At 40.1% G+C, this 65,818-nt stretch overlaps 1 protein-coding gene across 6 annotated transcripts; it reads right to left on the reverse strand.

The window, feature by feature from the left end:
- Window positions 1-21,184: 21,184 nt before the first annotated feature.
- GPBP1 (GC-rich promoter binding protein 1) lies at window positions 21,185-56,274 on the reverse strand. Of its 6 annotated transcripts, XM_059873740.1 has the most exons (14): window positions 55,662-55,797; window positions 54,497-55,542; window positions 53,626-53,693; window positions 41,114-41,180; window positions 39,333-39,451; window positions 35,246-35,369; window positions 34,546-34,769; window positions 33,853-33,919; window positions 31,535-31,719; window positions 30,432-30,572; window positions 30,036-30,200; window positions 26,164-26,348; window positions 22,737-22,839; window positions 21,685-22,096 (listed from the first exon to the last, which is right to left on the reverse strand). In XM_059873740.1, exons 5-14 carry the CDS (start codon window positions 39,393-39,395, stop codon window positions 21,863-21,865), a joined length of 1,491 nt encoding a protein of 496 aa, XP_059729723.1. In that variant the 5' UTR covers window positions 39,396-39,451; window positions 41,114-41,180; window positions 53,626-53,693; window positions 54,497-55,542; window positions 55,662-55,797; the 3' UTR covers window positions 21,685-21,862. The 6 variants fall into 6 exon arrangements, with proteins under 6 accessions (XP_059729726.1, XP_059729723.1, XP_059729725.1 ...); XM_059873743.1 differs by lacking the exons at window positions 21,685-22,096; window positions 41,114-41,180 and adding an exon at window positions 21,185-21,661; XM_059873738.1 differs by lacking the exons at window positions 41,114-41,180; window positions 55,662-55,797 and adding an exon at window positions 55,954-56,274 and having other exon boundaries at window positions 21,686-22,096.
- Window positions 56,275-65,818: the final 9,544 nt, after the last annotated feature.

A 65,818-nucleotide genomic window follows, 5' to 3' on the forward strand; every position in this document is an offset into this window, starting at 1 on the left:
ATTATCTGATTTCAATTTTAAAAAGCCAATCCAAACACGAGCTATTTTGATTCAGAAAGATCATCAATAATCTTTGAACTCTTTGGTTGTTCTGTGGTTTGGGACCCACAACCATATTTCAAACTCCTTTCAATCATCTTGCCTTATGGAAACAGAGGTCATAGAATACAAGACTGCCCAAAAGGGAGTAAACAGCAGCAAAGTAAAAGGTGAAAAAGGCACTGAGACTGCCAGGAGCTACTACAGCTGAATTTGTGAACTCAGTTGTACCGACGTATACTGACATATCCTTGCACCCTTTTACTCTTTACTCCCTAAAGCATCTCCAAATAATTTCCTTCCATGGACCTCACTGGTCTCTCTCCTCTTTACTTGCTTTCATTCTGTGCTACCATTTTGCTGTGCATTCATGCTGGCTTTCATAACAAGCAAACTATTTTAAGAACCTCAGACCTTGATATAGTTGCAGGACACCCAGAGCATAAAAATCAGCGCCCCCTTCTAAACCCCAGTAATGCTAGACAAAACATGACAGATTTCAAAAATATCATAAAGTCAATTAAGTACAAAAAACTCTGGTCATTTTTATTAATTTAAAATTCACCAAATCTACCCATATGAAAAATTTCATGTTTGGACTAAGTCCAGCTGGGCACCCTGCCTCCCCAGCAGCCAGGAACAGAAGCATGAGTGCAAGAAGAATGGCACCATTGTGATAATTTCTGTGGACATTGTACCTACAGGCTTCCCTGAATCAGAGTTTGTGAATTCAATCCACTTTCATTAATTTTACCAAGGACTTCTTGCCACCTAAGCTCAGCAGTTACTTGTTTTGCTCCAATCTAGCATCAGGTTGCTTTCCTAGCGCTGTTACAGAAAACAGAGGGCAAATCTAGTTTTCCATGGCTTCACCTATATAGAGCAGAAAAAAAAGCAGCATGGGGAACAAAATAGGAATTCACAGCCAACCTCAAAGTGAACCGAACCAGCAGGGTTATTTTGGCTACTCAGTTTCATGTTCTGACTTTGGCATCTTGCTGCTTCACTTTCATGTGGGCAAGAAACCTGGCAGGAGAAAAGAGAGGCAATGACTCTCACTTCACTCTGAGATTTGGTTGAGTTTTGTCGCTCCAGGTGAAACCTGAATGAAAGGAAGGGAGTCCCAAATCAAGCTCTCCGTGAACTTCAGACATCACCAGTAACTTTTACCCTAGCCAGTCTCAAAACAGGACTGTTTGGACCTGGTAGTAGGGGATGAGATCTCCACTGCTTTCGTCCCTGCCTGCAGTTAGGGGGTGGGGAAGGGGGATTAGTACCCACTCCCACAGCTCTGACCCTTGATTCTGTGTTGCTACAAACTGCTGCTATCACCTAATTTGATACCATCGCAGTTTGATGAGCACATGTTGGTAAACAAAGCGGCAATGGAAGGACAGCATCCTGTTTATATTTCACTGCAGGATGATTCGTTTACAGTTCTTCAGCAGGGCAGAGTGTGTAATCATGCAAAAGGTCAGCAGTTTCTGCTGGGGCTTTTGCATTTAGTCAGATACTGTTTAGGTTAAAAAAAAATCTGGTGTTGATACAATCCTGCTGAACCATCTTCATTTTCCTGGAAATCAAGAGTTTGACGTAGATGGAGCTTCTTTAATTTAAGGTATGGAAAACTACTCCCAGTGTTTCAAAAGGAAGTTGATTGTCTCTGAGTACAACTAATGTAATCTGCCTGCAAACTGTGCCTTCTGGAGGGCACTGGCAATGTGCCACCTCCCACAGATCTCCAAATCCAGCACCGCCAGACTTGCAATGTGCTGCAAAGGAATAAGAAATCACCCTAAGCATTAATGTCCTCTGTTAAATGGGGCTGGGGGAAATTCTGCCATTGGTTGGATAGTAATTACAATAGACAAATAATCTAAAGCACTTACACTTCTATTATAAAGTACATGGCCTTCAGGATCAGCCACTGAACTTCAGCATCAAAATATTGAACACAACATACAGCACAGCAGGAGCTCATCCATTTCTGATGAGCTATGATTTCTTCACACTTAGCGTTTGCCTGAAATCTTCCCTTCCACCCCAGTCACTGAGCTGTAGCTTTCACATGCACTATGTAACATCTCTTCATGGTGAGGCCTCACTGTGAGAGCAACATACGTAGGCAGTGCTTGTCCCTATCTCTGCAGGAGCACACTTCATGAAATCCATGCACGAGCTCCCAGATAAGTTATTGATTTAGAACTTGACACCAACTCCTAAATATAGCAAACCCTCCAAAGGTGCATCCTCTTCAAACACTAATCTTAGCTCCCTTTTACCAGAATACACACAAGGAGCAACCTTCCCCAGAGTCTGACCTTAAAATGCTGCATTATTTATATTACAATCAAATAAACATGGCCTCTGAGAAGATTAGAGGTACTTATTGCTTTCCAAATACACCCTCACATAAGTACTTTCAAGCCAAAGATGTCCTTAAATCAGTAACTACTTCAACAAGCCCTCGAGGAACTAGGATGTAATTATTACAGCACTAGCTCCTGATTAAGGACTTGTTTGAAAAAGAGTTCATTAGCTTTTATGCACATCTGATTGACTGTGATGGAAGGGAGTAGACAGAGAGCAAGGCACTGCTTCCCCTGCACAGTGCTTGGAGCATCAAATACATGTCTGTTAGAGGAATTGTCACCTGCTCGTTTTCCACCTCTGCTATACCTTAACCCATGAAACCTCAGATCTCTCCCTTTCTCACTGACCAAATTACTATTAATAGTCCTGTGCAGGTCTGTCCAGATTGTAAAGACATTCACAAAAAACAGTGTTTTAGGAAAGTCTGACCTGTTTACAAAGAGTGCACAACAGGAGGGAGGGACACCAGCATGGCTGTGGAAACAACCTGCTGCCTGTTTTCCCCTTCACACCTCTGCTATATAAAATACAGCCATCTTACAGTGACATGAAAAGTAACTCTGTGCAACTGCTAACACCATATTAAGGATTTCTCAGGAAAGTATGAATATAGCTCCATTTTATGAGTATATTTTAATAAACAGAAAGATTTAACTACAATTTTATCTCCACCATGAGAAAGGTTTTAACTCTTTAAAAAAGCTTATGAGCTTCATAAGCCAGGTCTATGCAATTGAATCACTGCAGACCAGTTGGCCAGATTTACCCTGGAAACCAGAGGGAAGGCAGCTAAAACTACCTCACTACTTAAGCAAGACAAAGGCCACTGAAACAGGAACTACAGGAACAATAAGTACGCAGGAGTACACCGGCCAATTTACCTGGCAATGCTCCCCAGCATCAGCTGACAATACCACAAACTCAGGGGAAGGAGGGAGCCCCACATGCAGGGAGCCCAGGTGCCAGAAAAGTCTCCCTCTCAGGTTCCACCCCTGCACACGTGAGCACTTACTTTGCCTCCAGTTTCCCAATACCTGCCTACAACCTCACTTGGAATACCCTGGAGCTGGCTCTATTTTGATGGAGCATTCTGTGAAAGCATGGGAAGAAATGCTGTAGGAATGTCAGGAAGGCTCATTTGCTTCATGCCCTGGAACAGCAGAAATGCAGAGCTAGCATGCTTGTCCTTCCAGTTACTTATACACTTCTTCAATTTGTATGGTATTCACTATTTTAGGTCAGACTCTAGTGCTGCTTTCAAGCAAGTGGCACAACTTACAGACAAAATTCTTCATGTTTTTAATTCCAGGGAACAATGCCTTGAATAACTAATTGCAAGCTGTCTGGGAGCAATACCTCTCTCCTGCCATTGTTGAACAGTGTTTGACATTATCAGGTATTTAGCCTGTTTTAACACACAAGCTTTTCACCTGCTGCTGAGTCCAACCATTCATAAGTTTCTTTTCCCAAACTCCAGAATTTGTTTTGTTTTGTTTTCCTAAATATCCATTTGCTTCTTTGTCTTGGCAAAAACATACCTGTGCTCACAGTTAAACTTTCACGAATCTGGAGGAATCTAAGAGACAACCACCTTTATCTCCATGCCTTCAAAGTGATCACATTGGCAGCTGTTACCGCTCTGCTAGGTATGGGATACATATTCCCAAGGCCCGCTTCTCCCTAAGGATCAATTCTCACACTCCTGACAACACAGAACTATTGGATATCTTGACTCTGGAGAGCAGCTCCGTCTCTAAGAGGAGGTGGTCAAATGCCAGGTATTCAGGCCTGCTAAAACTTTGCCTCCAAGTACCATACAAAGACAAAACCTTTCCCTCCGCCTTCCTATCCACTGCGCTTCCAGTCTGCCTCCCCGGCTTTGGTGCCAGTGATAAACACGGAGGATGGACTGATAGCAGTCAACACAGGCAGTCTCCACTGTCAGTAGTTATTTAGCACTTAGCAATCACGAAAGGCTTGGCAGGGTGGCCACAATCACACAACCCTGTCCTGGCAATGAGCCCTCCCCCAGCGCTGCTGGGGCTCGGGCAGGGCAGCAGCCAGAACCGACACGCTGCAAAGCCCAGGGCGGCTTTGCAGGTTTCTGTGGAAAATCACATTTGAGGAACTCAAAAGCTTTCAGGTTGTCCCTACAGCAGCAATAACAGGGAAAATCTCTTAGCAGCAGGGTGGGCTGGCAGCTCGGGACCTGCCCTGGGCAGCTGTGCAGAGCAGGACTCGGGGCAGGCGGCATTTTGGCAGAGGTCAGGCGGGCTGTGCCCTGGTGGGGCACGGCGCTGCCCCTGGGGCCGTGCACAGCCCCGCTGCTGCCCCTGAGCCACCGCGACACACAGCCCCGGCCGTGGCACCGCAGAGCCTGGAGCCCAGGGGCACCACCCTGGGTGACCCCCAGCAGAAGGTGGGAACCGCAAGCCCAGGGTCATGTTACCCCCGCTCCCAGGGCAAGAGCGATCTTGGTGAATTTTAACCCACTGCCCATCCTTTGGGATATCCAAGAGCCATGTGGATCCTCTGAGCAGTCAGCTCCAGAGAGCAAAGAGGTTGGGAAAGATGACCTCCAGCAGTCCCTGAAAGCCTCCACCATTCCACGATTCTGAAATTTGAAGTTCTGTCGATTCCTACTGAAGAAAGCTGTGTAAATCCTGTTTAGCTACATATAATATTCATGAAAATTATGTGACCAATTCCACCCAGTACTTTTGTTGAGCATTGTAGAACCAGAATAAAATAAGATTTTAAGACTCATAAAACACAAATCAGCATACTTACATTAACATTGTCAGCTGGCCTTAGATTCAAGAAAATCTTGATTTTCAGTAGAAAAGAAATATGGTTTAATCAAGCTATCCCTGCATGGCTGCAAATTGAATATTATTCTGATGCATGGGAACTTTGCAGTTTATAAAACCTATGTATAGAAATACTACAGAGATCCAGAAAGAAAAGTGAAAATTGTTGAAATAATCATAATTGTTTAAATGAATATGCTCAAAATCAATAAGACATGAAGTCAATTACTTGCATTTCTCTATAAACAGAAGAAAATGAAGATTTAAGACCTGCAGGTAACAAGTTATATAAGTATCGGTTTAAAAAAAATTGTTTTGCCCCCACCCTTTTATTTTATTCATGTGATGGTTTAGAAAGAATATAATAAATAATTTCAACACAAAGCTAATTACTACAAAAGCGTACTTGTATTCCATTTAGGAAAATCTGATACACGAAAGCCAAGAGCTGCTGATTGATGCTTTTGTTTCCCAAATGTAAACCCAAGCACACCATAAGCTCTGTAAAACCAACAAACAAACATGAGTTCATTGGACTAAGGGTTCATTTTAACCCCAGAAGATATTAATCTGCGTGTACAAACACTGTGTGAGAAGAGTTCTCTGCTTCCCAATTACACACCATGTTTTTTAGACATATGGTAAATAACCTCTGGAAAGGTTGCCTCTGATTTCCCTGCATAGAAAGCCAATTCACTGCTCAAACATAAATATGAATCACATACTCCAGCAAAAAGAAAACTGGTCTTATTAAAAAGTCCTGAAGAAGGGAACCATTTCTCCTGTGCTTGGTGGGTGCATGGGCATCAGTGGGCCCCAGAAGTGACCCCAGCAGCAGCCTTGTGCCCTGCAGTGCTCCTCACTCTTGGGAAAGGCATGGCAGAGGGACAGACCGGCCTCCCTGCTCTGAGGGGAATCGCTTGCCATATTAAAAAGCCAATATGTGGTTAAGTAATACTGAAAAATGAGTGACCAACACAAGAGAGCCCCTGAAGAGATGCTTTCAGAGAGACCTGCAGGCATTATGCCTGCACAGGTGCCATCTGCCATCTCCAGGAAGGAGACAGCATAGTAATACCCAATCTTCCCTTCCAGATCCTCATTTAGATTTGTTCGTTCCATACCAACCACACTTGAAAATAACCTGTGAGTGCTCAGGCCTTAGAAGAGAGTTTATAGTTTGGTTCATCGAGGCAGAATTTTAATCAGCAACAAACACAGACAATAACTTGTTATTACTCTCCAGAGGTAGTCCCAGCCTGGAGGGAGGATAAGGACATATTCTGCTTACACAAAGCAGCACAAGCTGCAGTCAGGCACTCCTCTGAACTTTCTCAGGTTGTGGAGCCAGGCACCTTCAGCAAAAGCTGCAGGTCTTCCCACTACCACCATCTATGTACCTTTGGGTACCTGGGGCTTAGCGCCTACAGCAACAGCCTTAAACTTCTAAACAGCATGTCCTGTAGCAGAGAAGGCAGAAAAAAATGAAACATTCCACAAAAAATGAGATGGTTCAAAAAGGAACTAAGGACTGAAATACATTCTGTTCACAGAGTCATTATACAACTAAAGAATTCTACATATGTGCTTATACACACACACACTCAGATGTATTGGTTTTGAGAGTTTACTGTGGGATAAGAAAAAAAATTAGAAAACCCACAATGTATTTTTTAATAGATTTCATATTTTTGTTACAGCATCTCCAATAGAAGGTCATGAAAAGTTTAACAGGAAGAAAACTTCAATACTTCAGCTGAAGAAAATTCTGTTTCCTACTTAAAACTCTCACCTCCAGAGCCACCTGCACACTTACATTACATCATGCAGTGACATTTGTGAGATGGTTAGTTACCTCTCCTGTATTTCACCTTGCTCTATTGTCCATCCACTGTAAACCAAAGTGTCTTCCTTCAAGCACTTGCTGTCTGATCCCTCATATTTTTAGTGTGCTGCATGTATTCTGCTCTTACCAGTAGAGCAAGAGAGACTACAAAATGTTCTTTCCTATAAAAAAAGAATGATTTGGGCCTGTCTTAGAGGCGATGAAAATGATTTTATGGGTCTGGAGCTGTTAGAATTCCCTCTGCTGTGCAGCTCTGCCTCAAGCACTGCGGCACAGCGATGCCATCTGCTTACAGCAGCAAGATGCACCCTCCGTGCACACCCCAGCCCCTGCACCACTGCTGCCACCACCAACCTGTGAAAGATGTAATCTGCTCTGCCTCTGGCACGATGGGGAGGAATCCTCAGACTTGAAACTCTTAGGGTATTGCTGCTGAGTGAAGGGAGAACTGAAACGCCCAAGCTCTTCTTAGAGGGCAAAAAAAGAAATTGAAGAATTGGAAGATGAGGAAGAGGATTTCTTTCAAATTACCCTTTGAAAGTGTGGTTTGGGTTGGTCTTTTTTCAAAGGTGTGAAAATCTGGGCCCTGATTTGAATTTTGAACAAAGTGGAGATTTGCATGAGAGAGGGAGAGAGAGTAAAAACTCTTGTGTGGGCAGATGGGGAATTAATTCCTCCAGTACAGAAATAACATGAAAAAGGTCTATGGATTTATTTTCCCATTCTTGGATGGATACCTGCTGTTTTCCAAGGAGGTAGAGACAAGAGTGGGCACCTTTATTTCACTTGGGCCTAGATGAATTCCCAAAGCCCTATCATAAAAGAGATTTGTGCTGTGTAAATGCTTGACCTCCATTACACATATAGCCTGTGGTTTTTATTTATAAAAATGCTTAAGCAGCTCTCTAGCCCCATGGAGCAGGACAACGTGTCCACAGATACAGACAGGTGAGATTGAGGGACTGAAGGTCATTCAATGGAGGACACAAACATCTGCAGCATCTCCTTCTCCAACAGTTTGATTAGGGAAGAAACTAGGGAGGAATCTTGCCCATCTCCCTGAGAAAGAGAGGCAGTGTCACCTCATATCTGTAAGGACAGGCACATTAACACATCTTATTGCTTATCTCCCTTAGGTAGGGATAGCTAAAGGAAATGTTCTTCTAATTAAGAGCCAGAAATCAAGTAATGAAGCCTTATTTTCAGTCACTGTATCTGTTACTCCCATTGCTGAACAGCAAGGGATTTGCTCTCCATCTCTGAATGAGGCAATTACACCTCCAGTTAAAGGAGCCTCGAAATTGCTAGCCCCTCAAAATTGGAGATTTTTGTCCAAAAGCTACAAAAACACCTTTAAAGTGCTCATGGCTCATTTCCAACAAGCATCTGCAGGGCAAGACAGAGACTAAAATTTCTTATAAAAATCCACTGGATTTCTTATAAAAGAAAAAATTTTGATTTCTTATAAAAGAGAAATCCAGTGGATTTCTTATAAAAATCCACTCACCTACAAGTTAGCTGCATGTTCCAGGCTATAGAAAGCCATATCATCCCAACTCTGAAGAGAAGCCATCTAGCTGCAAATACAAAAATGAGAGCATGTTTCAACTACATATTTTCGATCCTCTATGTCAGCTTTTAGTGATCAACAGAATCAGAATAAGCCTTTTTCTGTGGCCCATTTTAACTGGTTTTTTTAAAGCAAAATAGTACCTGTCCTATTGTGAATTGGCAAGCACACCTCTTAAAAGAGGCCAAGTTTTAACTGGAAAACATCAGCTTTACCCAAACCTAATTGCAAACTTTTAAACAGCATTATTGCAGTGCATAAGACATCCTGCAAACCTCAAACAGGGGATTTACTTCAGGGGAGAATCACAGCAGAACAGAGAACACAACCGATTTTATTTCCATAAATTTTTCCTTAAAATAATGTTATTGTATGCAGAGAGTTTATAATAATAGCTTAAAAAATGGCAGAATGTCTTTCCCTCCTTGATTTACACCAGACCTATCCATGCAGGCTGTTCTGCTTAAGAACGTGATTAGCCAAATTCCAACTTGCAACAGACTGCCATTTCATGCACTTTATGGGTACAGGCATGTATTGTATCAAAGTAGAGTAGTTCCATATACAGGGTAATTTCCTCTACATGTAGGTGCTGCTATAGTAAAGTATTTTTAAAAATCCTAGAATACTTATGTACACTAGTTGAGAAAACAAAACCATATTAATAGTAGTTCTACGAAAGCTGCAAGCAGAGCAGGAGCCGAAGACGCAGATCTCCAGCACCCTCTTCTGGCTTCTAGAGCCCGCAGGCGCCCCGGCGAAAACCTCCCTTGTTCTCGAATTACATCGACAGGCCCGGGTAATTAACACACGAGCAGAGGGGAGTGACGGGGCGCTAGTGCCCTCTGCAGCACGGACTGATGTATGTTATCCTATTGTTCTGAAAATTTCAGAAGGAAATTTCAACACACACCCACCATGCATTGACACATGATGACAGCAGCAGCCAGAACACCGCCTCTGCTGGGCACCCCCAACATTAGAGCTGCTATGAAACCTTTCCCGGGTCCACAGGGCTCCCTGCATCATCAGCGGAGCAGAGGCTCACTCACTCAGCTCCCAGCTCCCCCACCACCAGATCCATCAGCTCACCTCCCAGTACAGCCAACAACACCTGCCCCCTGTCCCACCACAGCTCTGCCAAGATCGCCGCAGTCACCAAAAATATTTCAGCTTTGCTGAACCTTGCTACATGTTACTTAATGAAATCTGTCCATCCTGGTTTGGTAAATCTGAATAGCTACCTCATATAGCAGAGAGGGGTTCTATCATCTTTTTTTTTTTTTTTTTTTTTTTTAATTAACAGTGAAATTGTGGCAGTACCAGGCTCCTTTGCTCAGCTTCCCTGCTTCCCCCATCCACATACCACTGAGAAAAATTCACTGCTCAGCCAGTGAGTTTCCCTGACATTTCCTCCATATGCTTCCACGATTACTCTTTGACAGGGCTTAAACACCCTGTAAAGTACTCAGACATCCACTCGCCCCCTTTCAGGTGTTCAGTGCCTGCACCAGGTACAGTCTGCCCTATGCAACAGTAAGCATTCACCTTCCATCAGTCACAGAACCACAAAAAAAACCTGAGTTTAGAAGGACTCACACGGACAATTGAGTCCAACTCCTGGCCCTGCACAGCACCATCCTCAAGAGTCACACCATGTGCCTGACAGAATTGTCCAAATACCTCCTGAAATCTGTCAGGTTTGATGCTGTGACAACTTCCCTGAGGAGCTGTTTCAGTGCCCAATCACCCTCTGGGTGAAGAACCTTTTCCTAATATCTAACCTAAACCTCCCCTGACACAACTTCAGGCCATTGCCTTGGGTCCTGTCACTGCTCATTCAGAGAAGAGATCAGTATCTGTCTTTCCTCTTCCCCTCACAAGGAAATTGTAACGGCAGTGAGGTCTCCCCTCAGTCTTCTCCAGGCTGAACAGACCAAGTGACCTCAGCTGCTCCTCACACGGCTTCCCCTCAAGGCCCTTCTTCATCTTTATTGCTCTCCTTTCGACTCCAATATTTTAGTATCTTTCTTATACTGTGGCACCCAAAAGTGCCCCCAGCACTCGAGGTGAGGCTGCCCCAGTGCAGAGCAGAGCAGGACAATCCCCTCCCTTGCCTGGCTGCTGATGCTGTCCCTGATGCCCCCAGGACAAGCTTGGCCCTCCTGGCTGCCAGGGCACTGTTGGCTCATGTTCAGCTTGCCATGGACCAGAGCCCCAGGGCCCTTTCCATGGCACTGCTGTCCAGCCTCTCATTCCCCAGTCTGTCTGTACATGCAGGGCTGGCCCATCCCAGGTGCAGAATCTGGCAACAGCCCTTGTTGAACTTCATATGGTAGGTCCTTCTCCTTGCAGCTTCTCCTCCCCCAGGCATGTTTCTGAGCTGGGCTGTCACTGTCTGTCCTCACAGCTCTACCCCTGTGTGCCCCCACAGCCCCACCAGGCAGATCAGACCCAGCTCCTGACCCAGAGCTGCAGCCAAGCTGCTGAAGCTCCTCTACTCAGCACAGCCAAGCTGACAATCCTTCATTTTGCCCAGCTGTTTCCACCACCCAGGCATGAGAGCTATGCCTCTGCAGAGTCCTCTTCACCCTTGGCTATCACTATTTCTTCAGAAACTGCTTTCCATTCCTCATTAGAGCAGATTCTGCTCCAGCCTTATCTCTCTACCCTCTCTCCGTGAAGCGAGCTCTACCTGTAGCTGCTACCTGCCTTTGGGCACAGGGGAAAGAGGCCAGAGGCCAATGAGTCCAAGTGCGTGAAGGTGTCTCGTCTGTGTCCTGCTCCCTCATTCCAAACAGAGCAGGTTCTTTTGCTACCAGTTGGCTGTCTCTGCATCACAAAATCTACTAAAAATTCAAAGGTGAGGCCATCTGCCTTTCAGAAATTTTAATAGCAGCCAAAAATTCAAACACAAATTGAAAAAATGACATCCCAGGAAAAAACAAAACAGAAATATACAAACAAAAGCCCACAAACAAAAAGCAAAGACAAAAACATAAACAAAAACCCCAAACACAAAAAAAACACAAAAAATACAACCTAAATGAAAAGGTGAAGAAAAAAGAAGGTTTAGTCTATATTGTGGCTGCCCAGTGTTGACCTAGGCCAGACTGCATAATTATATTTTTTTACTCCATTTCAGTCAAGTACCAGCTCCCTCTCCTCAGAGAGCTCTGGCCTCTCTTCACACTCCTACCCTACTCTTGTAGTGATGCATCTTTTAGATAGATGCACTCCTATACCCTGGATGCCCTCTGAATCTCAGCCCCCACAAAATTGCGTCTGCTCCTAAAAATACCTTAATTTTACAGAAGCTCCAGCTTTTTTCTCATCTTTTCTTCAATCTTATTTTTCCCATTCATATGACAGGAAACTAACATCAGGACCACCTTTGAGAGGGCTTTAAACTAGGTTAGAAGGGGGAAGGGGGTGCAGCTGGGCTCTCTGGAAGCAGGCCCAAAGGGGGTAAGCCTGAGTCAGGAGTGAAATCAGCAGCCCAGCTGAGGTGCATGAGTACCAGTGTGCACAGCACGGGCAACTAACAAGAGGAACTGGAGGCCATGGTGCAACTGCAAAGCTATGACGAAACTGCCATCACAGAAACATGGTGGGATGACTCACACAGCTGCACTGGATGGCTACAAGCTCTTCTGGAGAGACAGGAAAGGAAGAAGAGGCAAAGGAGTGGTCCTTTATACTAGAGAAGCTTTTGATGCTGGGAATATTGAAACTAATGACAATGAGGTTGAGTGTCTATGGGTAAGAACCAGGGGAAGGCCAACAAGGCTGACATCCTACTGGGAGTCTGTTACCATCCACCCAACCAGGAAGAAGAGGTGGACAACTAATTCTGTAAACAGCTGGAGAAGGGTTCAGGATCACCAGCCCTTGCTCTTGTAGGTGATTTCAACCTACCAGACATCTGCTGTGAACTTAATACAAAGAAAACAGGCAGTCCAGGAAGTTCTTAGATTCTGTGGAGGACAGCTATTTATTGCAGCTGGTGGGTGAGCCCACCGGGGGAGGGACTATGTTAGACCTGTTGTTTGCAAATAGGGATGGGCTGGTGGGAGATGTGGTGGTTGGAGTCCGCTCGGGGGGTAGTGATCATGAAATTATAGAGTTCTTGATATTGGTGAAATCAGAAGGAACATCAATAAGACTTTTACACTGGACTTCCAGAAGGGGCAGACTTTGGCCTATTTAGGAGACTTATTCAGAGAGTTCCTTGGGAAGCAGCCCTTAAAAACAAAAGAGTCCAGGAAAGGTGGGTGTGCTTCAAAACAGAGATCCTGAGGTCACAAGAACACACTGTCCCTGTGTGCTGAAAGATGAGACAATGAGGCAAATATCCAGCCTGGATGGGCAATGAGGTTTTGAAGGAACTAACGAATAAAAAGAGGATGTATAATCTTTGGAAGGAGGGTCAGGTCTCTGAGGAAGAATTCAAGGGGGTTGCTAGGGCATATAGGAAAAAAATTAAGGAGGCCAAAGCTCAGTTCAAACTTAATTTGGCAACTTCTGTAAAGGATAATAAAAAATATTTTTACGAATATATTAACGGCAAAAGGAAGCACAAACCAGCCTTTGTCCTCCAGAGGATGTGGAAGGGAACTCAGTAACTGCAGGTGAGGAGAAGGTAGAGGTGCTTAATGCCTTCTTTTCCTCAGTCTCTAGTGGGAAGATGGCTTGTCCTCAGGACAGCTGTCTTCCTGGATTGATAGATGGTGTCAGGGAGCAGAATGGTCTCCTCATTATCCAGGAGGAGGCAGTCAGAGAACTGCTGAGCTGCTTGGATGTTCATAAATCCATGGGCCCAGATGGGATCCATCCCAGGGTGATGAGGGACCTGGCAGATGAGCCTGTGAAGCCACTCTCCATCATTTGCCAGCACTCCTGGCTCACTGCTGAGGTTCCAGAGGACTGGAAGCTGGCCTGTGTGACTGCCATTCATAAAAAGGGTGGGAAGGGGGACCCTGGCAATTATAGGCTGGTCAGCCTGACCTCAGTACCCAGTAAGGTTATGAACAGTTTATACTGAGGGTCATCACACAGCACCTACAGGATGGCCAGGGTATCAGACCCAGCCAGCAAGGGTTTAGGAGGGGTAGGTCGTGTTTGACCAACCTGGTCTCCTTTTATGACCAGGTGACCCACCTGGTGGATGCAGGAAAGGCTGTGGATGTTGTATACCTGCATTTCAGCAAGGCCTTTGACACTGTCTCCCACAGCACACTCCTGGAAAATCTGGGACCCCACGGCTTGGACGGGAACACTCTTTGCTGGTTCAGGAACTGGCTGGATGGCCGGGCCCAGAGAGTGGTGGTGAACAGTGCTGCATCCAGCTGGGGCCAGTCAGCAGTGGTGTCCCTCAGGGGTCTGTGCTGGGACCAGTTCTGTTCAATATCTTTATTGATGACATGGATTAGGGGATTGAGTCTTTCATTAGTAAATTTGCCAACAACCCTGAGCAGGGATCGTGTGTCGATCTGTTGGAAAGTGGGAGGGCTCTGCAGAGGGACCTGGAATGGTTGAAGGGATGGGCAGAGTCCAACAGGATGAAGTTTAACAAGTCCAGTTGTCGAGTTCTGCATTTTGGCCACAATAACCCCCTGTGTAACGTTACAGGCTGGGGATGGTGTGGCTGGACAGTGCCCAGGCAGAAAGGGACCCGGGGGTACTGGTGACAGCCGACTGAACAGGAGCCAGCAGGGTGCCCTGGTGGCCATACAGGCCAGTGGCATCCTGGCCTGTGTCAGGAATAGTGTGGCCAGCAGGAGCAGGGAGGTCACCCTTCCCCTGTACTCAGCACTGGTGAGGCAGCACCTTGAGTGCTGTGTCCAGCTCTGGCCCCTCAGTTTGGGAAGGACCTTGAGACACTTGAGTGAGAGCAATGAGGCTGGTGAGGGGCTTGAAACACAAACCCTGTGAGGAATGAGGGAGCTGGGGGTGTTTAGCCTGGAGAAAAGGAGATTCAAGGGTGACCTTATCCCTCTCTACAGCTTCCTGAAAGGTGGTTGTAGTCAGGTAGGGGTTGGTCTCTTTCTCCAGGCAGCAGCTGACAGAACCAGAGGACACAGTCTTAAGCTACACCAAGGGAAATATAGGTTGGACGTTAGAAAAAAGTTTTTCACTGAAAGAGTGATAAAGTATGGAATGGTCTGCCCGGGGAGGTGGTGGAGTCACCATCCCTGGATGTGTTTTAAAAAAGACTGGATGTGGTGCATGTTGGACTTGATGGCCTTAAAGGTCTTTTCCAACCTAGTGATTCTGTGATTTGTAAAGTGGCACAACAAAGGTATTCAAAGAAAAATTGAAGTCAAGATTATAAACAGAGAACCTTGCTGAAAGCCAGGAAGCACAAGCACATGCAATCTTCAAGCCCTTCCAGGCACATGTTAGTGTTACATTTTTAATTGCACAAGCACATACCAGTCACCTGGCAGGACACCAGGACACCTGCCTAACTCAGTATTTGATTTTGACTTACTTAACACATCATCCATGCCATGCACAAAACATAGAACTACTCCCCTCCTTTGGTACTCCTCTGCCAAGTCCTTCAACATTAACTTACCTTTGTATCCTTATGGTTAGCCAGCAGTATGGTCCATTTTCTTCAAATCAGTAAATTACCAAGGTTAAGGTAAGAATTTGCATGAACATCCACTAAAATCAGGATCTTGTTTGCTCATTGCTAAACCTGGCATCTCGTGACCACCTTGTTCTCTCAATACTAATCAAAAAAAGGAATGAGAAATAAGAGAATCACATCAAACTTCTACCTGAACTAGTACACAACAGTGTACACAGTGAAGACATTAACTTTCTTACAATGAAAAAGCATAATCTAGGATCATCACAGGCAACAAATGTTGGCTGTAATCTACACAAAACCACACAGGCAGGGAGAACACTTCACTGTTATCAGAAGACTCATTTTCCAACTACATGATCATGACAAACTTATTGCAGACCTTTATTTTTCAAAATTATGAGACTGCTTGCTCCCATTTGCTCTTATCACTGAAAATTTTTCCCCTCTTTTGGCCCTGAGATTTCCACAACTGTATCCACCTTCAGCACATCTGGTGGGTTCTGCCAGCCTGCAGCTGCATGCTGAGGGGCTTGGTCAGGAAGGGAAAATTGGTCCCACAGTACATATTCAGCAGTAAAAGACCAGGAACAGATTCTTCCAGTGGAAACATAAGGTAACCACAACAGGCAGTACTACCAGTTTCATCTACAACAATGTGCTTGTTTATCAGCAGTTTATGAAAAGAAAGACGAAAAATCAAATAATACTAAGTTATAATTTATCTGGAACATTAAGATACTTAAAAATTGCATTTTTTCAGAATAACTAATTCATTTATCTCAATTACGAAAATGTATTCATTCTGTATAAAGATTATTTGTGCATATCCACTTTGAAGGTGGACAAGAAAAAAAACTGAAGCAAAGAAAAATAAATGTTCATGTGAGGATTTAGGAAAATATCTGTGTAATTTACATTCATACTTGAGCTTCTTTTTGGAACAGCCTTCCAATGTATAAAGCAGTATTTCTCAGCTTCTGGTAATGAAGCTTTGCACAAACAGTGGCTTGACTCAGCAGGCTGCTTATAGTATACGTCAATTCCTTACAGATCTGCTCATTTCAGACAGCTTTCATTTTCATTATCCTTACAAACAGCACGAATTGTTACCTAGAGCAATGTTGTAGGAAAATAAAAAATTTACCCAGTCATTAAAGAAAAAGCCCTTCAGCCTGGCTATAACTTAAGTCAGGAGAAAATGTGATGCTCATGACAAGAGCCACCAGTAAAACCAACCAAACACAAATGGCAAGCACAGAAAATAAGCTACTGCTAACAACTCTACAATGTCCCCTTGTATTACATTCAAATTCTAATAGAACACATCTATGCCACACAGTGTGTGCACATGTATGCTAAACAACTCAAAGCTCTCTTTTTCACCTATCCATGGTGCAGTCACTTAAGCCCAGACAGGAGGCTCCTTGACCTGCTAAAGATGGTTCTGCTTCAGCAGTCTTCAGCAGAAAGCAATGGGAGATGGAATACACAAGAACTGCAATAGCACAGAGCCCCCAGACATGAAGCTGTAACACAAAACGAACAAGGAAGACACAATACTAAAGCCACCACGCTGGAGTAAGCTGGATCAGAGCTGCACACCATCTCCTGTACTGGCTACACCGAGGAGCTGACTGGAGGAAAAGCTGCACCACCTTCCCTGACACAACTCTGGTAACCCTAAGGAAACACCAGGTACGCTCTGGGTTCAGAGGCAGCCAGGAGCCCTGTGTTGTATCTAATGCACAGCTCTGTTTCAGAACCTACAGGCTTAGAAGATCACAACTCAGGACAGCCCACCACCAGCCTGTTAAACCAGTAAAATGAAATAGCTCAGATCACCAGGCATGTGGAATTTCCTGCAACAGTTCTCAAATCTGACACTTCCTGGCAGAATGAAAGGAGTTTGTTTCCTTTTGCTTCCCAAGCTGAAACTTAGTAGTGCCTTGCTTAGTACTCACAGAAAAGAGCTCTCTCCTCACATCTCCTAAAAGGAACTCAAGCTCTCCCATATTGACCCAAGCTCCATCAGTCTGTTAAGCAGATGCCTGTCTGGACATTGGCAATCATCACTTACCAAAAATACTTTCACTTCAAAGCTGTATCTTTCATCTGCATAGAAGACAAAACTAAATCAGCACTTGTTCTGCAGGTATGGAATGGCATTTCTCTATGAAAATCATGCTAGTGCCAGGGAAATAAATAGCATACTGCATACTAAGAATATCCAAGAATGAAGTCTACATAGTAAGCTTGCTGTCAGGTATCTTTTCAGAAATTTAAGGAATGCATGCTGCTACAGGCCCTGTGAGACCTCCCACACCCGTCAGATCGTCTATCTGCACAAGGGACTACAATGGAAGCAGACTGTGGTGGACACTGAACTCAGCAGTAAACTCCACTGACCCACTGGTTGAAGGAATGAGTTTCTCTTCAGTCTGAAGATCTCTTCCAGATGGCAATCAGGTAAGAGAGACTGACCTCAGAATTTGCTTACAAATCTCTCGAGGAAGTGCAAACCTCCTGCAAGAGAAGAGTTTTTGACACTATCCAGTGCCCCATCCAGAGCCAGCCTGCTTTGCAGATCACTGCCAGTGCCGGTCTAGCAAATGAATTTCCAGGTACCTCTAAGACTGCACAGTGATCCAGGCTACAAAACAAACCTCATTCAGTTTACAATAAAACTCACTGATGACCAAGAACAACAGCATGAGGAAAGAAGACCAGCTAGTCAGTACATTCATATCCTAATGAGCCAGTAACCCTTGGTGCTCAAGTGCAATAATCCTTAATCAGATCAACAGTTCCCTGCAGCTGAGTAAATTACCTCAGCTGCTGCCTAGCAGCAAACTGAAAATGGATAAACAAAGGCATCCTTGACTAAACTCTACTTCCAGTTTCTAGCAGCCAGTAGTTTAAATGCATTTACTGAAAAATAGATATTCTTAAAAAAAAAAAAAAAAAAAAACACTTAAATTGAAGTCCCCCTCTCAAATCAAGCAGATGTTTTCCCTCACAGGCAACTGCACAGGAGAATAAAAATTAATGTCCTTCACACTTGGTAACATTTCTCAAGCCTGGGATGACCATTAAAACCTTCAGACTCTTGACAGGGTCCAACATGATTCAGTGGACAACTTTACTGTGGTTTTAACACTCTTTTCCACAAAGACAACTAGCTTCTCTTGCACCTTAAGAGAGAGAAAAGCCCTGTACAAGCCAGTGAAGGAGGCCTCTGGTCTTTCTGGATGAAGTAAAGGATCCCCAGCTCCCCACCATAAACTCAGGGACCCTCCATGCCAGCAGCTGGCAGAGAGTTCATTCTCCATCAACAGCAGATCAGAAAAACCAGTGAGTGACTGATCACTACTGTTTGCTTTTGAAGAGGGTTGGAACAGGGAACCAGAAATACATGGTTCTCCGCCAATAAAGCCAGGAAGATGAAGAGAAATGTGACTTCAAATCATGTCTGCATGCAGCCACCTGTGATTACCAGCACTGAAGTCAAGCTCTGTCAACACAGCACAAAGTATCTCCAAAGCTTACTAGTGCCCACCAAGGAAATGGGCAAGCTTTGTCACCAACTTCTCGATCCTTTAGTGCAGACACCTGCTCAAGCAGAAAAACAAGATAGGACTTATTCTGGAAGGGACCATGGTTCATGTATGAGAGAACAAAAAGGCCAATGCACTACTTAAATTGCCCTGGAAAAGGAATTAAGTCAAAGATGGATAAGGCGGCATTGTTAAATACTAGAGAATCCAATTTCGTTCTTCTCTACATCACCAAGCACTGAAAAAAAGAAGAGGAACCGTACAATAAAATGCTTTCATACATTTTATGGAAGTATACTACAAAAACCAAACATTGTTTTGAGTGACATTTCCCAGGAAAACAAAAAACTAAAAGAGGTCCCGCAGTAAGCGACTAAGAGTTTCTTAAGGTGACACAGAAGATGACAGATACTCTACTCAGCTTTGTCATAAGCAAATATAACATAAGGGAATCCAGTTCCTCAGTGGAAATATCAAATCTCAGCCATTCCCACACTGCAGTCAAGGGCAAACAGAAGTAACAGAGCAGGCAGATAACACTTAAGTCAGGGGCCACACACACTTCTGAGGCGTCTCTGAACTGGTAGAACCTATCAGAAATTAATCCGCAATTATCAGCAGACACAAGAGCAGAAACCAGACAGAGAAAAGTTATGAAGGCTATAAAAGTGTTTCACTCTACAAAACAAAACCACTGCCCAATTCCTGCAACCTGCTTTGCCCACAGCTCATTATAATCGGTGTTTCCATTACCAGTTTCAGGATATAAACTAGCAAAGAAGTAGTACCAAGTAGGACTAGTACTTCTACTTCCTCTAAAGAGAATTTTCTCAATTCCAACTTGTAAATTTCCAAAGTCTACACAATTTTAACACAGCTCTTCTATAATTACATTGACTTCTCAGAGAGTCAATTACTGAGGTGACTGAAATAAAGTAAAACTGAAAAAAGAAGGGGGAAGCCTACACCCCACTTTGAGAAATGCAAAGGAAAAAACATTTTCACTTACTATTAAAACAGTGCATCCACATCTCACTATACAATTAAGATAAGCAGAAGATCCTGTTTATAGTATGTGAAAACCAAAAAGTTTTACTTTCACAAAACAAACTACACCCATGTGTCAAAGTCAGTAAAAAAAGATTCAGGAGAGGGAAAGAAAAAAGGTGTATAAGGCATGCAAGTAGGAAAAACATCATTACAGATATGGCAGCTTTCTTTTTAAAAAAGAAACATTTTTATCCTCTTAAATTGAGATTAGAAATGGAGTATTTCAATACACCATGCCAAAATTAACTACATCAACATTTGCAAGCCTCTTCTAATACAAAAACTGACCTCTTGAAAAGAAATATCTATTTAAATTAACAATAAATAAAAAAGAGAAACATACCAACTTTGGCCCAAAAATGATGCCACCTTATAAAAAAGTATTTTCCTAAAGAAATATGGACAATTTCAACTTTATAAATATTTTTGCTTTCAAGTTCTAAACTGCAAATAATTTACCATAAGAAGTAGAAGAATTCAAAAACATCTTGACAGGGAAGTGTCTCTATATATATATCTACATATACATATATATATATATGTGTGCTATATTATAAATTTGTGTGACATCCCCAAGAGCAGTTGTGCTTATGAATTAATGCTACACAGCTTGTACAGCTGTGGACAACATTTAAAGAACTAAAATGAACCAAATAAAACTATAAATAATACAATATTGGTTTTTAAATGTGAGATCACAGTCTTACACTGAGTAAGCAAAAGAAGTGGTTATTGCACACATATACTTCTGCTGCTATAAAAGATCTGGTGATGAAAGTATTTTTACCTTGCACTGAAATGCTCAATTGCATTGCTGCCAAAGTACATGTAATATAAATGCAAACAAATTTAGCTGTTTTAAACACAATACCCATGATGCTATGCACTGAGACAATAATCTGTAAATCAGTTTATTTCCCATGTAGTGGACAAATCCAGTCAGTGTAATGATTTTTCCACAATCAAACTCCTTATTCTCCCACTTATTCTCCCAAGTCACTGTGAGAATAAGGGTCTTGCTATACCCTTTAAAGCTTTCAATTTAAAAGTTAATTCTAGGAATTTGGAACTGTAACATCCGGGTCTTTTGTCATTAATAACAACGACACCACAACAAAGGGCTAAAGAGCAGTTATTTGTAGAACAGTTCAACAACTTAGTTAAGGAAAAGAGTTTTAGTGCACTTTGCTCATTTTAGCCAACATGCCATGTTACCCTTTTTGCGTACAAAGTGGACTCATTGATTTCCACTGTAAGAAAAAAATGACTTGGCAAGCAAAACACTGTGTCAAGCTGCCCTTTTTCTCCTTAGACATTTTAAGACAGAAGCTTTGCAAGACATTACACAATTCTTTGCTTTTATTATTAAGTGAGAAAGTCTGATTTGGAACATTGTCACATTGCTAGTCAGAAATGCTTCAGTGATGGAAGTCAACACGGGGTCAACACAAGGCCTCATTCTATAACATTCATTTACAGAGAACTTATAATGATTTTCAACACACCCAACAAAACATTCCTTGATTCCTTCAGAGGAAAGTCCCATTATTCTTCCTGTAGTGGGCATGTTACTACATAAATGACAATTTTTGTTTTTGAACAAAACATCCCCAAATCTTCACAAGAACAAATGGACTTCTACAGGTGTTACAGAAGTCTTCACACATCATCATCATCTGATGTATCACTGCTGCTTGTCTCAGAATCCTCATTCTCCAGAGCAGGTTTGAAAGTGCTATTTTTCCAGGGGCTAAATTGAAAATTACAGATGAGGCCATTTTTCAAAATGCCGTTTTTCCGAAGGCCATTTTTTTGTAACTGAAATGTGAAAACATGACATATTTAGAGAAAGAAAATGCCAAACACAACAATCTGTTGCAATTCAATACTCTTCACCTCTGGACTACGCTGGATCCACAGCTTTTCAAATGTACACAGAAAGGGTAACTCCCCTGCAAGCCTTCACCTCTGGCCAGCCACCTGTATCCCAGAGTCTCCAGTTGTGCTGAACTCCTGCAGTCAATGAGAGCTCACCCTGGTCTCACCCATTTCCCCACACATCTTGCCCCAGAGATCCTTTCTCCCAAATGGTCTCTCCCTGCAATCCAGTCCCCTTTCCCACAGTGCTGCAAACATCTGTGCTAAGAAGGGCAAGGGGCAATAGGGAAGGGGCCCAGAAGAGATGCTGCAGAGAGGAATGGGTATCTCAGCAACTGGAAAGTCAAAGACACTGAAGAAAGGAAACAGTTGATTCTGCAAAAAAGAAAGGAATTATTGCATTTTCAATATCATGCAGAATGAGTGCACTAACACAAGCACTTGAAAGTTTAATATTCCAATATTAAATTATTAGTATTTCCAATAATATTGGAATTACCAAATGTTCAGATTTAGTACCACACACTACTCTCGTTTCTGACTCTTTCTCACTGACCCCACCAGATATACTCAACACTCCTAATAAAAAAAAAAAATAAAATCTAGATTACCTTTTCATACTTTGTTACTAGTAAATTAAATGTCTCTCAATTCCCGAAAAAGAAAATGCAGTCTCAGAGTAGCATGGAAACTGCACAAAAACCTTGAAAGAAGACTGTCTTTCCTTAGGCTAGGCTAAGGAGCTTGAAAGCCTGGGCACTCCTACCACCAACAATACTTAAACTACCCAAAAGTATACCCCACCCTTCCCCTGATGCTTTGTGAATAGGTCTGACCTGCTGTCAGCATTGGTACTTGATTTTTTTGAAGCAACTATATTCCCAAAAGCACAGTACTGAAATGGTACTGCAACAGCAACATCCCTAATGATCAAAATTACTGCAGATCCTCCTCAAAGGAAGGCATCTAAGGAAACCAACTACAAGTTTATAATGGAAAATTAACTTAGTCTTACCTGTTCACTAATGACTTGAAACTCCCTCATCTCATCCTCAGTTAGCGGAGCACACGTTTCATCATTTTCACTGTCTTCCTGCCAGCCCATTTCCTTTAACAACCTTTAAATTAAGAAGGACAACATTAGGAATTTGCTACACACACTCAAACATTCCAAGCTCTGCCTACATACATGTCTGAAGACCTGTAACAAATGCATTGATTAATCAGCCACTATTATTTTTAAACAAACTCTTATGTAAGTGTGATTCAAAGTCTTGTAAAAGGTATGTAAAGCACAGAACCTGAGTTCTCAGGTCTCTTAAAGGTGACCCTATTCTACCACCATGTGTGGTAAAAACTATACCTTCATTCTAAGGCAAGAGATCTGTGTCAGAACAGTAAGAATGTGTTTTCTTAACTTAAAACTGTCAGTGAAGCAGCAATGTATTCACTCCCCTGAGAACAATATAAAGAGACAAAGACACACTGAAGGACTCTGCAGGTTTTCCTGAATAACAAAGCAGAGCAAAGCATAAGGAATACTGGTGGTGTTCCTCGATGGAAACCAGTTCAGGATGCAATGGCCTCATACGATTTCTTTTTTATACCACATGCTAATGTCAAGAGCTTTGTCAGGCTTCTTTACAATTGAGTCTTGGCCAAAAGCACATACTGGTTTTTCAGCTCAAACAGCTAGGAGTGGATTTTGGGATAAGGGGAAGAAAGAAGGAGAAAAGACTCCTCTCGTAACTAAGCCTGAGATATACAAAGAATGTGATAATCAGCATGTTTTGGCTAGTTCCTAAAGAAGGATGGCAGTATCTGAGCTGGAAGAAAGTAGTTTTTCATTTGGAGATGGTATGAAGATGGGTTATCTGAGGGTGACGATACCATGACACTTAACAATGAAGTTATTACGTTTGCTTGCTGCCAAATTTTTTTCCAAAAGGATTAGCACCTTCTTCAGGTAAATCAGGTATCTTTTGACCTTAAACATTAAAACAGACTAAAACTATTTCACAAAAAACAAAGAGGCTTCTAAAATGTATGCCAAAGCTGACACTTAAGAGCTAAAAAACAGTGAATATATTAAAATAATACGACAAACTCACAGGTGACACCATATACCAGGCGCTTCACTTAGGCAGGTATCAGCAAAAAAAGTCCAGCAACCCAATCCTCCCCACAAAGAACTCTATATCCCAACAGAGTGGATGTGCACTGGGCAAATTTGCAGGGAACCAAAGACACCAATGACCATTTTTAGAACTGTAACAAAAGCCTGGAATTGTAGAAGGAGAAAAGCACTACTCTGCTTCAAAAAAAGTCAGTAGGACAGTAACAGAAAATGAAATTGTATCCCCTGTTGCATTTGGACCAAATTGGAAAGCAAAAAAGGCAGGAAAATCAAATAATCAGGATGCAGTAAAAATACTCGCCAGTCATCCAAAACTCTAAGAGAACATTTTGTACAGAAAAACACAGTGCTAAATACAGCTATATGATAGTTAGTTGAGCTTAAGTTTTACTGCAAGCAAGCTCAGACATAAGCATTGCATTCAGTGAAGTCAGCAGTTACAGAGCTTCTGTTAATGTAAGTAAAATTTAGGGTAGTAGCTAACTAACTTCAAAGCAACATTCTGTAATGTTAGCAGCACCACTGTCCCTTTAAACTGACACCATTCTAGAATGGTTAGAAGTATGAACTACATAAAAAAATCACTTTGGATTAGCCAACTTGATACCAACAGGATTGCTGCATGTTGGAAACTTCCCCAGCAGAAAGGAAGCCCTTTTGTACCAAATGTGCCCATACTTTTACTAGGTATGCAAAAGTAAACTGAGAGCCAAGATGGTGACCCATAGTGTAATTTACCTCAGAAAGGTTAATCATAACATCTGTCCACATGTGTGCTGAGCTCAAAGCCAAAGCGCTGTGGCAGTATGGACACACAGCCTCTCTGGGATACCACAAGAGAAAGACTTTTGCCCAGAAATCCTAAAATCCTAACAAGGCTATTTAAAGTAATTTGAATTGAAAAACTAAGAGTTAGATTTGACTCCCATCTGCCAGTCAAAAAATCACGAGCCTCTAGTGGCCACAGATTCCACAGACTCCCAGAATATCCTGAATTGGAAGAGACCCACAAGGAACGTGGCATCCAGCTCCTGGTCCTGAACAGAACAACCCCAAGAATCATACCCTGTGACTGAGAATACTGCCCAAACACTTCTTGAACTCTGTCAGGCTTGGTGTTGTGATCACACTCCTAGTGATCCTGTTGAAGTGCCCAGCTATCCTCTGGATGAAGAACATTCTCTCTTTCTGAAAGTCACAGATTTTCTCCCTACAATGGCAAGCACCATTTTCCATTTTTGGTATTCCAAATTAATATCTGGCAAGTTGAAGTTCCCCATTAGGACAGCAGCAGTTCATTTAGAGGTGTTCCTTAGCTCCTTAAAGGACAGTCAGTGTCATCATCCTGTGTGAGCGGCCTACAGCAGACTCCAACAATGACATCTGCTTTTTTTGTTTGCTCCTTAATCCTTATCCAGAGGCCCTTAACCATGCCATCACTAGCCACAAGCTCCATATATTCCAGCACATCCATTAGATACAACACCACTCCCCCACCTCTCCTGCTGCCTGTGCCTCCTGAGGAGCCTGCCACCATCCACAACGCTCCGGTGACAGAACTCATCCCACCTGGTGTCACTTATGGCAATGATGTTGCCAATGGTGGGAAAAAAGGAACAGAGCAGAGTGCTTTGTACTGTTGTTACTTAGGAGGAGTAAGAGGAAATGAAAGTTTCTTCTACAGGCACTACAAAATGAAGAGTTGTCTAGTCCAATGTATAGATTCTATCACCAAAAAAAAAAAAAATCTGTCTAAACCATAAGAATCTGACAGAAGATTGGGTCATGATTATCCAGCAGCATCATTCTCATATGCTACTGCAGTTGGATTACTGGGAAAATTTAATTGTTTCAATCCTTCCAGTGGACTGTCTTGTGATATCACTAATATTGTCAACAGGACAGCTACAAAAATAATTAACTACTTTAATAATGATGAAAAGGTCACTGAAGTTTTATATAAAATGCAGCATTTAAAATATTTTTAATACAAACAGCAATTACATGTATTGTTTCTCCCAGACACCTAGACCAAAATTAGAGGGATGAAGTCATTATGTAGTTTGCTATATTCTTTATTAAGAAATAAACTTTATTTAAAAACTGGATGTAAATCAATACACAGGTCTAAGAAACAAAGTACATCTAATATTAAATTAGTACATGTCTAAAAGATAAATTTTACATTACTCAAGACATTTTACGTTTTCTTAGTTTTCAGATTCTGACTTCTGAACAAGTAAGAATTTATGAAAATGCTCAGTTACCATGAAGGAACACTCTTTATGTTTTATACAGTACATACCTATGCTCTGCCTCAAGTGAGCTTGAAAGAACATTTGCCTGAGGGAAAGCTGAAGACTGAATGATCTGCTGAGGTGTAATTGAAGCATTGCCATTCTCCTGCGGAATCTCATTTTCAAAGTTTCGGTTTATATCTCTCTCACGATGAGGACTGTTGCTGTTATGCAAGCTGAAGGACTCAGCATCCTAAATACAAAAATAATTTAACATTACAAAGTGTAAAAGAGAATTCCATCCACAAGTAAATATCCACAAGTACTGCAATTCAGTAGTTTGGTTTAGTTTAAATTAAGTTTAAATGGAGAGATTCTGTACTTCATGGGTAATTCTGTTCTGGTGTTTGCAATACCTGCATGGTACAGAATTCCTAAGATATGCTACTGATTAATGCAGAAAGCAACTCACACGCTTTGCCCCAGATTTTTTTTCTGCAAAGTTTCACACCTATCTTAAAATTCAAATGTACTTCAGCTGTTCTTCATACTTACAGAAATAACAGTCTCTTGAATTTTTACTGTTCCTAATTAAATATCAGAGCTGTATGGGCAGAAGAAGTCTGAAAGTATATGAGTTCTCCAGTTTACTTAGCTAAGGGACAGGTCACAACACCCATATCTCAAATAGCAAATTCTCTGCCACGAATTCAGAAAGACTGCATACTGCTCTTTAAATTCAGACAAGCTCACTTACATACATGCACTCAACCACAGCTTCTCAGGCTGCTGTGAACAGCAACTGTAAATTACTAGACATTAAATACAAATCAGGAAGAAAATTTATTCACAAAGCCGACTGTTCAGGTTCACTCAAAGATTAAAAGGTCTCTAGTCTATAAACATGAGGTATTTCTTTCTACTCTACTCATTCAGCAACCTGTAATTCATATTTATGAATGAGACAAATAGCCTCAGAAGTCTAAACTGTAAAAACAAAGAAGAGTACAATCATTAGATAGTTAACACCTTCTCAATAACAAAATCCCCAAACTGGGCATGTAACAGTGTTAGCCATAGCAGGAGGAAATAATGCACTTTTCTGCACCTGTAAGAAATCATCCTCCAGAGCACAGGATCAACACCACCATCACTTCCTTCCCACTCACATGTTGTCTGCTTTCAGAAATATTAGAACACTCAGCAAGATATTGTTAAGAACACATATCCCAGTAAACATACATTAAGCTGTTACAGTATATGCCTGAAGAAGATGTCATATAATACCAAGAAAAATTTATACATTTACTAAGTAGTTCTAATATATAGAGGGCAAAACAGCTTCTTACAAGTGTGATTCAGCTGCTGAGTACAATTTGCCTCATTATTTCATTAATCTGAATCTCTAGATGGTTCCTAAGATCTTTCTAATCTTAAATCAAAATTTTTGTATATTTCCTGAACACATGAACAAAGTTATCCCCAGTATCCATCTCAGAGCACTCAGTCACAGAATACCCAATGAAAAGATGTAGGCTTTTCTTAGTACACACTTACAGGTAAGTTACACAGTACCATTACAGCAAATTGCATTTTGCCTGAAATAGGATCAGGGTCAGTAAAGTCAGCCCCACTTTTATGAGCAATGTAAACTGGTACTGTTTCCTTTTTAGTACCTCAGAAGCCTTATATCGCTTCCTCAAAATAACTTGTTTATCTGGCTGATTTCTAATTTATGGGATTTTTTGTTTTAATAAGACATTTTAAACCACTCATTTACAGCAAACAGGATTGTAATCACCTCATTCTGAATAATAAAATACTTATCTTCACTTGGACTATGATAACTTCTATAACAACTTGGTGCCTGGTAGCATTTAACACAAATATTCTCTAGCATCAATCAAATACTGCATAAATCAATTAAGACTGAAAGAAACCTGACGCATTTTATACACAGCCATCATAGACCTTCAAGTTCTCAATTACTTAGAACCAGTGGTTTATGCATATATTGAGCTATTGCTCCTATGATTAGACCAAGAATAGAGAACTTCTGACTACCTAAACACTAATTAGAAAGGAAATGGTTTGAGAAGCAGAACAAACTTCTTTGTTTTGTAGGATAACTAGCAGCCAGGGTATGAAACACTGCCCTCCACAAGTCTGGTGGGACTAGGTGGGATTCACACAATAGTACAGAGGGAGGTGGCAGTTCACTGAGATACCTTCCATCATTTACCAGCAGCCCTGGATTATCAGGGAGGTCCCAGGCAAGTGGAGGTTGGAAAATGTGACACTCACTTGCAAAAAGTATTGGAAGGAGATTCCAGGGAACTACGGGCATGTCAGACTCGCCATGGTACCAAGAAAGGTCATGGGGCAGATCACTGTGAGTGCCATCACACAACACATGCAGGACAACCAGGGGATCAAGCCCAGCCAGCACAGGTTTGGGAAAGACAGGTCCTGCTTGGCCAACCTCATCTCCTTCTATGACCAGGCGACTGCTTAGTGGATGAAGAAAAGGTTGTGGATGTTTTCTGCTTGAACATCAATAGAGCCTTTCTTTGACACAGTATCCCAGAGAATTCTGCAGAAGCTGACAGCCCATGGCTTAGACAGGGACACTTTTCACTGGGTAAAAACTGCCTAGATGGCTGAGCCCAGAGAGTGGTGGTGAGTGGAGCTATTTTCAGCTGGTGGCCGGTCATGAGTGGGGCTCCCCAGGGCTCAGTACTGACCACTTTAACCATGATTTGACAAGTGCACCTCAGTCAGTTTATAGGTGACACCAAAGTCCCTGGGTGGGCATTCTGATCTGCTGGAGGACAGAAGGCTCTGCAGAGAGATCTGGACAGGCTGGATCAACAGTCCAAGGCAAATTGAGTGAGATTCAACAAGGCCCAGTGCCAGGTCCTGTCCTTGGGTCACAACAGCCCCAGGCAGTGCCACAGGCTGGGGCAGAATGGCTGGAAAGGAGCTGGGGGTGCTGGTGACAGCAGCTGAACATGAGCCAGGGTGTGCCCAGGTGGCCAAGAAGGCCAATGGCATCCTGGCCTGGAGTAGCCATGGTGTGGCCAGCAGGGCCAGGGCAGGGATTGTCCCCCTGTGCTGGGCACTGCTGAGGGCACATCTCGAGTGCTGTGTCCAGCTCTGGGCCCTCCCTGCAAGAAAGGCACTGAGGAACTGGAGAGAGTCCAGAGAAGGGCAATGGAGCTGGGGCAGGGTCTGGAGCACCAGTCCTGTGAGGAGCAGCTGAGGGAGCTGGGGGTGTTTGCCCTGGAGAAAAGGAGGCTCAGGGGTGACCCTATCACTCTCTACCACTGCCTGAAAGGAGGATGTGGCCAGGTGGGGATGGGCCAACACCATGACAGGACACAAGAAATGGCCTCAAGTTGTGTCAGGGGAGATTCAGGTTAGACACAGGAAGACTTTCTTCACAGGAAGACTCTCTACCACAGGAAGGGTAGTCAAGCACTAGAATGGGCTGTCCAGGGAAGTGGCTAAGTCACCATCTCTGGAGGTATTTAAAAGCCATTTAGATATGACACTTGAAGACACAGTTTACTTGCAGTCTTGACAGTACTGTTAATGGTTGGACTCGATCTCAAAAGTCTTTTCCAACATAAATTCATATATGATTAGGTTTGTTTACTAAGCCTAATTTATCCTTTTTATTGTTGCTAAAAAGACACAAGTACTTAAGTCATGAACATGCACTAACAGATACTGCAGAAAGACAAAAAGAAACTACAAAGCAGCACTGGAGGAAGAGTAGTACTTGGAACAATGTTTTTAAATTCATCGAAATTGAAGGAAATTCCTTTCCTTCATTTAGGGATCCAAGACCATTACTTAATAGCTATTTACAGCAAAATAAGTAGCATATAGTTTGTCTGTAATCTTCTGGATCTGCAGTAAATTTGAACAAACTTACCTTCTCTTGCCCATCATGATTCTCATTTTCATGTTCGTCTTTCACTCTATCTCTTTTCAATGCTTTCAAAAATTCACTCTTCTTATCAGTCCGCATTCTTGTCAATTTTGTTAAACGAAGCTGACCAGATTTGTCAACAGGAGATGAAGAATTTGACCGAATACACTAGTGAAGGAAGTCAGAAAAAGAAAGAATGTTAGAAGTGTGCTCATTTAGTACAGGACGGAACCTACAAAGGGAAACTGCAGTACTTTGAGGCCGATGATGTGCATTCCACCTTTCCCAAACATTAAGTTCCAAAAAAACATATTTCATACAATTCTGTATAAAATTTACTGCCCATCCTCACTTAGCAAACTAAATGTTTTAAAAATTTAACTACAACTACTACTTTACCTCTTTCACTGAATTTTGTGTTACAGCAAATGCCTTGACAGCTGATTTGAAAGGACTGAAACTGCCAACACCATATGCAGATTCATGAGGAAATGTATTCCCAAGTTTATTTTCTTTTGCTTGGCTTTTCCACTGTGTGGGCTAGACAGAAGAATAAACAGAGATATAAAGAGTCATTAACTACAAAAGGATTCTTTTCAAGAAGCTTCAGAAAAATGATTAAGCAAAAGGAAATCATAACTGCAACCTTAATGTAGTGCAAACATCTGTTTTCTTGTGGAAAAGAGCCTGTTTATGAGCAATTCATCTGCTCATAAATACTGTTCACGCTGTTTATATAAAAACTAAAATTTCAAAACAATTAAGATCCTCATATTTGTGGTATCAAAAATGAAATATGGGACTTCAACAGCTGAAAGTATTATTTTAGATTCAAAATGTTACAGAGTTAAGAACCAATCCATCATATGCTCTCAAGACCACAGAAAAATTCCTGAAACAAAAAAAAATAGAGATGAAGCCAGTGAGAATAGCTCAGTTGGTCAGAGCCTGGTGATAATAATGCCAGGGTCATGGGTTTGAAGTCCATATGGACCATTCACTTAAGAGCTGTGCTCGACGATTCTTGTGGGTCCCTTCCAGCTCAGAATATTCTGTGATTATGCAAATGGAAAGTTGCATTTGGAAAGAGACCAGAATGATACTACTAGGTTATAATGTTATCTCTGCCTATAAATGAGATAAATTCAGAAGATATTACTATGCTGACTATACCTTTCTACCACGTACCTAATTTTGTTCTGTTGAAATTATATATGCAAAATACTTGCTATTCTACAAGTTAAAAACACCATTTTTAATCTCACTTGTACTGCTGCACTTCTCAAAAGTAGTAGATGAGAAGCAAAGAGAAACTAAATTATACTTTAGAAAGAAATATTCAAAAAAGTTGTCTCTATTCATTTTTGGGTATGTTGCATTTTGCAAGTGTTGAATATATGATAATCTAGGAACAGTATTCTCAGGGATTAAATAAACACATTGAGAATTACAGCATGATTTTTCTAGGCATGTTTTTTATAATACTGGTATCCAATACTTACCTTTGCAGGTGGAGTGACAGGTTTGGGAACTAAGCCTTTATAAACACTTGTGCCAGTTCCATTCCTTACTGGCTGCGGGTGAAGACTTCCCACTACTGGGAATCCAGACATCCGCAGTTCTTTTGCACTGCCTTTTTTAATGACCAGCATTCTCTGAGATCTAGATTTAGGATTTAAAGGGTACTCTGGAAGAAAAAAAGAAGGGTATGTATACAGATATGTGTGTGTGTATGTGTGTGTGTGTGTGTGTGTGTGTGTGCCCGTGTACATAATCTCACTAGTTTTCAGTTCATAAGGTACTGGACAGCCATATGATCCAGAGCAAACAGGCATAAATCAGGAACTTAAATTAGTATTAGTTCCACAAATAACATACTGTGCAAACCTGGAAAAAACACAGGTTCTGTTCCATTTTCTACAGTCATAACTTTAAAAATATTTCACTTGGCTATGCAGGAATTGCACTTTTTGAAAGAAAATATATTCTTCAAAGAAACCTGCTACACACTTCAAGAGACTGCTGCATAGCAATTCTACAATCAAAACAGTGTTAGTTGTTGATAGTTACTCAAACTTCAAAGAGGCTTACGGCTTTCATATTCCCCTTAAGGTTTCCTAAAGAATAATTAGTTATATATTTAAAGAATAATTAGTTATATATTTATTAACAGGTTAGTTTAGAGCTCTGCAATGAGGTTCTATAAAATGAGACAAGATGTGCACTACACATTAGACCATGGCAATGACCAGTTTCTCCACCTCCATGCTTCAGATGGACATAACAGGACAAAATTTCCATGTTCACTGGAGAGCAAATTAGGAGACGTACAGTCAGCCATCAAACTAAATAAACTGCCACTTAGCAGTATTAAGGAATGTCCATTAAAAACAGTTCTAAAATTTCCAAAAAGTAAAAAAGTATATTTTTTGTACATGCATTCCAACATTAAGAGCCTTTTCAAGGACTATCTCCTCTCCCTGCAAGCAATTCTACTTCACACAGTCTGTTAAAAGAGCCTCTGTTTAAAAAAAAAAAAAAAAAAAAAAAAAAAAAAAAAAAAAAAAAAAAAAAACACACTATCTTAAAAGAATACATAACTTTTGCTTTGTTTAGCAGGTAGGTGCTATAAAATAGTTACCATAACTGTAAGCTTCATTCTCATTAAACCTCCTGACAAGATTTTTCATAATATTTACAGGCTCCCATCACATATGCACAAAGTAAAATGGAATCTAAGAGAAGCCTACATTTTTAACAGATATTAGAAGGGATTGTAATACTCCTCTATTCTGAATATCTTTTCCTTCTAAAGGGAATAATAACAGCCTAAATTTTAGTTTTTTAATTACAAAACAAGACTCTTTTGTTGAAAAATATATTATCACATGAAAGCTGCTAGCAACAAAAAAACCAGAAAGCTGTCCAATTATTTATGATGCTGCAAAGGTTTACAGCAATTAGATATTTCTATTGAGGGGTTGGCCTATATCTATTATTACTTTAGAATGCAAAAAATACTTGTTAAGTATGAGAAAAAGAAACAGCAAATTTAAATACCTTTAAAATCTCAATATTAGCAGTAGTTTAAGTAGACAAGTAGAAGTTTTTATGTTTAATTAATTCTTTTTAAATAAAGAGAAATATTCTTATTTTGAGAGTATTTGCTTTAAAACCCCTGCCATCTAAAGCTACCACCTTCTCAGGGGTAAACAATTGATTACATAAAGCCCATTAGAATTGTAAAGTGTTAGCCAAACATAATCAGGTGAGGATGAGAAAACAATCATGCCTGCAGGTCTGTTCAATGCTCATGCTCAGAATTGTATTTGTCATACAAATAATACACAAACACAACCAATAGTATAAGACATTTGCTTCCAGAAAGAGACCTTAAATCTCTGCAAGCTAACCTACTCTTCCAGCTCTCCCAGGTTTCTCTCTAAATTCTTCCAACACATTTTACAAAGTCTTCAGCTAGCAATCAATACCACTAATTTAGGTGACCAACCTTCATTGCACTTCCTCTTGAAAATAAAGATGAAAGATTTCTTGACATCTTTACAAAAAAAGATGTGAAGATGTCATACCTGTTCTGGGAAACAGTATTAGCTGTTGCAGCAGACTAGCTGACTGATAAACATATGGAAGTGTTATCCTTTAACAAAAAGATACCAACACTGTAATAATATTGAAGTCTTCCTAATCTATACCTTTATAATTCTAGTGTTAATTTGTAACACTAGAGGCTAGTGTTTCAAATAAAACAACTTCAGATCTCTGCTACGTTTTTGCATGTAAAATCATCAAAAATACTCACCCCACACACCTGCAGCTAGAGACTTATTCTGGTTTGGTTCCCTCTCATATTCAGGGTTTAAAGATGGCTGAAAGAAAGTTTTGTCATTATTAAAAAAGTAACCCTTGAACTGTGGGATGAATGAACTAAAGAATCACAACAACACCGGCCACATGACCTCTGCTGACAGACTAAACACCTCCCCCACAAACCAAACAAGACAATGCTCACTTGTTTCTCTTCTCCAATAAAATATCTCAGCCAGTAGCCAATGCCATTACATGACAGCAGCAGAGAAAAAAAAAAACAGCAATGTATGTTTCTTCAAAGAGTAAGATCACCCTTCCCCTTACATTGTAACTGTAGGTTAAAGGACAAGAGCTCAGAAGGCCACAGGCATGAAAATTACTTTACTATTTCAGATTCCAATAAGGTAACTGGGTAGAATTTAATACATACACATACCACAGCAGATGGGAATCCAACTGTAGTTTCACTTAAATACACAAGTAACAATAATAAGCGTATAGTGAAAAATCTGGATATAAAATGAGAAACAAGCTATTTGACAAACTACTAACACTCCCTTACCTACAGAAAATCCCTTACATGATGATCTGAAATAGGTGAAATCTCATGAAGCGACTTGTAATGGACAAAATGGTACTTGCAGATAAAATGAAACCTTTTTAATTGTAATTACAATTTACTTACAAAATCCTCAGCTTCAAACTGGTTGGGTACTTCTTTGTCTTCCTTTTTGCGGGTTTCATTATCAAGTACACTGTTTTCATGCAGTCCCTGGCCTTTTCCACAACGGAAAGTGCTGCTACGAGTACGGAAACCTCCACCATGGTACCCTCCACGTTGGTTTATATTTTCTGGACCATTTTTGCCTTGTGAACGCCAACCATTCCTCTCTTTTCGGCCATAATGCCCTTGGATTTTTAAATTTAAAAAAAACTTAATTACAAACCATTTAAAAATAATATTTTACTCTGCAGAATTGTTAAAAAAGTTAAATCACAAGCCCTATACACTGGGATACAGTAGCACAGGAAACAAGTTTTCATTCACATAAGCAGCAGAGAAGGATCTCACAAAACAGTGCCAAAGAGAAAATAGCCAGCCAATGCTACAACAAGTCAACCTCGTTTTCAGGCTACTCATTTCAATGTTGTTGGCTAGAGTATTAACACCCTTATTCTACTGAAGAGAGAAATACACCTGGAATCTCATTACTTTAACCAATCCTTGGTTCTCACATCCTCTCCCAGATGTGTCTTTCCATTACCACTCTTTCACCGCGGAAACAGAATTTAGCACACGTGAGCTGTCATCATCAGACTTCCTTTCTAGCTAGTGCTACAAAAGAAATGACACAAACATATTCACAATGTTCCATAATTTATACCTCCATCTGGCCTTCCAGTGTTAGGATCAAACCCTTCCGAAGAATTGTGTCTTCTGCGATTTGCTTCATAACGATCCTCTGTCCATGAAAAATTTTCAGAATGTTTCTCAAAATTCAGTGATGACTGCAAAGGAGCATAAGTGGTAGACCTGAGATCTGATTACTAACAATTTAATCATCAGAACTGTAACATGCACATTGTTGATGGTATATATAATTCATTATTACAAGAACTTTAAATGACAGACAATGCAGCAGTCCTCACATGCAGAGCTGTGTCACCATCTCTCAGGCTAACAAAGTGGAAGCTGCATCTTCTGCTCCAGGACATTGAAACAGTCCTGGACACTGAAACATGCCTGTGACACAAGGTAGGAAGTGTCTACTTTGTTTTGGCAGCAAAACAGAGCACAAGTGGCACGTGTTGCAGCAGAAGAAAAAAAATTTTAAAAGATAAGAAAGGACAGAATATCACAATTTGGAAGGCCAAGAAGTCTGGGATCTTAATGTGGATTTTCAGAGACGACATACAGGCATTCCATAGAAAGCAAAGAAACCCTTCCACCCCAGGCAGCTATACCCAAACAAAGCCTAATTCATTAATCCTGTCATTACAACTTAAAAAGGCAAATACAAGTGGTTATGAAATACTAGTAAAATCTAGAATCAGAAGCATCCAAATTCACAAAGATACTTCAAATTTTCAGCTTATAAGCACACATTAGAGAAATTTTAAGGAAATAAATCTTTAATACATCAGTAGGAAGTAGTTAACTAAAATCTTATCTTGAGAATAGCACCAAGAAATCAAACCACATCCTGTCTAGAATTCATACCTAAACAGATTAAACCAAAAAACGCCTTTCCTTACACAACCCAAGTCTTCCTTATAAGTTCTCTCTGGGTGTACCTATAAAAACACTTCCTTCTTCCCACCTAACCCACAGAGGAAATCACACACACAAAAAAAGATACCCAAAGCTCTATGGAAAATGCCCTTGTGAAGCTCAAGGTACTGTTCAATATTCACTGTTTAAAATTCAAACTCAAATAAGTGTATATTTAAAAATCAAAGCAGGTATTTTTAGATTGTCAGTTTTTAGAAGTCAAATGTACAGAGACTATCCTCTCACTCTGAGACCAGGAACATGAATTACTTGACAAACTCTCCTTGGAGAGAGCAAAACCAGAAGACTACAAAAAATTGTTACAATAAAAGTACTTCTAGAATTACCAAATTAATATAAATATTTAAGTGAAAGAAAATCCTTAAACAGGTTTTGACTGAGCTGCCAAAAATTTCAGAAAGCACTAGATCTGCCAATCTTAGGTAAAATTTTAGAAGATACTTCATGTGTTCATTTACGTACAACAACCTCTTAATATTGCTTTTGGAATTTAAGTTTCTTTTTTTGTATTAACTTCAAAACAATCAACATTTTTACAAAGTATACCTGACAGCATTTTATATATTCTGTTTGAGTTGTACATGCTATAAAGAAATCTGATGCTTCTAAACAGTGTGCAAAGATCATGCAGTTTGCATTTTCCCCACACGATGGAGATACCTGCCTATGAAGCCTCTCAAGGCAGAGATGACAGTAAGCTTTGTAATCAAAAGGAAATTTACTGGCAACTTCTGTAAAGAAAAATTATCTGACACAGTTCAGCCAATCAAGAAAAAGGAATAGAAATGGCATAGATTTTAAGAAATACAGGAAGTTTAACTGCTTAACAAGAAGCAAAAGAGAACTTGTAAAATTTACTTTATCCATCTGCAACATTCCCATACCCTTTTCACAGCAATACTTTCTTCAAAGTTCTGTCCATGTCCCAAAATGGTTTCACTATTCACAACACCTTCCCATTCCACCTGCCCATCTGTAATACTGCACTGACACAAACACATTAGCTCCAGACCTGAACAAAACCCACTGAGTGACAGATACACACCTATTTAGGTGGATTTTGCTGGGTAGTTGACAGAGAGATGAGAAAAGCTTGCGGTTAAATGGAAATCTGCAGCAATAGATGAGATGGCTTTCAATCTAGCTACAATCTGTATGTCACATTAAAAAGCTCATTCACAATCACAGTTTCCTTGTAGCAGGTTTCTATAATGCCAGCCTTGAGCTATGTAAGGAAAAACATCTCAGCTACCAAGGGCTCAAGGGGAAAACCAGAGTCCTATAGGTGCAATCCTTGAAAGTGATTACACTTCAGGAATATAAAAATTGACTAAGCAGAGCTCTGTTTCTACTTCTCAAATGTTTAAAATGTCTAAATGGTGTTGATACCAAAGCCTCACCCCAGCTTCATTCTGCACAAAACATGAGACACCTTTTCCTTCCTCACCCCTTCCTCTTCATCTCCACCCCTCTTACCTGCTTTACTCTTCTGCTTTTTTTGATACACAGCAGAAAATAAGTCTATTTTAGGAAGTAGAGGGGACAAGGAGCCACAACACTTGTCACCTGCCTTGTGGAGGAATCACAAGTCTTATTCTGTAAACTAAGAACTACAAACATTGACTTTTCAAGCGCTTAAAATCCAAATGGGCTGTCTATCGCAGAACGCTTGTCATTGAGGGGGCAGGTAATACAGGGAAATAAGGTGCATTCCAACAAGGACACGCAAATGTTACAACAGAGTAATACATACAACATGGAGTTTTGGAAAGAGAAGGAAATCTAACTAAACTCCATGAGGCTTATAATCACGGAAGAGAACAGGAAAAATACACTTGTAACAAAATTTCACACAATTCAGAAATAAGTAGACAAATACAACCCATATCTCATATATATATTCTAGTGGTGCTAGAACACTTCTGGAACTTTGTTTTATTCTGCTACATTGCCACATAAAGCATGCAGCTAAAGCTCTTGCAGCAGACTTTCTAAATACGTAGTGAAGATTATTTGCAATTGTGACACCATATCAATTAAGCTCATAATACTCTTCCAATTTAAAACATATTACTTTGAAAAAATCAGATCAAAAGATTTGAATGGTTGAAAAAATCATAGAGAATGAAAACAAAGAGACTGGTTCTTAATTTGGATTTTCAGACACTTTATATCTTGGAACAGATAGGATTTAGGTTCCCAGAAACAGACTATACTAAACAAAGAATCTAGCTAGGTCAGGGTAGAGGAGACATAAACAGAGTGATTTAAATAAGGACATTCAATGACCTGACTAAAAAAATGTGTTTATGTAGACACACAGAATCAAAGCATTAGGAACACAATGAACACTGCCATCTATCTGTGCATTTAACAATACCACAAGCCTATTGCCATAAGTTTCTCAAGGCTAAGCATTGTCCATGGAGATGAAAGACTGCACAAAGTTTATACATTAAAAAAAAGCAAATGGTGGCAGATATAAATATTGAATTCAAACTATTAAAATGAAGATAAGTCTACAAATAGGGGAGCAGGTAACAGGAGTTTTAATATACACTGCTGACTCTGCTTCTGCATTTCACAAATCGAGGAAGAGTAGAAAAAACATTTCTGAAATAGATATACTCAAGGCTTCCAGGAATATTTACTAATTCTAACAATTAAAAGAGATCACTGTTTCCCATATCCAAGCTGTCCCATTACATAAAGCAACAGTAGTTTAAAAGAAACAACCAGAGTGAAGATGTCTAACAGTATGAAAGTACCACATTCCTTTCAGAATGGCTTCTGAAATGCAGAGCCATTTCAGAAAGTCTAAAAAAAGCACAGTTTTAATCACTTGGATGACAGAATAACTGTGTCCTTTAAAATTTACAGGACACAATTAAAAATCAGAAGCAAGAACATCAAGTACATGCTCTGTCTTGGTACTTCTAGCATGGAACACAGTAACTCATTTTAAACACCTGAAGAAGGCAATCTTAAACCAACCACAGCCAAGGCCAGATATGTGGTTCTCTTCATGAACTAAGCTGTTCAAACAAAAAAATCTACTGGAGTCATCTGTCATCGCAGTATTCATGAAGAGATTGGCATTTTTACTGTGATTGAGATAATGACATTTAGATTTCCCTAATAATGAGAGTGCCTTTTCAAAACAACAATACAAAACATACCTTTGTTGATGATGGTGGAGTAGGAAAATTAAGCCAGGCTGGAGCAAAGTCATGCTGCGCCATTTAGGTCCAGTCTCTCCAAATCAATGAAAACAGGCTTAGCACCTCATGGCAAGTCCCTGTAATCAGAAGAAAAGAAATTAGTCCTTTCAGATGCTTATGTTACAAGGGAATTACACTTCTTGTCTTTTGTTCAGTATTTCCCTTCTGTTTTCCTGTATTATTTTCCTCACAGATCTGATTTAGAATCGATTATCATCATATCATTTACAGCATCAAATCTGTGTTTTTATTACTAAAGTGTCACATAAATCAAATATATCACAGGAATTATGAAAATGTAGTTGTAACATTTCTTTATTTCCTCCTATAAATGGGATGAAGCATCTTGTGTAAGGTCTGATCGAGAACTCTATGGCAAAACCAGATTGCTGAAATACATTCTAGTACTATCTAGAAGGGACTTGGCAAGCTATTTTATTAGCTTCCTAGAAGCTGATTTTTTAAAAATTAATCCCTAACAGTTAGGCTCAGCAGCCATAGTAAAGTTCTTCATGAAAAACCTACATACTTGGGCTCATCACAAACCTCACAATGTCTCTAGCTTCAATGGAAACAGAGTCTACATGTCGAGAGTGTCAAAATCCAGTAAAATTCTCTAGTTTGAAAATGGGCCAAAGAATGTAATTGTTTACGATTAAAACCCACAAATACTCTTTCAACCCTATACTCCTCCCACAGGTAAGAAAATATCTCTCAATAGGCAAGAGAACGCAAGGTAATGTGAACTATATTTATTACCTGAAGCCGAACTGTAGCAGAGACAGGGAAGAAATGAATTAAACACTTCCTGAATTATCCTAGGGCAACCAAATCATGCTCTGCAGCTAGTCATGGCAAAATGGTCAATGACTCAAAAAATTTTAAGTACGATATACAAGCTATTATAAATCCAGCTAGCAAAAACATAAAAAACACCCACACACGTTCTATAGGGAGGCCCAAATAAATGTGAATTCCACATCTCTGCACAGCAGAGTGCAAATCTGTTATTGAGCACAGATATAATTCACTTTAATCTATGGCTGCTGTAATGCATTAGTAAGAGATGTGGAATCTGAAGCTGGTAACTCATAATTATGGTTGTTCTCTGGCCTGAATCAGAATATTGCAGGCTACTGCAGATTTCCATCGACAGACAAGACTGCTCCAGTTTCTAAAGGAAGTCTAATAGATCTGTTAGATTTAACTTAGTGTAAAACTGAACTTAGTTGAGCTGCTGTTTGTTTTTAATGACATGAGCTCATATCTAAGTTTTTGGGTACATCCAATACCATAGTTAAACTGTAAGGTAGGACATGCAATTACTACAGTTAAATAGAGACAAGGTTAAAAGTATGTATCACCAAAATAACTAACTTTAAATTACTCTGCTGAAGTCATTCAACTCACTCCTACAGCAACTTCAACAAAAAAATAAAGAGAAATTTTCTAAGTATTTCCAGTTACATCAAACTAGTAAAATATAAATGAACAAAATTCTGGAGTCAATGAACCATCACAGAAATGGCTTCTCTTTCTAAAAGGAACCATGTTCATATTTACTGATATTTCCCATTCAGCACTAGTATACAAAAGGGCATATGTTTACAAATGAACCAAGAGATGTTAAATGAAGAAACAACAAATCTGAGCAGATTCCAGCAAGAAAAAAGTTTATTCCCCTTCACTTGGACACAATTCTCATCTTCAAGCAAAATAATCGTATCTTCAGAAATTACCAGGACATATTTCCAGTACTGAAAGACTGACGCAACAACAAAGTCTTCAGACTGAGGCACTTACAGTCTGAAAAAACAATAAGTAAGATTAGGTTTATCCTAAGTAAGAACATAAATATTCCACAAAGTATCACCAAGTCATTGGTGCATCAGCTATTAATTACAGGACAGAAAATCCACTAACAATGTGACTTAATAGATTTATATTACTGTTTTTAGAAAACTAGTCAAACTTCCTAACATTATTTATGCAACTGCCACAAGAAGAGCTCGTCATTAACTCACTAACATACTTACCTTTTATCCTTTGCACAAAACACTGGGTGATCACCAAGTATCCAAGGACTGGAAAAGGTATTTTGCAAAAAGACCTTTTCACACAGCTCACTGACACTGGCTGCCTATTTCTTCATGCAAAAATTTTTCTAGAAGCAGATTCAAGTCTTCCTCATGTCCTCAGCTAAAAAAGCTCAGAAAAATTTTTGATACTGCTACTCTGTCAGATGAGTCAGTCCTTTTTGTAGAAAGAAATAAACTTAAATACTAAAGATAGAGACCTAGGCCAAAACTAGACAATACTCAGAGCCAAGTCAACAACAGAATATATATGTAAGTTTCAATAAACCCATAAAAGACAAACTTTGAGGGCTAATTCTTCCAAATAGTTTTAACAAAAAACCAGCAAGAAAAAAAGCACAGACGTATTTCTAGAATACTACCTGACCAAACTCAGAGGTTTGCAGTTAAGCATTAACATGAAAAACAACTCCTGTGGATACTCCACACAAAAGTCAAGAAAACATTTTCTTTCACCTAATTTCACATATCCCTGGTCTAGCAATTAGACATGGGAACAGAAAGTTCTTTCATTATTAAACCTTTCTAATTTTGAATAGGCACAAACATCCCAGCCATAATTAAACTGAGAAACAAAGGGCAGATCAGGAAAAGATATTTTAAAACCGTATTAGAGGACATAGAGGACAGCTTAAAGTTACTGGTTCCATATTTTACCAGGTAACATAACATTCTTAGACATTCTTATAGCTGCTAGCTTTCTAATGTTGCCAATAAGTTTGCCCTATATATAAAAAAAAAAAAAATATTATAAGCATCATCTCTGTTCAAATGATCTGACACATATTTGATAGCTCTAGAATACTCTTCATTCTCAGGAAGGTATTTTTGATAAACTGAAAACAGATCACAAAACATAAGAATGGGAAGTCAGCAAGACACCTCTACTAGCACAGGCAGGATTTACTAAGCTTAAACCCTTTGTGAGCAGCTTGGCTGCCAACACTAGTGTGTTTCTTGCTTGTTTTCCAACTTAAGCTGGACCAACAACTAGCAAATTATACTGCAACACATTCTAACACTAAAAAGGTTCTTTCTACCTTCTTTCCTAACTATTCAGGTTCCGTACCTAAGCTATCCCAAAGAGTCAGAGACGCATCTGCATTCTGCGTCCACGAAAGCATTTGCAATCTTTATTCAGGTTGCATACATACTATCTACTACTTTTAAATTAAACAAAACCAACATTTAAAGTATTTGAATAGAATGAATGTCAACAGCATAAAATTGCTTTTAATACACTGACATGAAACTATACTTCTACTAGCAAGTTTTCTCTTGCGTACACACCACACAAATGCTGTTCAGTAACACTAATAAAGCAGCTGATGCACTCCCAGCATTAACACAGCTATCAGAAGTAAACTTAGTAAGGTAAACACCACAGAGTCAAACACAATTACAGGGCTTTCACAAACTCTCCTGATAACAAAAGAGCAGGCCCAAAATTCATCATGAAAGTTTAAGCCACCCTTCCCTATTAGCACAGATCTGCCATTCTTCAACCAAACCGTGCCAAAAGCTAACTTGGCTCAGACTCTCAGCTACTGAAGCAGAGCTGCACAATTCTAGAAAAGTAAGAAAAAGATACTGACATACTGCTACTCTCATACTATTAACACTCAAATACATTTAAAAGTCTGTAGTCAGAATGGTCAAACTATAGTCTCATCTCAGCAACAGCCTCTTGCGACCAATTCAAGTAAAGTGTAGTGACCTTAGTGACCTCAGTAACAAAAGTCTTAATAAATTTAGATAAAAGTAATTTAGATAGATAAATTTAGATAAAAGTAATAAATTTAGATAAAAGTAATGTGTTGCTGCGTTGTGGATAATAGAATAGTTTAGTGCAAAGAAAGAAATCCTGTTCTTAAGTTTTGCTTTTGAGAAAGGGATCTGAAAGAAGTCTGTAAAGGATTTTGCTTTACGTAACATGCGGTAATTAATCCAATTTTCAATTAAATAAAATTTAATTCTGAAGTTTTGTGAAGTATGATCTTCAATAATAAGGTAATGACTGCCAAGGAATAATGACCAGTTGGTTCCAGATGATGTACAGTGAAGAGATTTGTCACAAAGATTACTCAGTGATCTACTCTGAGCCACATTTGCAGCTGAAATAAGAACACTGCACCAAATACACTAAATCAACACACAGAAAAGGTTGGGCTGGGCTTTTTTTATGATTGAGTCAACTGTCTTTTGATACAGAAACTAATTCTCACCAGTTGCAAACCAGTAGGAAACCCTATATTCTAAACAAATTTGGGTTATCTGCATAGCATCTGGGAAAAATTGATGTATAGTCTCCGTCTTACAAAATTAAGTAACGTCCTATGAAAAAGGAATCAGAAAGCTACTGCACGAATCAGAGTCAAGACTTCTGGGAAAAGGCTAAGAGACAACACCTAGGGTCAACACCCAAACCTGCGAAAACAACAAAAATTAAGCTAAAACAAGTATCATTGGTTTATCTTGTGCTTACCAAATTAAATTAGGAAATCAAACATTAGAGACTGTAGTCAATTTTCCTCACACTAATACATTTTCTTTTAAAATTCACACAGAACAAGTGAAATCACACTTAAGAACAACAACACAGGGATTCAAGATTTTACTTGGTGCAATAACAATTTCAGTGATCAGGCACATGAAAAGTCTAAGGAAATTATCTGGCTTATTTTGCCTCACAAAATGAAGACATAAGACGTATTTAAAAAGTGGTTATGAACATCTAAAGGAGAAAATTTCAGCAAGACAGGAGATGTGTTAATCCAAAACACCATCAGAACCACGGGGTATCAATCACAGTAGATTGAAGGTGGACAGACACATGGCCCTGAAAGTCTAAAGAACAATATTCTGAAATATCTTTAAGACTTAGACAAATACATGAACCTGTTGATTTCTATTACACTTCTAAATCAGACCCCAATAATTGTAACTTAAGAGTTTAACATGCTGGATGACTCATTACACAAAAGTAACACTGTAAGAGCTAACCCACTTTTTCCTTATTTTCAGCGCTAACCACACAAGTGTAATGTCTCTCCAGCAAATTTTTTCTCTCTCCCCTGCTATTTGAAATAAATACACAGTTTAAAAAACTTTTTAAATACAAAGAATACCCATTACAACTAAAATGTAAGTAAAATTCTGGTTTTTCCTGCAATAATACAAATAGAATTCAACACAATACAAAAGCAGAGAACACACCCTTCTATTAATGAACTTTCATAGTAGCCTGCTTTCAGATTGCTTTAGCAAAGTGCTTGATCAAACTTCATCTTAATATTAAAATCTTCACCTTATCTGCAACCATTCACTATTACTGGGACAAGCAAACTTACTAACATTCAAGTTTCATTTGCAAAACTTGTTCATAATACACAGATCAAGGAGATCCAGATAAACAAACTACCTGAAATAGTGTTATGGAGTACATCTTGGCTTTAACAAACACAATTTCTCACATTTTAATAAAGTTCTGTAACTTCTTGCAGTAAAAATTAATTTATTTTAGCACCTTTTTTTTTCTCTATTTATTTACCAGGGGAGGGGGGTGGAGGACACAGGCAGAACAAAATGCTTGCTCATTCTCACACCTTTGTGCTAAATTTGGGACAGCTACCACCACAGCCATGTTAGTCAGGGATTTCACACCCTTCACTCTGGGGCAATTCCACCAAGCAGGTAGACTGGCAGTACGTGGCACTACTTGCCATCCACTAGTGAAGCCCAAGAGCACCACAGGCTAAGCATAGTGAAGAACCCCAGCAGGCACCTGTTACTCCAGATGGGATCTCTGCGTAGCACAAAAAAAAATGCGAACACGCTGCAGTGACATATCAGACTCACTACAGGGTAACTGGAGAGCCACTACAGACAGAACTGTGTGTATGTACTACCTCACTTAAATGCACCACTACACCAGGAAGCAGTTGTGCTGCCAAATGTTATGAAGAAAAAGGATAAGACATGAAGACACACCTAGACCATTTTTCCCCCATGCCAGGCATCTCTAAAACACTGAAAACAGTCCGCACAGACAAAGCTTTAAAATAAATAAAATTAAAACTAAAATGAAAAATAAACTAAAAAATAAACTAAACTAAAAATAAATTATCAATAAAGTAAAAATAAAATTAAAAAGAAAAAGAAATAAATGTTTTAAATAAAATAAGAAAGTCACCAGCTCATACTGTAGAAAATTTACTGTGTAAGCAGACTACTTTCACACAGTAGAAACTCATATGTCTTCTCGACTGCTTCTGACAACACAGTAGATAGCAAATTCCTTGACAAAATTATTTAATCTGCCCTTAAATGTATAATGAAAACAAAGGCTACTTACACAAAAACATAATTCACCTGATCATTGGTGGTCCCTTTTAAAGACAATTGTTTACCCAGAATTTCTTCTAGGTTTAACTGTATTCATCAAGCCTTTACAGCATTAAAAAACAAATCACCCTCTGAGATTTACACATCACTAAAAACAGCCACAGAGAATACAGGAATCAGAAAAGTGACTGTTGTGAGAATTGAGCTGGAGGTAATCTCTGCACTGTCTGTATAAATGGACACAAGAGCCTAGAGATGGCAGGGCAAAAGAAATCACCTTCTGAAATACTGCAAGATGGCAGGGCAGAGAAAGCAGATTAAAGCATTTGGGATTTCAGTTCTCCTGTACCTAGAGTCTCTAGTCCCCATCAATAGTAGTAACGAAACTAAAGTCTCCCTCATCATTTGCATCTTCTCACAGTTCTATATAAGACATGATTTTAATGGCTTACTAATTTTAAATTTGGAAAGGACCTCCTGAAAAATTAAAATTTAACGTCCAAAGATAACTCTGAAAGACTAATGGCCAACTCGTGCCTCCTTAAACTTCAATCCAAGACTAATGGCCAACTTTTACCTCCCTAGAACTTCAAACCACATATCAGATCTGCCCACTGGAAAGATACTGTGGTCTCTATTATCTTTGTGGTTCTTTACTGAGCTCTCTCCACCAAGCCTCACCTTTTCTTGTATCAGTGAGCTGTAACAGTGTCACACATCCTGGAAGGGTGACATGGTCCTCCACATGTGGCCTCACCAAGGCCACACACAGGACAAAGCTGAACTTCCCTTGACCCACCTACAACACTCTTCCTAATGTTGCCCAGAGAGATTTTCACTTTACTCCCTACAAGGACACATTGCTGGCTCACAGTAGGCTTGCTCCTCAACAGGACCCCAGGCCCTTCTCTGTAGCTGGCATATGCAGCTGGTTTTCCAGAAAATTCACGCTTTCCCTTTGCTTCATGAGGATCCTCTATCCACATTCTTCCACACAGCAGACCCAACATCAAGTGTTTGCATCAGCCAGTTCTCCCTATCTTATCTGCAAACTTGTAGGGTAAACTCTACCCCACTGTCCAGGACTTCAATGAAGATGTTCAACAGCAGGGGCTACAGCAGCAAACCCTGGGGTACACTGGAACAGCTTCTTCCGAATGGCCTGTGTGCCACTGACTGCATCCCTGAGGACCTGTGCCTGACCACTCAGATAGTTCTGGGTACATCTCATTGCTCACTCCTCCACACATACTTGTCACCTTTTCCATGACAATGTCATAGAAGACAATGTCAAAAGCCTGAGGTCAAGATAATTCCCATACATTGCTCTCTGTTCATCTAACAAGCTAGTCATCGGAAAGGGTTATTAGCTTGCTGAAGTGTGACATCCCCTTCAAAAGCCATTCTGACAGCTCTCACTCACCTTCCTGTCCATCACATGTTTGGAAACACGTTTCCAGGATCAGCTGGTGTACAACCTTCCCATGGACTGAAGTGAGGCTGACTGGCCTATAGTTCCCTGGATTCTCCTTCTCATCCTTCCTGATGATAAAATTAGTATTTGCTCTCTTCTCTTACTCAAGAACCCCTCCCAATGACCATTAGACCTCCTAAAGATGGCTTTGCAATAAAATCAGCACACATGGCAGAATGGAACACCCATCATGGAACCATCCTATCCAGTCCCATGTACTTACAACATTATTTAAATGTTCTCTAACCTGATTCTTTCTTCACTGAGGGTGGAGAAAAAAGGCACAGCAGAACCTGAAGATGACATGAGACCAGAGACGGTCCCCACCCAATTTTAAGGGCATTGTTTAACTTGTCTAACCAGTATTCAGCTGGAAGAGACAGTCCCACAGGTCTCTTCCAGCAAACAGATCTCCAACCTCAGGGAAGTCTCTTCTAGCAAACAAAATGAAAGTATTTCTCTAGTTCAGAAAATCATCTTCAGTACTTAAAATCAGTTTCATAACTGTAGATAAGGCACATTTAGTAACACAATCTGTCTGAACTGTGAACAAATAAAAACAGCTTTGCTTTTTCACAATGGTCTAACATGAAGAAACAGATAAAAGAGTGGCATTATTATAATAAGAAAAAAACCCCAGCCAATAATATAGTAAAATAGCCAAAACCTCTACTTTTTAAAAATTTAATCTACAAAAAGTTGTGTGCTTTTGGAATGGACCTACCATACTGTAACTACACCCTATTTAAATGGAGCAGAGCAGAATGCTGTAGGAAAAACAAATCTTAAAATAAACCCAAAATTGGAAAAAAAACCCCAAAACTACCCTGTCAGCTGAACACATCACCAGAAGACAAGGAAAACCACAGGAAAACAGTTTTCTACCTTCAGGTTCTATAAGCTTTCTCTCCATGTAGTCTGTAAAATTTCTCAGGAAATTTCTCTGTGATACTTGGAAACTTGAGAAATTGTCAGAAGACCATTAAAATAAAAGGCAATATAAACTCAAACACCTAGGAATACTTGAAGCTTGTGAATGGAATTTCAAATCTAGCAACAATAGGGGGAGGGGAGGAAAGGTTCAAGCCATGAATTCACAAAAATTAGAAAAGAGATACAAATTTCTTGATGCTCCCTGAAGACCAGTTTAGAAGTTCAGTCAATTGATTTGCAGAGAAAACCTCAAACAGAATAAATGTTAAAAGCGCTGACATGATATACACATTTGTATTTTCCAAGGGAATCTAAAATTAGTATGTATGCATATCTAAGTGGCACATTCCTATGAGCTTTACTCTAATGCCTCATAGATGATTATCACAGTAAGTACAGCACACCACAAATTACACAGAGGATCCTTAACCTCACTTCTCAACTACACACATCTGATAAACCACCCTCATTTTGTCAATGTAATTTTAAGCATAATATTTATAAATGGGATACAAGAAGGTTGTAAGCCATGAGAATTAAAGCACACTATAATGATGTTCTGAGAGCCTGGAAAGAAAAGGTTATACCGTGTCTCAATTTGCTGCTGCTGCTTTGTCTCCTTGATAATGAGCTCCAGCATACATATCAAATTCTTATTTCATCAGAAGACAAACAAGAGCATATGTATGAACTTCAGAGGGTCCAATAAGGTAGTTAGAATACTGGCCCTTCAGTCCTCCCATCACAGGCTAGCTTCAAATTTTGGCTTCAGCTCTTTATCATTAGCCAAAGTAAAACTACCAATACTGATCTGAATTAGGCAAAGAAACTACGTGCACAAGACTCAGCTATCAGCCTACACATTCCTTCTTCACATAGAGTATCATTCAGGGCATTTTCCATACTAAGCAGATCTTCAAAATAACCCACGCCACCAAAAGTTTTCTCTTCTGCCATAAAACACATCTTCTGTCAAAAGAAAAATTTCCAGTGATAGCAGATCCTTCTCAGTTATCCCTCCCTGCTATCTCTAGTTAAGAGTAGCACTAATTTGAAATTGATAAATGCAAGGTCTAAACAATACTTTTACTTAAAATCTATAAATCTCAATTTTCATTCCCCTTTTGAAGACACAGTTTATTCAATATCTTCCTTACTATTCTGCTATTCATGTAGTTCCCATAAATCAAAATAAGCTAATTTCAAGTTATTTTGTTATTCAAAATTTGTATTTCACTAAAACAGAAAATAATATTCAAACCCTTAAACAAGCTTTATGAGTTTTTGAAACTGGAAGCATTTCTACTGATCACAAATTGCTGCAAAAGCATGCCAAACACTTCAACTGAAGATTCTTTCTTTCTTTCCTCTCTGTGTAAATGAACAGGAATAACAAGAGAATAAGTTTACATCTTTACAGTCAAACTTTTAACACTCTGAAGAGAAAGAGTATCATGTCACCCTTTGAGGCATTTCAGTGAAAAACTATTTTTAAAAAAGATTAGGCTTGGGTATGGTAATTCCCTCAAGTTTTTTGGTTCTCTAAAATTCATTGCCTAAGACTCATACCTTCAATACAAAGGAAAGAAAGCTGAACCTTTGAAGTCTCTCACACAAATTAAACAAAAAACTCTGAAACAGTTCAACTGTAGCCTCTTATTTCTCAATCATGCTATTCCAGAGCAAGCAAAACCTCTAGTTTTAGTTTTGATGTCCCCTCCATCCAATACAGAACTGTCCTCATATATATTCTACCACTGGACAATACAGAAGAACACAAGAAGATATCCATACAATTTATAATTTACCTTCTTGCCTCATGTTTTAAAAAGAAGTATAAAAACTAAGTTTCCTGCAGAGCACTAAGGAGGGAGCAAGGTCCTCTGCTAGACTGGAGCACTTACACTTGTGTATGAGGAGTATGCAGAGTCAAAATATAATGTCAGTTTTTTAACCAATTAAAGCAAAGACATTCTTTAGTACTTAATACTTACCTTTACAGAGAGTTAGCAAAAATACAGAAAACCCAACCAAAAAAAAAAAAAAAATCCACCTTCATTTCTACTTTGTGCTCAAGTTCCTTGTGGGAGAATGAACCAACTAAAGCACATGGTTTTTTGCATAAGGATCTAGAATATGAGCACTGCTTTTTATCATATGGTCCCTTTTTCTATATACAGTTATGGTCCACAAGCAACAGGTTTTTACATTACGTCTGTGAATCAAATATAAATGTCACAACAATCAAAACATTTTTTAAGAAGTGTTTTAGATAGAGATGAAGCTGCTACGTCTTTTGGATAACATATTGATGACTTTTTAACAAAAAAAAAAGTTTCTGTTTTTGTACCAAAACATAGATTTTTAAAAAAAATAACATGAAATACATTTACAGACAGGTTCAACTGAGTAACTTCAATTCACTACAGCCAGGTTTCTTCTCCTTGAGAGTCTGACACATTTCAGTTGTAATGATTCCACTAAATGGTACTGACCATTTAGCAAAAGCCTGATAGATGCTCATTTCTTGCCCTTCAACAAGGTTCAAATTCAAAAGCTAAAGTGTGAGTTGAATTTCATCACTGCCCTAGTCAGCACATGTTATGTAGGAAATCACCAGGAATTCTCAAGCACTTGGGAACTGTCACAAGAAAGAAGTAGCAGTTAATAAAGGTAGAAGTTTTGCCCTACGCTGAGCATATAAAGCAGGTAACAACTTCTTATTTCAGCTATTACCCTGACTACATCTATCTATATACATGAAAGGAGGAGACTGTGGAAGAGTTGATAGCACCACATAGGGCATTATCATCAGGTACCACATTCAGTTACTCAAACACATAGAGTAAGAAAAAACAAAACAAAAAGTGCGACAAGTTTTGTTCACATGTGTTTATAATAAGGTCTGCAAATAGTTGTCTTTGCAGGATAGTATTTATTCCTGCTACTCAAAAAAGAAATAAAAGCAACTTCCTCAGACATTATTGATGAACTGTCACTGTAACAGTTCTATCCACACAAGTTAAACAGAATAAACTCATTAGAATAAAATAAAAGGAGCACAAAGTACATTAATTTGTACAATGCAAAATATCTGCACAGTTTGCCTCTATCATTTTACCAAAGTAATTCTGTTTCATCTTTGCCGCAGGATTAAAGGGTACTTACTCTCAAAAGTTTCCACCAACAGTTTTTTCACACAGTAGAGCAACCTGCACCATTCTGAAGTATTAGTGGCACAAATGTACCCATTTGATATAACTACCAGAATAAACACATCAGTAAAAGACACAACCTGTGTCTTTTACTTAGAGGGACAGTTATCCCTCTACAAAAGGTATGTTTACATCAAGGTTTAAAGTACAAGCCCTTAAGAGCAAGGACATTATCTTTCTTCATAGTCGTCTGCCAAGCATTTAACAGACTGTAAGCACTTGAAAAACAAAAATCTAGGTAAGAAATTAAAGTGGACCAGCACCCTCGGCATTCTCTCCTCAGCAGGTATCAATTATGTTTAGGGTACAAGGGCACAGCTGTCAAACATTCCTGAATCCTTGTCAAACACATATGTTCACGAATAGGAAAAAAATACACTCCTATAGATAAGGGACTACCCCTGAAGATAAGGGGCTAACGTATATATCCCAAACACAAATAGCTGGATAACTGCAGAGCCAACCAATGGTTTGTGGTAAATGGGATGTGGCTGGAGAAGGGGCCATGCAGAGGCAGAACAGCACTCTTCTGGGACATTCTCATTCCAGCACACAGAGACACAAAAAACAAAAGACAGCAGCAGCACAGAAGCGAGCAGGAGCTGTTGACCAAAGCCCAATGCCATAGGGGGACAATGAGATCATCAGGATCCCCCAAAACCCTCCAAGCCATTTCCAGAAAGCCCTGAAAGAATGGACCACGAAAGATAACTGATCTACATAAAAAATGAAAACCTTACCTTCAGGACAAGGAAACTATCTATAAAAAGGCACCAAGGAAACTATCTATAAAAAGGTACCTCACCAAGCCCTGCCTGCACATCGCAGGACATCCCATAGCCAGACCAACACTAGGAATCAGGGCTGGTGATCTCTCTTTTTTCCTTTTTTCTCTCTCTCTCTCTCTCCCTCTCCTTAATTCAACTCCTGCCTTCTCTCTTCCCTTCTACCCCATCTCTACAATTTAAGCTGTGTGCTTATACGGTAGGCCAGGGACTAACATAGCTATTTCAATGCCAAGTGTGCAATTTATGTATAAAACCTGGTGATTTTTTGTGGACTCTGACTTTTGCTGTCCCTTTCAACCACAAGCATTTATGAATCTTGGGTGCTCCCTTCCCCTTAAGTGTGGAACAGTACAACTTCCCAAGTCTACTGTTAAAGGATAAAAGAATTATCCTACCAGCAAACAGAGAGGTGTAAAAACAGAATTAATTTAATGAAGCTAAAAAGCAATCTCCTCAAAATTTCCAGAAGAAGAGAAGTCTAGAAAAAGATGTCACCCAAAATAGTAAGCGGGGGATGTAGATTTCAGTGAGAGCATCTTGAAAAGAAATAGCAGTATCTCAGCACTGAAAATTAATAGCATGAAAAAACAAGCAACACATCACTTTTTCTACAAGAAGTGAATATTTCTATTACTCTCATGTGCATACAATAGCCAACAACCAAAAGATTGTTGCCACTCACACCAGAACTCTCCATCTAACAAATACTTTCCAAAAAATCAGTCATACAAATAAAGAAATATACAAGATGATTCTTTTCTATTGGTTTGGTTCTTTAACAAGTGGCTCAGCTCACCAGTCAACCCCAGCCACACCTAGACTCAACACACAGAGCCACAAGCCATAGCCAGAGTACAGCAACAGACTCCTACTCTTAGTTTTCATATTTTCAAAACAGCAAAACTGATACAGAAGTTAAAATAACAAAGCAGCAAGACCATCCAAAGCAGAAAACTGAAGCTAGTTTAACTTTTAGATATTGACAATGTACAGATAAGAACTTTAGTGAGACTGAGAATTTACAAAATTTATGTAGATGCAAGACCTTCATTTGTGGTCAAAATAACAAGCTACCGGAGTCAAAATACACTGCAGTAATTTTTAAATACAGTTTCACGTGCTTAACTACACTTTTTCTACAAGGTTTTAACACATGCAATCTTTCCAAGTCTCTTTGCACAGCCGTTAGAGTAAACCTTTTTTCATTAGTTCACTACTGCTAATACTTCAGTCTTGTAGAAGCGCTCAAAAATGTTTTAGAAGGTGACAGCTGAGGTAAATATGTAACCTCTACGAGACGCTCAGCTTAAAGTCTACCTAACAATGCTTTAATTATTTAAAGCCTTATGAATCATCGGGGTGGGGCAGGGGATAGAGAACTTCAGTAAAATTACCACTGACTTTTGAATTAAGTTGCTCTGTCCATCTTAATTTTCTTTCAGGCAGTAGCAGTTCTGTTGAATGCAAACCTACAAAAAATTATTACAAACTCATTAATGCCAAAGTTAAAAAAATATTTAATCATTGTGGGATGAAGAAAACTACATCTAAAAATAACAAGGAAGATAAGCCAATTCACTACTAGATTTAATTTTTAATCATTCCAAGGAGAAGGAGATTTTTTGAAGGGCTACACTTGCAGACCAGTCAGTCTAATCCATTCCCATTACAGAACAGGAAAATAAACTGAAGTCAGTCTTATAATAACAACACAAACAAAAGCTAGCCTGCATAGACAGTAAAATAATTTTTGGTAAAAAAACCCTCTGGCTTTCATATGTGACAAAGAATAGTGGAAAGAAAAAAAAGAGTAAAAACCCCTCTATATTATTATTAGCCTGATACTGCAAACATATCTAACACAAATGAAAGGAATAACACATGCAAGCTAGCTAGAAGACTTGGTCAAAGGGATATAACATTAATTGCTGAGACTACAACATTAACATGAAGGCTAAATTCTTTACAGATTTAGTCTAGATATAGCTACTTTTTAATCTCACATAAAAATCACACTCCTATCTACACGTTTCTCCTTGTACCTGTATTCTTCAAATTCTTAGGGAATTATTCCATTAATTACAAAAGCCAGCAAGAAAAATTAACAAGCTTCAACATTTAACATTCTCAAAAGACAAAACAAAACAAAACAAAACAAAAAAAAAAAAAAAAACCAAAGAATCTCTAACTAGTAAAAATTACAGGTTTAACTGTTCTACTGATAAAATGTTTTTTCAAGTGAAAATTGATTTATGAATGCTACAACACTTACCTAATCCAAGAGGACCACACAAGGTGCTAGTACTGCGTGACTTATATTTTTCCAGTTTGTTTTCCTTGAGATAATATCCCGAGTTCCTGTTGATACTACATTCGGGGCAGTCTGACATAGATTTGACCTCACAGAAATCAGCCACCCATCCTTCTCGCTTACAGATTCTGCAAGGCTATTTACAAAGTCTGCCAATGTCTGTCTCAAAAACCTTTTCTTTCTCTGACAGTTTCTTCTCTTGTCTATTGCATGTAGATACCACTATATGTAGCATCAGCTCCAAGTGAAATAAATACAGGTTTTACTCTACAAACTGATGTCAAAAACCCAAATTTCACATATGAACTGAAGAACATTTCCTACCTTCCGGTAGCAGAGGCATTTGTAAACAGTTATCTGGATACCTCCATACTGCTTATGAGCAACAACATTTTTCAACAAAAATATTAAATAAAATACAAAAGAAAAAAGTATAAACAAACATCCATTAAATTCTTCATTTATAAAATCGGTCTCACTGCAAAATAAGAGAAGACTATGTCAGAAAATCTAAAAAACGAAATAAGGGGGGGAAAAAAATCTGCCATGAAACTTTTCAGCAATGTCCCCACAGTGACTCAGGCCACATTTAACCTGCAGCCTGTTAACAAAACTGGTGAAGCCTCTGACTCAGAAAGAATGTTGCAGAGAAGAAAAAGAGTATGCAAAAAGAGGAAAGCACTTTATTTTTGCAGCTGAAGTATTCAGAACTTCATAAATTTAGCTATGCATCCATGCCATGCGGACAAAAGAATCCAAGGGTGATGTGCTCGACACTGCTAGAAGAAAAAGCCTCACGATTTCCTCAGTTCTCTTCCCAGATCTCTACTGCTTGTTTGAGAGGCCTTTTCTGAACAAAGCACGCACAAATTATCCCCGAACAGTGTCCCGTATTTCTTTCTTTTCACAGGAAGCAACTGCTGCAGGTCAGTGTCCACCTTTTTCTTCTCTGCCAGTTGAAGCAAAAGCCTACAAACATCCAGGACTGACTCTATCGTTCAAGCAACCTAAGGTAAAAAGAACCAGAAAATCAGTTTTCCCTTATGAAATCCGGACTGGCGTTAGACAAACACGAAACAAACAAAACCCAAACGCCTGAATCTTAAAAACAGAAACAAACAGAAACCTGGAACCTAAAGAGCAAACACGGATGCAGTCAAGGAGCCGAGAGCGGAAGCCTCGCTTACAGCTCCACTCACAGCGCCGAGAGGGCGGCGGGAGTGTTTGACGGAGGGCGCAGCCTATCAGCTGAACCCTCTCCTGCCGCTCAGCCCCGGGAGAAAAACAGGCTGGGGGGAGCGACGGGGAGCGGGGGCTGGGAGCAAAGAGTTGGGGGGGAAACAGGGAAAGGGTCATGTCTCGTTTTATTGGCAAAGCTGAACAGATGTACAGAAGGCACCCGGGCGGGAAGGGCTGACCTGGGCCAGCGGCATTTTCCGGAGGGGCGGGGGAAGCCGCAGCGCGGCCCGAGGCATGCTTCCTTTCCCGGGGTGTAGGGACAGACAGACGCCGCTGCCGGGGTGTGCGGACACACAGAACCCCGGCTCTCGGGGTCCACGACATCCCGCTGCGGCCCGCCAAGTGCCCGTCCTCGGCCCTCCTGGCGGCCGCCCCGCCTCCGCCGCCGGGGGAGGCTCCCCCTGCCGTCCCCGAGGGCGGTCCGGGGAGCACGGCGGGGCAAGGAGTGCAGCGGCCCGGCTGCTCTGTGTCCGCTCCGCTCCGCGCCCGTTCCCGGGGCTGTCCCGGGCTGTTCCGCGTGCCCCCCCGCGCGCGCACACCGCGCGCTCGCCTCCCCCAAAATGGCGCCGCTCCGCACCGCAGTGCTCCCCAAGCGCTCGCGCACGCGCAAACTCCGCGAGAGCCCCCGCGCGGGAGCCCAGGGAGGAGAGGGAGGGGCTCCCCGGTACCGCCCACGCAGTGACGTCACGGGAACCATCCCGAATGTTCCGCGCGGGACGGGGAATCCCCAGAGCGCGCGCCCCGCCTAGCCGCGGGAGTCCCCGGCGCTGGCGTCATTAACTGCGCCGCGGCGCTCCCCTGCCGGCGCATGCGCAACGAGCGCCACGGCGACGTCGGCGCGGGGTGCTCGGACCGGGAGCCGGGTTCGGGCCGCGGGTCGGTCAGACCGGCCCGGGCGGGCGCCGCGGGACCGCGGCTGGAAGGCCCGTACGCCCCGTGTGTGTGCGAGAGCGCCCGCCCGGCGCGGCCCAAAATCAGCCTGGTGTGTACCGGTGAGATCCCCGCCGTGAGGAAGCGGGGTGCAGTGGGCACCGGGAAGCGCAGTCCCTTCTCCGTGCCCGCTGCCGCCGACGGAGCGAGCGATCCGCAGCGCCGCAGCCGCCGCACCAACAGCGCGGGTTAATCGCCTCGTCGGCGGGGCCCGAGGTCAATAAAAACCAATAACACCGATTAATACAGCAGTATCAGAATCTTCGCTAAATGGACGGCTACTTCTGCGTACAAGTGCACGAGTGGAAATACGCTGGAGGTCCGCACAGTTATTCCGCGTGTGCCGTTTGGAAAGAAACATGATGGGTAGATTCTTAATGCCTGGGATCTAAAAATTCTTAATGCCTAAATCAGAGTTTTGCAATTTTGAAGTCCTTTTAGCAACACAAATCAGAATTGTTCCTTTGATTAATTAGGTAAATAAGTAAATTTATAAAATTATATTTATATATAGTTAGAAAGAACGCTGTCAAGTGCTTATAGCACGTGCATTTGATTCTGGATTTTCTTTAGAAGTTTCCTTCACAAGTTTTAAGTTATTGTAGAAACTGAGATTATGCACTGAATTTTGATAAAAATTGTCTCAAACTGCAGGATTCTATTTTAAAATGTATTTTACAGGCATGTATACATGGCCAAAGTAAAGTACTTTTCATAACTTGAGAGAAATCAGTAGAAAGAAACAACTAATAGAAACTTGACTAAAAAGCAACAACTGAGACAATAAAGTAGAAAAAGCACATGATAATTTCATCTTTAAACTGACAGAAGCTCTGAAACATTAATCTTCAACTCAACTCTGAGTAGTTCAACCCCAGTTTCGATTTCCAACATCAGCAGCATTTTTCTAGGTTCAAGAATTCAAGATTCATCACAGTCTTGACTGCAGTGAAACCTCCTTTCTCCTCATCCTTGAAATTGTTTGTCCTTCTATTTGCCTGTGCTGCAAAAGCAAGGATTCCCAGGAAGGGTGTGGGAGCATTCCCTGTGTTCCTTAGTTATTTGCGCAGCCTAATACCAAACCTGAAGCCGTCAGGAGGAAAGGCAGGGCAGTGCTCTGCCATCTGGCCCAGCTATGAACCAACAACCCAGGTCTTGTTGAACCTCACGCCACTGGCCTCAGTCCATCAGTGCAACTTGTCCAGATCCCTCCCTTCCTGCCCTCCAACAGACCAACACTCGCACCCAACTTGGTGTGGTCTAGCAACACTGAGGATACACACTCAATCCCCTCATCCAGGTCATTGATAAAGGTATTAAACAGAAATGCCTGCAGTACTGAGCCCTGGGGAGCCCCACTCATGACTGGCCACCAGCTGGATGTAACTCCACTCACCACCACTCTATGGGCTCAGCCATCCAGGCAGATTTTACCCAGTGAACTGAGCACTTGTCCAAGCCAGGGGCTGCCAGCTTTTCCAGGAGAATGGCATTGGAGACAGTATCAAAGGCTTTACTAAAGTCTAGGTAGACAACATCCACAGCCTTTCCTTCATCCACTAAGCAAGTCACCTGGTCCTAGAAGGAGATCAGGTTGGCCAAGCAGGATCTGCTTTTTCTGACACCATGCTAGATGGGCCTGATCCCTTGACTGTCCTGCACATGCCATGTGATTGCACTATAGCCGCGATGATCTGTTCCATAACCTTGCCAGCCACTAACATCAGGCCTGTAGCTCCAAAGAACCTCCCTCCAACCCTTCACGTAGATAGGTGTCATGTTGGCCAATCTCCACTCAAGTCACCTGGGACCTCCCAGGTTAGCCAGGTCCATTGGTAAATGAGGGAGAGTGGCTCAGTGAGCTCTTCCACCAGCTCCCTCAGCATCCTTGTGTGGATTCCATCTGGCCCTCTACATGTTTGATGTCCAAGCAGCTCAGTAGGTCACTAACTGACTTCTCCCAGAGAGGGGCTCAATTCTGTTCCTTGTCCTTGTCTACCAGCTCAGAGGGCTGGCTGCCTTGATAATAACTGTCTTCTCATTAAAGGTTGACCCAAAGCAGGCATTAACTACCTCAGCCTTTTTCTCATCTTTAGGTACAATGTTTCCCTCTGCATCCAATAAAGTATGGAGATTTTCCTTGGTCCTCCTTTTGTTGTTAATTTTTTTATAAGAACCCTTTTAATTTTTATAAGAAATCTTTCTATAAGAATTTTTTAATAAGAAACCTTTTTATAAGAATTTTTTAAATAAGAACCCTTTTAATCTTTCACAGGAGATTGTGTTCTAGCTCAGCTTTTGCCACCCTTTTAATCTTTCACAGGAGTGGCCAGATTGAGTTCTAGCTCAGCTTTTGCCTTTCTAACTCTTAGTCTACATGACGTAATGACATCCTTGTACACTTCCCAAGTTGCCTTCTTCCAAAGGTCATAAAATCTCCTTTTTAGCTTGAGTTCCAGGAAAAGCCCCCTATACAGCCCGACCAGTCTTCTTTCTCCCTGCCCCCTCCAGCTTGTCTTTTGGCAAATAGGGATGAGCTGCCCTTGTGCCTTTAAGATTTCCTTCTTAAAGTATGTTTAGCCTTATTGGATCCCTTTGTTATTGAGGATTGTTTCCCAAGGGACTCTCTGAACCACTGTCCTGAAGTGGCCAAAGTCTGCCCTCTGGTAGGCCAAGGCAGAAGTTTAGGTGATGCCCTCTCTTCCTTCACCAAGAATAGAAAGCTATCATTTTGTGGTCACTATGCCCAAGACAGCCTCTGACCACCACATCACGCCCAGTCCTTCTCTATTTACAAACAGCAGGTCAAGTGAAGTCTTCCCTCACTGGCTCTCACATACCATCTGTGTGAGGAAATTGTGTTCCACATGGTCCAGGAACCTCCTAGAAGGCCTCTTCTCTGCTGAGTTTCCAGCAGAGATCTAGCAAGTTAGAGCAAACTCTCCCACAATAACAAGAGCCAGTGATCATGAGATATCCTCCAGTTGCCTGTAGAATGTTTTGTCTACCTCTTCATCCTGGTTAGGTGGTCTGGAACAGGCTACCACCAGGATACCTGCCTTGTTGGCCCTCCCTTTGATTCCTATTCATTGGGACTCAAACTTCTGACATCACTATCCTTGAGCTCTATACATTTGAAACACTCCCCACTGTACAAAGACACTCCACCACCTCTCCTTCCTCACCTAATGAGATGGAAGTACAAGACCAAAAATGTATTTTGGCAGGCACTTGAAACGTGCTTTCTTTTCTAGTAGTGGAATACAAGATACATATATGAGTAGAGTACACACTCAGGTTGTTAATTAAGGAAATACTATAGAAAAATACAGAAACATAATTTATTTCTTACTATTACACATTCTTGTGTCACTCCACAAGATGTACAAAACACTTCACCTTTTCTTGAACATCCACTGTGCCCAATATACAACCAAACTGAACCAAAGGATCAGGTAGAAAGCCAAAATAAAATTTTCCATGTAAGAGGCTTAAATCTGATTAATACAGATTTGATCCAGAAAGCTTCTGATGCAGGGAGCCCAATATTTAAAAATTAAAAAGCAAATGGATACCTAATGCTAATAATAAAAACCCCTATTCTAATGTGTGTTCTTCTCAGCAAATAATTATTTGTATAATTAGCTCCTAAACACAGTGAGAGTTCCTCAATACAAACAGTTCTAATGAACCATCCTTACTTCAAAGTTTTAAATATCTTTCAGCTGCATGTTCACTTATATTTTAAGTAACAAAATTAAAATAATGGAAGCAGTATAAAAAAGTGCACAACAACATCTAGTCATTATCATTTGCAAAACCATGATGAACACTAGCGTAAAGTATCTAGGCTTGTCTATTATTATGTATTATACCTTCCAGGTAAGAAAGATAAGGTGACTTTACCAATTTATTCCAGATTTCAGTAGGTCTGTCTACATAAATAAGACATAATGGGATTTGACTGTATTGCTGTTATTATTTGCATTATATTATGTATAACCTCTAGTTATTTAATTTTGGAAGAGTTCTGAGCATCTCTGCATGCAATGCATTCAATATAATAAGCAAGTACCAGACAAGTCTGGAAATTAAAACATAAGTGCTTATTGAGTCCTTAATTTCTGAAGAATGTTTATATTAAAATTACCACTGACTTTGACAGTAGCAGAATTTTGGGCAAAGACTTCAATAAAGCTGTAGTTAACAGTCCATATGTTGAAGTAATACCTCAGTATTAATTTTGAATGATATAAATATGACCTATATTATTGAAATAAATTGATCATTTTACCTCTCTCAAGATAAAATCTGTTCCTATCTCAAATAATCAGTACCTTGGTGACACTAGTGAAAACCCAGGACAAAAACGAGGAGGTCATGCTGTTCTTGATGCCAATTAGAGATAGAAACTCTTTCAGAACCAAGCTTTTAAAAGAGCAGCTTCTCTCTTAGCAGTTTCAAGTTTTCACATATATTGTAATTGAAAATAGCTTGACTAGTAGTTTTTTTCCCCTTTCAACAATAAAAGCATCCATCTCCAATAACACATTCCATAACCACTTTGCAGTATGAAACTAAGGGCTATTTGAAGCCAATGGAATGGTTTATCTCCATTAAGTAGTATTCCTTCCTTGTTATGAGAGATAATAAATAGAGGTTAAAAGGGTGCAACTCTTCTTCAAATATGTCCCAGATGAACACTGCCTACATTACATTTCTTCTGTTGAAGGACAAAGTCAGGGTATACATCTTCTCCAAAATATTACACATCTGAATTCTACATGTACTCAACTTCTGCCACCCATGAAGTAACATCAAGTTAATATTCACTGTTCTAAATTTTTAAAAAACCCTTAAAATAGTAACTGTTAATGACAAGAAACTGTTTCAATAAAAAAATGAATTATGTTGAAGAAACTAAGAACTAAACATTCAATGTCAAGTAACTAACTGGATGCTTCTCTCTACCCTACTCTTTTCTCTTTAAAGTGAAATTTCTGTGTTTTTCCTAAAATTAGCCTTGCTAACTTGTGAACATGGAGCATATTAAATTTGAAACAGAGACTAGATAACTGGCATGATATCAGGATCTTGCACATTCCTAAATATAAGCAGATCTCAGTTTAATGCTGTTTCGTTTCATAACCAATTTTATTTGCTTTAGCCCTTTTTTCTTTACAAAGTCTATATTGGCATCAACTTGTGCCATTTTTTTTTTTTTGTTTCCCCCATTTTTTAATTACTAGATTAACTTAGAAACTTTGCATATCAAGTTAAGTGAAGAAAACTGGTTTGGTAAGGATTTTCTGCAAGTTTTGCCCATCAATGTGTATAGTACAAAGTTTTTGAAAGTATGTGTATCTTTGTGAACTCTTTGAAAGACAGTGATGATACTTGCTTAGAACTTGGTCATTTAGGGTACTGAGGGAACTGGCAGAAGAGATTGCTAAGCCATTCTCTATCACTTATCATCAGTCCTGGCTAACTGGGGAGGTTCCAGTTGACTGTAGGTTGACAAATGTAATGCTCATCCATAAAAAGAGCCAGAAGGAGGATCCAGGGAGTTAAAGGCCTCTCAGCCTGACCTTGGTGTCCAGCAAGGTCATAGAGGAGATCACTTAAAATGTAAGCATACAGCACACACAGGACAGCCAAGGGATCAGGCCCAGCCGGCATGGGTCTAGGAAAGGCAGGTCCCATCTAAGCGACACCAAGTTGGGGGGTGTTCAAGAAATTACTGGACATGGAACTTTGCTCTAATTGTCAAGGTGGTGATCAAAGGTTGTATCCTATGATCTCAGAGCTTTCTCCCAGCACAGAGGATTCTGTGATTCTGTAATGATTACAAATTGGCTCAAAAGAAACAGGCAAAACATCCTCAAAACACAAGTACCAGGCTTCCTGTTTAGGAAATACTCCCCCCCCCCACTTCTCCCAAAACAAAGATATCTTACTACACTATAGCAATGTTGCCAGAAAGGCTAATAGTGTATCTTTAGTAAGTAAAGACAAGTTTCTTGAACATATTTGTTTTAATTATGGTGGCTGCTGTGTATGCATTTAAAATACTTTGAGAGACACTGAAATACACAATGGTGTTTTTCCTTCATAATGTGGGATACCTCTGCCAATGTTATAAAATGAAAACTAGCAATGTGCAATACTGAGGAGAAACTGTTTGTTGTTGGGCTGTCAATTGTTTATAATTGAATGACATACCTACCTTTTCATTAAAAACTTCCTCCTTGACCAACAGTAGGGCATACGGACAAGGTACTTGATTGTTTGTTTTTCTTTGCATAGCTGAGTAAAAGCTGTTTTCAGTTATATTGCAAGGGCAGTCCCATTTCAGCATGAAGGCGATCAGAAAGATGCTTTCTCTAAGCAAGAAGACCTGCCTAAGAAAGCCATGCCTTTAAAGGAGCATAGGGCTGGTTTCCTTCACACCAGGGTTATCCATCCCAGTGGTATTAAAATCTAAGGAGGGCTGAAGGTTACATCCTAAGGTAGATCCCTGTTAGGAAGCCTTCCTTAGATCACCTCTGTAAAAATCTCCTAAATTAAAGTATTCACAATATACCACCTCTTGTGCACATCACTTGTGCAATTAAATATTATGTGATGTAATTATTTACATGTGTAAGTCATATATCTGTAAGTCTAGACAAAACATCTTGCTAAAAATTTTCAGTTTTGTTAAGCTTCACCAAAAGTAAGGTGCTTTGCTCACTACTAAAATTAAATTGTTGTTAATTGTTGTTTTTTGCTATTTGTATTATTTTTTATTATTATTAAATATTTTCCATAGCCAAGGACATTTCAGTGTCCTGTGCTCTGCATTGCTCAGGTGCCCCAGAAGCTGGGGGAGCATGGTCAGGAGAGATGACCCAACCTGGCCAAAGGGATGTTCCATACACAGGATGTGACCTGGGGGGAGCTGGCTGGGAGGTGCTGATTGTTGCTGCAGGATGACAGACTGGACATCTGTCATTGGATGATGAGGAACTCCATTTGAGCACTTCTTGCCTTTCTGAGGTTTTAGTCATCTCTCTGTTTCATTATTATGTTGTTGTTAATGATGAAAATATTATTGCTATTGTTATAATTTGTATTATTATATTATATTTTGTTTCAGTTATTAAACTGTGCTTATCTCCAGATACAAGTTTATTTTTTTCCTTCACTTTTCTCCCTGCTGAGGGAAAATAAGCAGGCAGTTGCACAGCATTTAGATGCCAACTGAATTAAACCATGACAAACAACTAGGAGATTTTAAACTTTCTCTGCACATCCATTCTCTGTTGAAATAAAATCCTCAAATCAATGGCATCTGCACAGCAAGAAATATGATTAGGAGTAGTAAGCAATATGCCTAATACACAGAGGGGGTTCCTTTCATCCTCCCCTCCAAAAGCTCAAAGAATATAGATTGGCGGGAGATAGTGCCTTGTATTTTTATAATATTTCTTTTCCAGTAAGTTGAACACTGCCGTGACATGGCCATCCTTGACATCAAACTATTAGGATTGTTCATGAACAATCATGATTGTTCAAACTATTAGGGTGTGCTTCGTGACCAGCAGCCTTCCTTTTCCTTACCCTTCAGGTTACTGAGTTCAACTGTCCACTTACAACAGGTGGTCTCTGACAGAAGTAGAGGTTTTAACTGCAGAGATATGTGCAGGTCTGGACGTAAGTTCTGTGTTCTGGACAGAAGTTCTGTGCTTCTTGGTAGTTTTAATGTCAGGCAAACATCCCTTAGCATATTTAATTTACTAGCACAGATACAGCCAAAAAAAGGTCCAAGACCAGCTCAATTTCCTGAATAAGCAGGCTTTGCTTTTTTTCCACTTATGCCAAGAGAAAGAGCTATTCGAGGCCATTACTCTAGGGCTTTGGGCAATGGTTTACTGGAAGTGTGTACTGAAGTAAAAAAGTAGTACCATATTCACACCACCCAGACACAAGCTAAGACTTCAAACATGCTTATGGTAATCTGTGATCATTATGTGTCTCTTGGATATGTTCATGACAGCACACACTTAAGAGTACAGGAAGGAAAAGACTAAATTTTACCCTTATTTAGGAGTGAAGGAAAAAAAATTGCTACAGATCAAGAGATTTTTTTTTCTAGACCTTCTGCCCTCTGTCTTAAAATTCCCCATCTATAACTGTTCAGTTTTATTGCATTGTTGGGGTTTTTTGTTTCGGGTTTTTTTAAATTATTTTTTTAATCATTAATTTTAGTTTTTTCCACTTTCTTTACTGTTTCCATTAATTGAAACAATTTAAATCACAGGATAAAATATAGCCAAAGCATATATATAATGTATCATCCTCCATTACTTCATAAAGTACAGTTTAAAGTACAGCAGATTTTTGTCCCATCTTCTTGATTCCAATTCAAGAGAAAAGACACCTTGAAATACAGAACTCCATGGGTTTTTAAATGCATGGTGGCCATGGAAAACTGCCTGCATTGATGTGATTATTTGATTTGCTCTGTATATGCATAGGTATATTTTCTTCTGCCATGTCTAATTCTGCGTCTTTGTAAAATGGAAAGAGCAATCTCATCTTGCCTTTCTATTCAGGGAGGCGGGGCAGAGGGCAGAAAAACACTTGTGAAAGTACTGGGCTCCAGAAGAAGCTCCACACCAACGCCATATCAGACTCCACCAAAGAACAAGATTTTGTTTCCAAGCTACATTTTATAAGCATTTCAGGTTCTCACCCCTGTTCCTAGAGAAAAAAACTGAGAAAGCAGTGGTGCAATCACATCCCTGTTCCTTTCCATTTCCATTAAAAACAATTCTAACCCAATAATTCACCATTCTCACTCTTTATGTTGATCTGCACTCAGTAAAAACCACTGGGAGGTGAAGCATCTTGTAGCAGCACAGAATACAAGTGCATTATAGATATTACAATTCAAACTCCACTGTGACACAGGATCACAGCTCTTTTCAAACCTTCAAGATCCAGATTTTTTCTTTATCTTAAGTATTGGAATGTGCAGATATTTGTATGTTTTTCTGTATAGCTACAATTTCCAAGTGCAAAACTAAATATCAGTGAAAATTCTTTTCACTGTTATGCTTTAGAATCCAG

The sequence above is a fragment of the Haemorhous mexicanus genome, chromosome Z, assembly GCF_027477595.1.
Source record: "Haemorhous mexicanus isolate bHaeMex1 chromosome Z, bHaeMex1.pri, whole genome shotgun sequence".
Classification (NCBI taxonomy): domain Eukaryota; kingdom Metazoa; phylum Chordata; class Aves; order Passeriformes; family Fringillidae; genus Haemorhous; species Haemorhous mexicanus.

Coding starts and splice junctions, on each gene's coding strand:
- GPBP1 (XM_059873740.1), bottom strand. CDS start 39,395: ATGGCGCAGCATGACTTTGCTCCAGCCTGGCTTAATTTTCCTACTCCA. Junction 26,349..30,035: donor ATCATGATGGGCAAGAGAAG/GTAAGTTTGTTC, acceptor TTTTGTATTTAG/GATGCTGAGTCCTTCAGCTT. Junction 22,097..22,736: donor TTCAAGTCATTAGTGAACAG/GTAAGACTAAGT, acceptor TCTTTTTTGCAG/AATCAACTGTTTCCTTTCTT.